This window comes from Humulus lupulus, chromosome X, assembly GCF_963169125.1.
Source record: "Humulus lupulus chromosome X, drHumLupu1.1, whole genome shotgun sequence".
In the NCBI taxonomy this organism is placed as follows: domain Eukaryota; kingdom Viridiplantae; phylum Streptophyta; class Magnoliopsida; order Rosales; family Cannabaceae; genus Humulus; species Humulus lupulus.
In genome coordinates, this window is record NC_084802.1 from 68,956,145 (window position 1) to 69,028,233 (window position 72,089).

General features: G+C 40.9%; 1 protein-coding gene and 1 long non-coding RNA gene across 4 annotated transcripts; both read right to left on the bottom strand.

Moving 5' to 3' along the window:
- Nucleotides 1-1,744: 1,744 nt before the first annotated feature.
- Nucleotides 1,745-26,202, bottom strand: LOC133804579 (uncharacterized). Of its 3 annotated transcripts, none has more exons than XR_009878541.1 (6): nucleotides 25,730-26,200; nucleotides 5,658-5,800; nucleotides 4,735-4,971; nucleotides 3,103-3,239; nucleotides 2,410-2,526; nucleotides 1,745-2,004 (listed from the first exon to the last, which is right to left on the bottom strand). It is a non-coding gene; the product is annotated as an uncharacterized LOC133804579 (long non-coding RNA). The 3 variants fall into 3 exon arrangements; XR_009878542.1 differs by having other exon boundaries at nucleotides 2,410-2,540; XR_009878540.1 differs by having other exon boundaries at nucleotides 2,410-3,239; nucleotides 25,730-26,202.
- Nucleotides 16,335-24,467, bottom strand: LOC133805034 (uncharacterized). Its single transcript, XM_062243141.1, has 2 exons — nucleotides 20,733-24,467; nucleotides 16,335-20,618 (listed from the first exon to the last, which is right to left on the bottom strand). The coding sequence occupies exon 1, from the start codon at nucleotides 23,768-23,770 to the stop codon at nucleotides 22,121-22,123; it is 1,650 nt and encodes a 549-aa protein (XP_062099125.1). The 5' UTR covers nucleotides 23,771-24,467; the 3' UTR covers nucleotides 16,335-20,618; nucleotides 20,733-22,120.
- Nucleotides 26,203-72,089: the final 45,887 nt, after the last annotated feature.

Below are 72,089 nucleotides of genomic sequence, written 5' to 3' on the forward strand. Positions count from 1 at the left end.
GTAACCTATCTTAACACTAGTTATTCAACTAGTGTTAGGTTCAATAGGTAACAACAAGTCAATCAAGTGAATATTAGTTGTACTCAAAACAAGTCCCATCTGAGATATTGAGTACTAGTGAGTTACCAAGTTGAGGGTTAAAACCGAAATTTTTTTAATAGAATTTAGTCTTGTGAAGACAAGTATTTTTGGTAACAAAATACTGTAAGAATTCTACCTATATTGACCTAGGGGTGGTGCCGCCTCTCATGAGAATTGGAAGTATTCTCAAGAATGTCCGTGAATGGAAAGTGCACACGGCCATTAACGGTGCAAAGCGAGACATAGAGGTCTTAAGTGAACATCACAAATGTGTGTGTGTTATCACCGATTTCTTATCATGAAAAGATGGTTCAATGCCCAGTGCAACCAAATTTTCGACAAATTTTGTGATAATAACACTATAGTAAAGTTCAAGTTGAAAAACACTTTACTTTATGCACTAATGCAATGACTCCTATAAGAGAGAGTTCTTATTTGATCAAGTGGGGGATATGTTATATTTTAAAATATAATGATTGATTAAATAAGTGTTACAATAGATAACTATTTAATCTAGTGGGGGAATGTTATATTATTTTATAATATAATGTAATATTATATTATGTTATAATATAATGTTTTAGATTAAATAAATGTGACAAAGAGTGTCACATATTGTAACATATAATAGAGTGTTACAATATTTAGATATATCCAAATATGTAACATATTTGGTGTTACAAATTTGTAATTTCCAAATATCACCCATTATTGTGTAGATTTGTTGTTACACAATATTGAGATGAATTTCTTAAAGCCATATGAGAAATGGCTGATAGAGATGTGATTTTAACTCTCATATTGTGTATGGAAGTTACAAAATCAATTGGGAATAAATTTGGAACGTTTTGGAAAAATTGGTTGCTGGAAAAGGCCTAGGGCCGCGATGCCTATTTGTCAGGCCGCGGCCCAAGTGGCAGGATCGCTCTGAGGGTCACGATGCATGTTAGTCAGGGCGCGACCCAAGTGGCTGGCAGCATATTCCAAGTTTCAGTTTTATCCAATTTTGAACGTTTCCAACAGCCAAATAACTCACAAATCTCTATTTTAATTCCATAAAACATCCAATTAATCATTTGTAACAACCATGAGGGTTGGTGGAATTTGAAATTCAAAGGGTGTGTCAAAACTCTATAAATACACTGCAAGAAAAAACAGTATTCATAACACTTAAAAACTGCTAACCGGGAGTATTGATAACGCTTCTGAAAATGCTAACATAGCCCCTGTTATTAAAAGTCCTGGCTTTTCTATAACAGTATTTGAATGTTATGTTCGATGTTATCTTAAACTATTCAATAACACATTTTTAGTTGCTATAATATTCAAATAATAACATTTAGTTAGAGTATTTGGTTATAAATTTGACGTTTAATCTTATACTTTTTGCATAACACTTTTCAACTGTTACATTTGATTATTTTGATAGCGTTTTTAGTTTGTTATATTATATAATTCATAACGATTTGTTACGCTTATAATATGTTTCTAAATTATAACATATTAAAAGTCTAGTAATAAAATTTTGTTACTTTAGTGTGGATAAAATATTTTAAATTTTATTTTGATAAGTATACTTATAAGGTTTTTTTTAATTAAAATATTTTCATTATTGTATTTTGATTAAAAAAAATCAAAATTAATCATAAAATGTAATTCTCAATAGATTGATAAACCATAAGTATTACATTAAACAATAACTAATTCAAACCATGAATGTGTCTACTTCATGAGATCTTAGTTCTAACTTAAGTTTGAAAGCCTATCATAATAAAGTTTTATAATCTTGAACATTTTTTACTTCAAAAATGAAAAACAGAAACATTACAAGATACACAAAAGTAAACCATGCATGAAACTTGCTCCATCCTTCAATTCATCATCCTTTGTGCACTTGTCTTTGTTGTGAGTCTATTTGTTTAGCTACAATAAAATTTAAATAATTAATACTAACTAATCAACCTGCAAAACATTTACACTTAAACTTATCACAAGAAAATTTAAAAATATATACATATTTAAGGCAAGGAATACACAATTCATTTCAGGAAATGATAACACACAATATGATGTCTCTAAGTATCGGATAGTAATGGGTTGGTCACAAAATTACTGTCATCACGCTAAGGGGATTTAGGGAAAGAAGAAGAAATAAAATAACTATTGTATTTATCTTTAATGACTAGGCAAACAAAGAAATTCTATATATTCTGCCCAATGTGAAACTCTTAAAACGAAATGGTATCATGATAAAACACAAACCAAATGATAAAACGTAATGATAATAACAATTAACCACAACAATAATAAAATTTAGAAAGATTGTACCTTGGAGACAATCTTGAAAATAAAACAAAGTTCATGTCTAGGAAGCAATCTCTTCAGTAAAGCATTGGAAACTTCATGAACTGAATCAGATATCCTTTTGGAGCCCAAAACTACAAACTGTCACACAATAACTCACAAAAATAAAGAGAGAAAGAAAACAAGAGGTTATTACACAAATATCAAATAGATTCACATATGCAACTAGATTTTTAAATATATATATATATATATAAATAGAGAAAAAATCTCTGGTTTTGTGTAAACTTTTGGTAATAATCTACATAAAATGAACAAAGAACTCATCTGAAGTACCTGTCAAAGTGAGGTAAACATGACAGTCTCAAACAAGAGAGCTAATCATATATAAGAAGATTGAGAAAATGTCTTTAACTAATATGGTTATATCACTAACACACTCTAGCTCTTGCGAAAATTGTTTATTATACTTAAAAGCTGCTAGGTGATATAATACAACTAACTAAGGTGTAGTCATTAGAAAGGAAGCAAAGGAAGTTGAGCTATTTATATAAGACCAAAGCGCATTCCCGCGCATTCCCCTGTATACTAGAATTGACTCAATATTACAAACTATAAATTCATTGTTTCATATAAATTTTGAATAGCACAAACAATCATAATATACTTTTTATATAAAATTACCACTAAAAGAAAGACAAAAGAAGCAACACCAACCACTTGTAATGAGAAGCTTTTCCTCACTGTATGAGATCATATAACTAGGATAATACTTATTGCTGCTGAGCTTAGTTGATTCCCTTGTACCTTCTATGCTAAGTTCTGGATAATAGAAGTAGTCATTTGAAGCATGACTTGCAAAAAATTGCAAAAATTGCTAATTAGTTTATCTTCATTTGTATCAAATAGCACCCATTACAATATCACTAAACAGTTGAATGTCAATAATAAACCAATGAGCCTCTCTCATTACATTAATAAGATATATCCCAATTTTAGCCAGCTTTTGATATGCCACTTTTAATTTTATTCAGCAGTATAAGCATATACACTACACACCAAAGTGATCAATTATGAGTCATTATATTCATATAACCAATTAGTTGATGTGGCCTCATACTCTTGCCAGACAAGTAAAAAAAGATCACGTGTTTGGATAAGTGATGTGGTGAAGAAAGATAAACATCTTTCAATATATTCTGATAAAAATCTTTACTACACAAAGCATTAATAAGGAAAACCAAACCAAAACAACAACAACAATAATGATAAAATGTTAATTGAAAATATTTTACTCGAAAATTGAAGGTCCACCTTTCCAAAAATATACTTAATATAACCTTCAATGCCACTTATACAACCTTATCAAAGAAGTCATATATAGTATGTATATATATAACTACAGAAATGGAAGGCACACTAAAGTGTAAGTCATAAACATTAGAAAGGCATTCCAAACACACATAACATGTATGCATCGAAACAAGGGTGTTTCCTCCAAGTATTATTTAAATGTATCAAAATTATATAATGCACATGAGTATAGACATATCATATATGCATATTTGTTAATAATGTTTCTCTACTATTTATCAAAAAGTTCCTCCTAAAATCAGTGACTGAAACTTTTATGATACAATCAGAATTAGAAAGTTTAGAGCAATTCTATTGTTTTTTTCACCTACAAAAAAGGAGGTTAATTTTAGGGATCATATAACTATTGTAGCATAATAACTATTATGAAATATCATACTCAATTGCAACTAAAGATAGTTTTAGTTTCTCAAGTCAGTATAATCAATTGCAATCATATAAGCATAACATAGTACATGATCTATTGCTCTATCTCAAGACAATTTTTATACTCAATCAAAAGTTGAATGCATGAATTCAACCAAACAGACCATTCTATTATTACAGAAAAATTGCATAGTAAATAAAAAACAGAGCAACCCCATGGCCACAAATGAGGAAAAACTAAACAGAAACCAAATGAGAGACCCAATAAATGGTCAACCCCACGGACAAGGCAAGCCAAAATGACAACCTAAGCAGTAACAAGTTTCTGAAATGCCAGAAAATCAACTAGCAAAGAAATATCAAAATATAAACTAATGTCTTCATTTCATCTACACAAGATCATTTATGTTATAATTTATTATTATTATTTGGCTAAGTTTGTACATGTCGAAGTTTTAGTTCTTTCTCCACCACCAAAGAACTCATCTGAAGTACAAAACCAAACATTGCAATTGCAATAAAAAATGGTGGTCCTATGTTAATCATTGCAAAGAGTATCATGTAACCAGACAAAAAAAAATTGCTATCAAGTATCTATAACATTGATACCTCCAATGAGAGACCTAGCAATTTCACACTCTGCTGCAATCTGAAGTGGTATTTGAAACTTGAATGTGGGGTCTTCATAGTTCCCTTTTTTTTTTCTTCTAATGGAGTTGAATTAGTCTGTATACCTTAGCTAATTACAGTAGCATTTAGTTCAGCAAAATGCAAGTCTCCGGGGGTCAGCATAGGATTAGAAAACAATCACTCATCTACTTCAGCTGTTGATTCAAATGACTTAACCTACAGAAGTAAATTAAGGTTGTGTGACCAGGAAGATCAGTGATTTCTGTAATAATCTTTTCATGCTTAACAGTTTCAGATAGTAGGGAGCAATGAAGACATAAAGTGTTTCATAACTTTCTTCAGAAAGCAAGGCAAAGGCTTGATACACTACAAACATAATCAAGCAAGGTTTTTTTTTTAAATAATAAAAAAAACAGCTATATGTCCTTTACTGATATTAAATGTACAAAAGATAGTTTAAATATAAATAGATAGAATATATAACCTTCATGATAATATTTTCTCTTAGAAGTAATAAACAATGACATCCCCTATTGTAATACAAATTAAAACAAGGAAATACAAATCAATACAACTTAATCTTAACTAGAGTTTATAAGAGCAAGCATATTCCTACTAAATTCCCAATAACTTAGTAATATAATCATAATTTGGTATTATTCCATTGTATGCACTACTAGGAAACAAGGAAATTGTTAAAGTAGTTGGACCTATGTAATTGTGGCATGATTAAATTACCAAATTTAAAAAAATAGACCAACAGTAGTAGCAAAATAGACCAACAGTAGCAGTAAAAAAACAACACAAACCAGTAACAAAATAAACCAAAGCCAATAGCAAAATACATATTCTATGCCATTAAACCAGTAGGAAAATGCACCAAAGATGTTTTAAAAAAATACCTTCTTGCTTTCAAAAAATGCCATCTGCACTAATACAATGCAAAAGTAATGCCTTCCCATACTTTCAGGAATAATACTACTTTCTTCAGAATCTTTAGTATGCCTTCCTCCATCGCTGCCTATCCTAGGCACATTATTTTGCTCTACATATACACACATATATATATATATATTAATTGCAATTTATAATTATATATAGATAATCAAGAACAGAGTAATATGCATGTACTGCAGCGGATCTATAAAACACACATGCATACACAAAAATGAACCATATAAATATATATATACCATTGTAGTACGGCTTAAAAAATTAAAAGAACAGACAGGTTAACGGGTGATGGGTGTAAACCTGAAGTGTGGAATTTTTAGCATAACTAGATTTACCAGACCCCTTGTTCATGTGAAGCACTAGAGCTACTTCCATAAATATATGTATCTATATGTATATTCTTTGCTCTGCACCAATTAACTAAAGCTATCTCTAGCTGGGTTGCTTGGTTTATAGATAGTCTCCTTAATTGTAGAGAGAACAAGGTAGAGTTAGGATTTGGTATTGTGTTAAAATGAGGAGGAGAGCTCTCATTTTATAGACTCAAATTAATGTCTCAAGTAATATTGCACCTCACTTTCCATCTGAGACGCAAATCAAAATGGTGTACAAACACCCGTTTTTGTCAACAATAATAGACATTCTACGGAGAATCCAAAAAAGAGAACCACATCTGGGCCCTTGTTCTTGCTTGTCGCCTGAGGGCTGAGGTAGAGAGAAAGAAAAAGGGAGGGTGTCATGGTGTGCTTCAAGGGATCATCCTTCTGCCATCAATGGCCTGATGATGTCAACGGTGGTGAGGGAAGGAAGGGCTGGAGAGACTAGAGAGTAAAGGCGCAGGAGAAGGAAGTGATAACAACAACACAGAGAGAGATAAAAAAACATATATATATATATACATTACTAAGCTGTTATTAAGACACACCAGAAGTAAAATCTAATGAGACCATGTATCAAAAGTTTAATTTTTTTCTTAGAGGACCCACATAGCTCATTTTGTGCCTTCAATATTCACTTGCCTAAATATAGATGACTTAATTACCAATACTGTAGGAGGGAAATCATACTTGTTGTAAGCCTAATCGATACTACAGATTTAGCGTCGTTTACTATGGACATTAGATATTCAAAAATGCGAGAAAGAAAAATGAAGATATGTCTATAACTGGATTTCTTTCAATAAAAACTTCATTGCAAAACTGCACTAAATTGCTTGGTGGGAGGGCCTAAGCTCATAACGTAACAACTAAAAAGGCTTCAGTCTTGCAAGTTAAATGGTCAGATATTCACCATAATGTCGAGTAACATAACAGTATAACACATTCAGATAAAAAACACCTATCATATTAAATATACTATACTAAGAGGAGCAAGATCAAATATACAGAATAGAAAACAATAAAAACACTAATTGTTATCCCCGTTTCCTACATGGACCCGGGACATTCGTCCGGGCCCATGGTCAGGGGCTGTTCATCATGCGGGCCCGGCCCAAGGCCTCTTGGTATGGGAATGTCCAAGAGGGGGGGGGGGGGGGGGGGTACGGGCCCGGGGCGCATTTCTGGGCCCATTAGGGGTGTCTGGCATGGTCATCCGGGATAGTCATCCGGGAGACGTGCAGACCGTTCGAACCCCCCACGACATGTGCGTCCTGGTCCCGGCCCCTGCTACGGTCCGGGCCTGTGGTAAATGAAGAGGGACAAAGGTAAACGAACCCAGATCACATCGTCCCCGGTTGGAGGGGCCAAGCGTCCAGGACCCTGAAGCCGCCCCACTCCGCGTGGGCGTTGTCCCCACTTTTCACCTGCGGAAAAGGCCACCTCGGAATTGCACGCCATTGTTTCAGGTCTGCGCTGCCAAGTACTCTGACTGGTCTTGTCTCCTGAATCTGCCTCATAACTCGAAGTGTCCAGACCAAAAGCATCATTTTGTCGGGTGAGATATAGCTCTTGAGTCAACTTATTGGGCCTTAGCTGGTCTGGAATTCATGTAGGTTGTATCTTTTATATTGGGCTTCCACTAGAAAGGCCAAGAATATCCGTATCTCTGATGGGCCCGGGTCATACCCGGCCCAGACCCAGTGTTCCCATAAGCCTATAAATACAGGCTATAGAACACTGGAAAGAAGGATCTCTCTTCAACTAAGATACAATTACTCTGTCAAAATACAGAGAGAAACTCCATTGTAAAAGGTTTTCCAAGCTCTAATACTACAGACTTGTGGACTAAGGCTCATTAACGCCCCAACCACGTAAAAACCCCGTGTTAATCTTCTACTTCTATTATTATTACCCTATAATAATATTTATTAATATAGAAACTGAAAACCTCGGTTAACAGTTTGGTGCTTTCATTGAGAGATGAAGGAAGCTAGTGCTAACATCAGACCTTTACTACAATGGTGAACACACGACACACAACCTTCGACCCTAGCAATCCAGAGTAGGGTAACAGAGACCCGCTGCCTTCACAGCATCTCCTTCAGGATCTGCCCGAGAACGCGCCTCCTCAAACATCTCACCATGACGAGTCACAAGACTACGAGGGTGGGACGGAATACGAAGAGGAAAACGAGGGGGAATATTATGAAGAGGACAATGAGGGGGAGTACCACGACGAAGCTGCAGATCCCGAGACCCCCGAAGGAGAGCCTGACCAGCCAGACTTGGAGGTGACCAGACTAAGGCAGCAAGTCCTGGATCAGGAAGCCAGGATTGCTGCACAAGCGGAGGCGCATCGACGGATGCAAGAGTCTCTCCAAGCCCTGCAGGCACTCATAGCCGCGCAGGGTCCGGCAGCCAATCCTACAACTGGCCCACTTCCAGAAGCGCAGCAGCCTGCTCCACAAGAGCGAGCCGGGGTCCCCGAAGGAGCCAGCCCGGCCCCTCCCCCGGAGCCTTTTCCTGAGCCAGCTCCAGGAAACCCGGACAGGGAGAAAAAGAAGGCCGGTGGAAAGACTCGAGAAAAGACCACCCCCGTCGCAAAAGCTGGGACCCGTTCCCGACCGCTCCCTAGGAAAGAGAAGGTACGCCCCGTCCCAGGACGCGGCCACCCGATAGATCCGCAGGGGGCGCGGCCACGGAACGTACAGCTCCGGCACGCCTCAGGGCGAGACGGGCGAGAAAGATCTTTGCACCCAAGTGCCTCGGTTAACAAGAACCATCGGGAACGGCCTCGCCGCAAGGAACGTCATGCCCTCAGTTCAGGGGACGACACTTCCCGGATAGACTTACGCGATGGACTGAACGCTCGGAAGGAGTGGGCCCGGAAGGAAAAGATCCTCTCCCGAGGTGGCGACCTCAGGAACAACATCAATGACAGGAGGAACGAGAGAATCCCCCTAGAAGATGGCACGGCCAGGCAGCTCATGGAGCAAATGGCCGCGTTGAAAAAGGTCACGGATCGCCTGGTCCGCAAGCAAGAAGGCGCGGAAACCGACTCCGAAGAAGAGGATAAAGAGCCTTGCACAAGGCACATCCTGGACGCCATACTCCCCAAGGGGTTCAAGATGCCAAGCCTCACCGCCTATACTGGAAACATTGACCCCAGGGACCATCTGTCCTGATACAACCGGCTCATGACAGTGGCCCACGTCAGTGACGACGGCAAGTGCCTATGCTTCTCGATCACTTTGGGCGGTCCCGCCGAAGAATGGTGGAAGAGACTTAAGCCAGGATCCATCCAATCCTGGTCCGGGCTGCAGTCAGTGTTTCGCAAGTAGTTCATGGCCGCCATGAGGATGGATATGCAGATCAGCGCTCTCGCAAATATCAAGCAACTCCCCGCGGAGACATTGAGGGCCTACATCCAGCGCTTTACTGAAGAAGTCTCGAAGACGAAAGTGGACGACGGACAGCGCCAGGTGGCACTGCAGTCCGGGATAAGGGCCGGGTCCCCCCCTTTGGGATGACATGCAGCGTAGCAAGGCCGCTACCCTGGAAGAGTTCATTAGGAGGGCCCAAGGATTCATCAACTGGGAGGAAGCCCAAATCTAGGCCTTCGGGTGGCCCCCGGCTCCGCATCCCGTCCCCCAAACGTTCCCGGGACACGGGGGACAGTTCCCGGCGTAGTCCTACACCGCGCCCTCCGTTGCCCCGGGACCGGCCGTCGCGCCCGGGGTCAACTACACCCCTTCGGTGTACGGCCCTGCCACGTCAAGGTACGCCCCGACCCAATCCACCCACTTCTCCGGTTATGGCATTGCGCCGGCAGGACACAGCATGGCCCCTGTCGGGGCCCAGCAGTCACAGACAGGAGTGACTGAGGCGAGCGTGAACCCCTCCCGGAGGAAGCGATCAGGCAAAGGCCAGAACCGGCCCGAGCCGGTCAAGAAGGGGAAGAGGGGCTACGAGCCCCAATATTCATAATACACCAACCTGGTGGACACCAGGGAGAACATCTATCTGGCAACAGAAAGGGCGGTTCACTACCGGAAGCCTAGCCCCATGTTCAAAGGAGGAAGGAATCCGAGAGACACCAGCAAAAGGTGCGCCTATCACAAGGATGTGGGCCACACCACTGATGAATGCTGGAAGCTCAAGGATGAGATTGAAAATCTCATCAAGCTGGGGCACCTCCACCAGTGGGTAAGGATGCCCGTGGGAGTCCTGGGCCTGTCAGCAAGCCCCGGAAAACTCGCGATCCTGGGAACGACTCGGGCATACCCCCCCAGGGAGGGTACCCATAGGGACCCCCGGCGCAGGCCCCTCAGGGGGGCGCCATCGCGCAAGTTCCCGGCCCCGGAATGCCTTACCCCTCCAGGGCAGCACCCCCTCAAGTTGACGGACATGTGGCCACCATCTCGGGCAGACCTCACCTGGGAGGGCCATCCGGTAATGTACAAAAGCACTACCTAAGCGAGCTGGACCACGATCAGGAGGTGTGTGCCCTTGTCAAGGCTCCGGATCAGTGCCCTAAGTTGATAAACCTCCCCATCACCTTCACGGAGGACGACGCCCGCAATGTCCACTTTCCGCACCACGACCCGCTGGTCATAGATGCTCAAATCGCCAACAAGTTGGTGTCCCGCGTGTTGGTGGACGACGGGAGCTCCGTCAACCTGTTGTTCAAGCCCGCTTTCACCGCCATTGGCTTGACTGAAGCGGATTTGGCATCGTGCCCGACCCAGATTTACAGCTTCAACGGAGATGCACTTCTCTCCATGGGAAAGATCCAATTGCTGGTTACGCTGGGGAGTGAATTGCAGCACTCGTTCAAGTTCTGTACCTTTGTAGTGGTGGACTGCCCCACCGCTTACAACGTCATCTTTGGCCGGCTCGCATTAGCCGAGTTCGGAGCCATCACCTCCATCCGCCATCTTTGCATGAAGTTCCCATGCGACAGCGGAGGGGTAGGGACTGTCCATGGAGACCAGAAGAGCGCCCGAAAGTGCTACCATGTGTCAGCCCGACCCATGTACATGATCTGGGAAGAGCCAGTTGAGGACTTCGTCGAACCCATTCCCCTCCCGCCTGCTGTGAGGGTGGTCCAGGAAGAAGATGACCTGGACCCGCGGACAGGGGACGACCGCGTCCTGGAACCAATGGACAAGATAGAAGAGGTGTGCATCAGCGAAACCGATCCGACCCAGATCATCCAAGTCAGAAAAAGTTTGCCGGCAGACGTTCAGGCCGCCATCATCACCCAAGTTAAGGGAAACCAGGATATCCTGGCCTGGTCTCACTCAGACATGACTGGGATCGACCGCAATATCATTTGCCACGCATTAAGTATTGACCCGAACGCGACCCCGGTCCGCCAGAAACGCAGGCCTTTGGGGATGGAGAGGGCCGAGGCCCTTAAGCTGGAGGTTGAGAAGCTGTCTTCCATCAACTTCATATGTGAGGCTGTGTACCCCGTGTGGCTGGCCAATCCCGTCTTGGTGCCGAAACCGAACGGGACGTGGAGAACATGCATCGACTTCACGGACCTCAACAAAGCCTGTCTGAAGGACTGTTTCCCGCTCCCCCGGATCGACCAAATGGTGGATGCTACGTCCGGGTACGAGATCTTGAGCTTCATGGACGCTTACTCCGGCTACAATCAGATCTCTATGCATGTGGCAGATCAAGAGCACACCAGTTTCCAAACCAACAAGGGAATCTACTGCTACATAGTCATGCCTTTCGGACTGAAGAATGCCAGAGCAACTTACCAAAGGCTCGTCAATCGAATGTTTCGGGCCTAGTTAGGGCAAAACATGGAGGTATACATCGATGATATGCTGGTCAAGACCAAGACGTCCCAGAACCATTCGGATGACCTGGCGGAGGCTTTCGCAGTCATCCGAAAGTACGGGATGAAGCTGAATCCCAAAAAGTGCACTTTTGGCGTGGCCTCCGGGAAGTTCCTGGGCTTCATAGTGAGTTTCCAGGGAATATAAGCCAATCCAGATAAGATCAAGGCACTGGTTGACATGGCCTCTCCCCAGAAGCACAAGGATGTACAAAGCCTGACGGGGCGAGTAGCCGCCTTGAGCCGCTTCGTTTCCAAAGCCACAGACAAGTGAGTCCCATTCTTCAACGTCCTTCGGGGAAGCCAGCGTTTTGAATGGTCACCCGAATGCGAAGAGGCCTTTCATAAGCTGAAAGAACACTTGGCCCAAGCCCCAATCCTGGCAAAACCGGTAGAAGGGGAGCCCCTGTATCTATACCTGGCCGTGACTGAGCACGCGATCAACGCCGCGTTGGTACGAGAGGAAGAAAGGGCACAGCTCCCAGTATACTATGTAAGCAAGCAATTGCTGGACGCTGAGTCTCGGTACCCATTGATCGAAAAGCTGACTTTCTGCCTGCTGATGGCATCCCGAAAGCTTCGACCTTACTTTCAGGCCCACGCCATAAAGGTCCTAACCAACCATCCCCTGCGGCAGGTGTTACAGAAGCCCGAGTCATCGGGAAGACTCCTGAAGTGGGCCATGGAGCTGAGCCAGTTCGATATATCCTACGTCCCTAGGGTGTCCATCAAGGGACAGGCCCTAGCCGATTTCATCGTTGAATGTTCTGGGGTGCCTCCGGAAGACAATATTCCCGAGGCCCCCGCGGCTCCCATATGGAAAGTCTTCGTGGACGGAGCCTCGAATGAGAACGGGGCCGGGATCATCTTGGTATCACCGCAGGGGCACCAGTTACAAAATGCCCTTCGTTTCCAGTTCAAGGCGTCAAATAACGAAGCAGAGCATGAAGCTGTCCTAGCCGGGCTGCGTTTGGCCCGGGAGGTAGGGGTAGCGAACCTGGAAATCTACAGCGATTCCTAGCTAGTTGTCAGAAAAATCTCGGGGGAATATCAGACTAAAGGAGAGAGAATGGCGGCCTACGTGACTCAAACGAGGGAAATGCTATAGGCATTCACAACACATTCCATCCGCCAGATCCCTCGGGAGCAAAATGTCTTCGCAGATACACTAGCGAAACTAGCCACCGACGCCGAGGCAGAGCTGGTCGGACTGGTCCTCGTCAACCATCTCCCCGTCCCAAGCATCAGGGCCCCCGCGGTCCACAACGTCGATCACTCCACTTCCTGGATGGGATCACTCATCCTCTACCTGTCTACCGGGGAAGTTCCAAATGACCGGGCCGCAGCCAGGAAACTCCAGTACCAAGTCCACCGATATGTCATGATGGACGGAAAACTCTATCGTTGGGGTCCATGCCTTACCTCAGGTGTGTGTCAGGGACTGAGCTGAGAGCCATCATGCATGAAGTGCACAAAGGTTTTTGCGGAGATCACACTGCCGGGCCCAGCCTATCCAAGAAGATCCTGCGCCAAGGATACTTCTGGCCAACCATGAAGAAAGACTGTATTGACTACGTCCGCAAGTGCGAACAGTGCCAGAGGTACGCGAAGGTCCCACGGGCCCCCCCGACAGAGATAACCTTGATGAATAGCCCCTGGCCCTTCGCAGTGTGGGGGATCAATCTCGTCGGATCTCTCCCGACCGGGAAAGGAGGGGTAAAGTATGCCATCGTGGCCGTGGACTATTACACGAAGTGGGTTGAGGCGGAGCCCATGAACACAATCACTTCCAAAAAGGGCTTAGATTTCGTCATCAATAATATAGTGTGTCGGTATGGCCTCCCCTACAAAATCGTGTCCGACAACGGGAAGCAGTTCGACAGCGCCCACTTCATGGATTTTTGCGAAAGGCACGGTATAGTGAAGAGCTTCTCCGCGGTTGCCAGGCCCCAGGAAAACGGGCAGGCAGAAGCCGTGAACAAAATCCTGAAGGGGACGCTGAAGAAAAAACTCCAGGCCTGTAAGAGCAAATGGCCCGAGGAACTGCCTCGCGTGCTATGGGCTTACCGGACGACCGAGAGGACGTCAACCGGACACACCCCCTACTCTATGGTCTACGGATGCGAAGCCGTCATCCCGATCGAAACGATCGTCCCGTCCCACCGACGAGACACGTATGACCCCGTCTAGAACCACGCCTTACTCCAAGAGTCACTAGAACTCATCGAAGAGATCCGGGAACAGTCGCAGGTGCAGATGAAGATGTACCAAGGCAAGATCACGCGACACTTCAACTCCAAAGTCAAGAGCCGTAAGTTTGGAACCGGCGACTTGGTCTTGCGAAGAGTATTCCTTGCTACTCAAGATCTGGGAATGGGGGTTCTGGGCCCAAATTGGGAGGGGTCGTATGAGATCCAACACGAGGTGTGCCCCGGGACATACCTCTTAAAGCGGCTCGATGGCTCGGAAGTCCCGCGAGCCTGGAATGCGAAGCATCTCCGTAAATACTATTAGTAGTCAAAGAGCGTTTCCCAGTTTAATATTTTGTTGTAAACAATGTATGCCTCAGGGCGAACCTTTTTCAAACAATGAAAATGGCGTGTGCAAAACGTCATAAAGAAATGTTGTAAAACTATGCTAATCTTTCTCAAGTGAACCCAGACCCGTCTTCGCTCACTTGCGGGGGGTATCCCGGGTATAAGAAAACACCTGGCGGGGCGCAAGCTTAGGCTAGTCCTGGCTTGGACCACCAAGGTCCGGCCAACGCAATCCCCACGGTCCCATCCCGGACGAACGATGTCCGAGGGTATAAAATAAAGTGGACCGAGCCGGAGGCCGGTCCCACTACGGACGAACGACGTCCGGGAGTATAAAACAAAGAGGACCGAGCCAGAGGCCGGTCCCATCCCGGACGAACGATGTCCGAGGGTATAAAATAAGGACCGAGCCCAAGGCCGGTCCCATCCCGGACGAACGATGTTCGGGGGTATAAAATAAGGACCGAACCCAAGGCCGGTCCCACCCCGGACGAACGATTTCCGGGGGTATAAAATAAGGACCGAGCCGGAGGCCGATCCCACCCCAGACGAACGATGTCCAGGGGTATAAAATAAAGAGGACCGAGCCCAAGGCCGGTCCCACCCCGGACGAATGACGTCCGGGAGTATAAAACAAAGAGGACCGAGTCGGAGACCGGTCCCATCCCGGACGAACGATGTCCGGGGGTATAAAATAAGGACCGAGCCCAAGGCCGGTCCCATCCTGGATGAATGATGTCCGGGGGTATAAAATAAGGACCGAGCCCAAGGCCAGTCCTACCTCGGACGAACGATGTCCGGGGGTATAAAATAAGGACCGAGCCGAAGGCCGGTCCCACCCCGGACGAACGATGTCTGGGGGTATAAAATAAAGAGGACCGAGCCCAAGGCCGGTCCCACCCCGGACGAACGACGTCCGGGAGTATAAAACAAAGAGGACGGAGCCGGAGGCCGGTCCCATCCCGGACGAACAATGTCCGGGGGTATAAAATAAGGACCGAGCCCAAGGCCGGTCCCATCCCGGACGAACGATGTCCGGGGGTATAAAATAAGGACCGAGCCCAAGACCGGTCCCACCCCGGACGAACGATGTCCGGGGGTATAAAAAAAGGGTCGAGCCGGAGGCCGGTCCCATCCCGGACGAACGATGTCCGGGGGTATAAAATAAAGAGGACCGAGCCCAAGGCTGGTCCCACCCCGGACGAACGACGTCCAGGAGTATAAAACAAAGAAAACCGAGCTGGAGGCCGGTCCCATCCCGGACGAACGATGTCCGGGGGTATAAAATAAAAAGGACCGAGCCGGAGGCCGGTCCCACCCCGGACAAACGATGTTCGGGGGTATAAAATAAAAAGTATCGAGCTGGAGGCTGGTCCCACCCCGGATGAACGATGTCCGGGGGTATAAAATAAAGAGGACCGAGCCGGAGGCCGGTCCCATCCTGGACAAACGATGTCTGGGGATATAAAATAAAAAGGACCGAGCCGGAGGTCGGTCCCACCCCGGACAAACGATGTCCGGGGGTATAAAATAAAAAGTACCGAGCCGGAGGCCAGTCCCACCCCGGATGAACGATGTTCGGGGGTATAAAATAAAGAGGACCGAGCCGGAGGCCGGTCCCACCCCGAACGAACGATGTCCGGGGGTATAAAATAAAGAGGACCGAGCCCAAGGCCTGTCCCACCCCGGACGAACGATGTCCGGGGGTATAAAATAAAGAGGACCGAGCCGGAGGCCGGTCTCATCCCGGACGACGATGTCCAAGGGTATAAAATAGAGAGGACCGAGCCCAAGGGTCGTCCATTCCGGACAATTGATGCCCGGGAGATAGAAGCATCCGGTTTACCCCAGGGCAAAGCCATGGCCTAAAGCTGATAAAAGGAGAACAAATCTCCAAGTTAAACTAAGCCCTGACGGCCCTGGACTTGGTGCCAGAATTAAAAACTCGGTGAGTTAAGTCGTTGGGTCTAGTCCAGGCCATTGGAACCGGAACTAAACCCTCACAATCAATTAATCGCGGCAACAAAATGAAATTTCTACTCGAAATAACGAAAGGAAGCCTATATAAAAACCAAAGAAGGAAGCAGTGTTTGGAACTTAATTACAAGCCAAAAGTACTAATAAAATATAAAAAGAAAAGGGGACAAGGCCGGGATTCGGGCCTACAACTCGTCCGCCCGGAGGTCCGCGTCCTCCTTCTCCTTGGCCTCGAACTCGGCCCGCTTCGACTCCGGATCAGGGGAGACAAGGAGGTTCATGCTCTTGTCCTTGCACCAGGCCATGTAAATGGCCTCATCAAAAGTGACATCCAGCAAGCCCTCGGCCTCCTCCTTTTCGCGGCGGGATATTTCGTGCGCCGCCTTCTCCCCAAGGAGGGAGTCGCCCAGTTCGCAGACCCGGACCTTCAAGGCTTGGATCTCCTCCTTATCCAGGACGGACTGGGCCGCGCCCGCCTCCAAGAGTGTTGCCCGCTCATCGGCCTCCTTTGATTTCCAGGATAACTCCTCTTCCTATCCGGCCTTGGCGCGGTCGAGCTCCTCGCGCTCCGTCTTGGCACGGGCCATCTCCCGGCCAAGGGCCTCCTTGGCGGCCTCCCTTTGATTCACGGCCGCCTCCAGCTCCAACTTGGCCGTCTCCATCTTCATGGCCAGCTCGGCCACTAGATCGACACTCCGATGGGACAACAGGTCAACTTGGAGCAAAGAAAAGTTAGAAAATAAAATCCTCATCAACAAGTAAGGGAAGGAGTATAAGAATACAAGTAAAAGTTACCGCGGTGGCCTGGTGGCGGAGAGCCTGGGAGATGAACAGTACATCCGGGTTGGCTATCGTGGCGTACCTCTTGAGCTGGAGGTTGGACATGGTGTTCCCCACCTGGTCTAGCAGGTCAGCCGCTATGGGGGCCGTGTCCTGTCCAAGTTTAGGGCGGAAGCCCGCTTCGGCGGCTGGCTGACCCACTCGCTGGAAGTCCAGCAGCAGTGTGGGGTTCTTGTCCACAAGGAACCCGGACGTCAGGAACTAGTAATGCCTGACGTCCGGGGGATGCCTCTAGGAACTGGTAGGAGCGGGATAGCCACTCCGCGGCTTCAGCCTATAAAAGCCGTCCAGGGCCTTGTCCTTAACGTTGACCTGTGGCTCCAGCTTGTAGAAGTACAGGATCTTCGCAAGGGTAGGCTCTGCGACCTCCTTCGCGATGCAAAACACCCCCCACCCAGCGAGTAGCCGGTACGCTTGAGGCAAAAGCTGGAACGGTGTGATTCCCACATACATCAAGAACCGCACGAAATAGTCATGAAGCAGGAGCGTAGCTCCCGCGCTGATGTGACCGGCGCTCCAGGCCCCGAATCCTTCCACGGACGTATGCGCCCGCTCCTCGATCCTGGCCATGCGGTTGTGAAAGAGTCCAGGAGTTGATTCGATGCCCAGACGCTGCTCCAGGAGCAGCATCATCCGGTAATTCCGAAACAGGTTGGGCGTCACGTCCATTTCCCACCTATTGCCCTTGGGCGTCTGGGATCCAGGAACGACGACAGGGGCCTTATTGACCTCTTCTTCATAATGGAGCGTAACGCCCGTTGCCATAGCTGATGATCTGGGAACAAAGAAAGAAAGCCAAGCAGTCAGTACCTAAACCCAAGAAAGTCGGTCAAGGTACGGGGGGTCTCCTAAGGACTGCTTGGAGCCCCTTCGGATCAGGTCCGGGACACCGAAGAGCCCCGGGACCCTGATCGGGAAAGAAGAAACTACTAAGACTTGCCCTCTATCCGGGAAGCATCTGGATACAGAGCAACCCGAACCAGGCGACCTTCCTAACAACTCCTAAGTACAAAGCCTAAACGCACGAATTAAAAGAACATCATAAGTTCATATAGTCGTCAAGAGGGTCAAGGGGACTTACTGTGAGTTTTTGGACGTAGAAGGTGGTGGTTGTCCGACTATAAGGATGGCAGAACTTCGTTCTTGAAATGGTGTAGCCGGTTTAGCAGTTCGTCGACAGGACAGGCCCAAGACGCGTTTTCAAGTAGAAGGGCAGAAGTTGGGGTTCTGGGGAACAAGCGGCAGCGCAGAGTCAGCAGAAGATGGTGTATGCCGTTGGCGATGTCGGACATGCAAGGCTCGAGCAGAGCTTATCGGTTCTTAAACTGGTTCGAGAGTGTAAAAATGCCAAATTGGCTTTCGTGGGATATTTATATTGGCCCCAAATCCTGGCCTCAGATCCAACGGACAGGTGTCTCCCCATCGGACGGTCGGGAGTCGCGCAGGGATATTTATGAGCCCCCTCAGACTGGATCCTCGCCATCTCGGATCTATCGGCCCAGGAGGGGCGGATGCCAAAGGTCGCCCCATCCTACGGTCCACCTCATCCCAAGGATATTAATGATGGACCCCCATGCGGATGGGACGCTTCGTGACGTATGCTGACACACTAGCCTAGGCCTAGCGACCCTTGGGAGGGCTAGGCGACCTTTCAAGACCTGTGCAGCAATCGCCTGGTAACACGTGTACCCTTGCCACGAAGCGGGACAAAGGTAAACGTCCCCGGACATTGGTAAGCGGTCCGGGTTAGGCATACGGCCAATACCACAGCCCGCTGTCACGGACCCACGATCCCAAGCAGGAACTGGGAAGGCAACCGTGGGAGCGTCCTGGGGACGATGCAAACCTACTCCTGGCAGGCCTAGGCGAAGGCTTGGGGGGTAAATGTTATCTCCGTGTCCTGCATGGACCCGGGACATTCATCCGGGCCCATGGTCAGGGGCTGTTCATCATGTGGGACCGACCCAAGGCCTCTTGGTACGGGAGTGTCCAAGAGGGGGGGTACGGGCCCGGGGCGCATTTATGGGCCCATTAGGGGGGGTCCGGCATGGTCATCCGGGTCCCGTCATCTGGGACAGTCATCCGGGAGATGTGCAGACCGTTCGAACCCCCCACGACATGCGCGTCCTGGTCCCGGCCCCTGGTACGGTCCGGACCTGTGGGAAATGAAGAGGGACAAAGGTAAATGAACCTGGATCACGTCGTCCCCGGTTGGAGGGGCCAAGCGTCCAGAACCCTGAAGCCGCCCCACTCCGCGTGGGCGTTGTCCCCACTTTTCACCTACGGAAAAGGCCACCTCAGGATTGCACGCCGTTGTTTCAGGTCTGCGCTACCAAGTACTCTGACTGGTCTTGTCTCCTGAATCTGCCTCGTAACTCGAAGTGTCCAGACCAAAAGCACCATTTTTTCGGGTGAGATATAGCTCGAGTCAACTTATTGGGCCTTAGCTGGTCTGGAATTCATGTAGGTTGTATCTTTTATATTGGGCTTCCACTAGAAAGGCCAAGAATATCCGTATCTCTGATGGGCCCGGGTCATACCCGGCCCAGACCTAGTGTTCCCATAAGCCTATAAATACAGGCTATAGAACACTGGAAAAAAGGATCTCTCTTCAACTAAGATACAGTTACTCTGTCAAAATACAGAGAGAAACTCCATTGTAAAAGGTTTTCCAAGCTCTAATACTACAGATTCGTGGATTAAGGCTCATTAACGCCCCAGCCACGTAAAAACCCCGTGTTAATCTTCTACTTCTATTATTATTACCCTATAATAATATTTATTAATATAGAAACTGAAAACCTCGGTTAACACTAATGAATAATTCGGATTCAAAAATACTATCACTAATAAGTACATGAACAACAATTAAGACTCATTCGCCTCATTAAAATTTCCATATTAGAGCAATCACACACCAATACAGAAAACAGGCAACTCAAAACGCAAAGAAGAAAAATTACACGTACGGAATTGAAACACAACGATTCGACGAGAAATTGGAAATGAATTCCATAATAGCTAAAAACCCAGATCAAAAAAATCACAATAACATGAAGAACCTAGACACACAAAATGCAAAAATAAAGCAAACCCAGATCACAAAAATCATCGAAAAACTTGAGAGAAAAGAAGAATTGACGAGAGAAAGAGTCGAGAGAAGGAACATACACATGTGGAGGCAGAGAAAGATGGTAGTAGCTTCGCTCAAGAGCTTATTACAAAGAGGACACGTCATGCATGCCTCCAGCTTCTCCCTTCTAGCTTTAACAATCTGACCCGCCATCTCTGTGTGCGACTCCCTCTCTCGCTCTCTCTAGGCTGAGAAATTGGTGTCTATTGAAACGGCGTTCGACTCAAATAAATTGAATATATATACATTGATTATATGATATTAATTGAAATCTAAACGATAAAAAAACAAAAACAAAATACCTCACAGAAAAACAGAGGTTCGAGTGTGTTTCAGAGAGAAAGAATGACGGGGAAGCTGGCACGGTCATGGTGTGTTTCAGCGACTCGCATGAGAGAGAGAGGGCTGAGGAAACTAAGTGAGAGAGAGAGGAAGAGGGGGCAACACTAATTTAGGGAGCTGGTTTGGGTAGTTTAGGGTTTAGGGATTCAATGAGAGCAGATGAGGGATTAGAGAAATTTCTGTGGTTGTTCCCTTTTTTTTCTTTTCTTCTAGGATTAGACCAAATTTTCATATGGCCCTTGTTTCTTTTTCACTTGGTGCCTAAAAATATAGGACTTGTCTCCGTGTTTTTTTTTTTCATTTGCTCATTAATAATGCTTCTTCATTTATGTAATTTTTTTGCTGTTACATATAGTCAAAATTGTTGTAATGATAGGAGTCTAATGCTCACTTGTAAGATACAACATTTCTTTCCATTAGAGCACTTGTTTAGAAACACCTTGAGGCTTGATTATTCCAGAAAGCATTTCCAAAATCTGTGAGAGATCCCTTAGTGCTTGAGTTACGGGGAAATAAGCTTTTGGACAAAGGTTTCAAACCTTGTTCAAGTTGGTGATCCCCAACACTCTTCACTTTGGTAGTGTGAGTGAGAGTTGTTTCTATTTTGTTTCCTTGTTCTTTCTTTTTATTCTACTTCTCTTCATCTTCATATTCATCTCTTTTGTTTATTTGTATTTCTTGTTTTGAGTTGTAATCTTCCTTTCTTTTGTCTCAAACACTTTACTTTATTTGTATTATTTTGCATAGAGTTGTATTTCTCCTTTTTCTTCTTCTATTTTTCTTTTGTTTATTTGTATTTTCAGTTATAGAGTTGTAACACTTTATTTAATCAATCAATATTTATTTGTAATATTTTGTCTAGAGTTGTATTTTCTTACCATTTCCATTGAGGCAAAACTATTATTCCTAACACGTACCTCCTTAGGTGTCCCTGTCTGATAAGGAACTCAATCTAGTCCTTCAACTGGTTACACTCATTAGTATCGTGTCCGTAGTCATTGTGAAAATGACAAAATTTTGTTGTATCTCTCTTGGAGATATCCTTCCTTATAGGTGTTCGTCGCTTATAAGGGACACTAGAGTTGGTCGCCTGGTAGACCTCTGCTCTACTCTCGACAAGAGCCGCATAATTGGTGAATCATGGCTCATACCTATTGCCTTTCAGGCACTTGTTTTCAGACGTTGATGGCTCATTGTTCGCCCCTTTTCCACCATTTTTACCATGTCCGTTCCCATTGCCATTGGGTTTATCCAACCCGTTGGCGAGATCTTCCTTTGGTCCCTTGTCCTTCGCAAACGACTTTCCCTCGTTGGAAATTGTGTCCTCGAGCTTGATGTACCGATCATCTCAATCAAGAAACTCCTGGGTACTTTTTACCCCATTCTTCCTTAGGCTATTCCAGAGGGGAGAATGGCGCCTCACTCCAGCAGTTAGGGCCATCATGTTTCCCTCATCTCCCAATGTTTTAGCTCTAGCAGTTGCTCGCATGAAACACTGGACGTAGTCTTTTAAGGGCTCTCCCTCCTTCTGTCGTATCTTGACCAACTGGTTGGCCTCAGTGGGGTGTACGCAACCAGCGTTGAATTTTCCGTAAAATCCCTTCACGAACATTTCCCATGATACTATACTAGCAGGAGGGAACTTAAAGAACCATTCCTGCGCAGTGTCAGATAGGGTGGCGGGGAAGATCTTGCAGTGGCCATCGTCCGACACCTTCTGCATATCCATCTGTATCTCAAACTTGTTTACATGAGATATAGGGTCCCCATACCCATCGAAGTTCAGCAACACTGGCATCTTGAACTTGTTGGGGGTTTCTGCAACATCAATCCTTTGTACAAACGGAGTGCCTCTCCTTTGATCATACTCAATGTGGGATGTCCGGCTCCCCACTAGCTGCTGGACAGCCTGATTCAGTGCATCAATTTGGGCCTGTACAACATCTGGGATCGCTGGGGCGACAGATGCCGGAGGAGCGTACTCATCGTGCCTCTCGCGCCTGTCGTTGAGCACGTCCCTCAGATCATCATCTCTGCGCCTCTGCTCGCTAGCGCCCATCTGATCAAAGATGTTATGTTGTCTAGGCTGCCCCCCAACATTCTGGCTCATAGGGCTGTTTTCTCTTGGTGGGGGGTTCCTATCTCCAGCTCTTCCTTCATGCCCCCGACCAGCATTTCTCCTACCAGAGTCAACCTCATGATAGTCATGGCCGTCTCTATACTGCGACCGACTATAGCGCGACCGATTGGTCACGCTGTTTCCTCCTCTAGCTGGCATCTCCCAAGCGTTAGAGGGAGGCCTGCGTTGGTCGATGGGTCCCCGTGCATTATTATGTCGTGGGGGGCCCCTGACCGTAGAGCCTGACTCGTTGTGCCTTCTGTTAGTAGAAGGACGTTGCCCCCTGCTCAGTGGATTTGGCTCATCGACCATTGGGCGTCTAGGGCTTTGGGGAGGCTTCCCGGCCCTATTCTGCCTCTGGTGTTGAGGATTGCCTCGACCAGCTTGAGAAGGTGGCTGCTGCTCAGGATCCTGAATTGGGATGTCCTGTTGAACAGCAGGCAGTTGCTCTAGTCTTTGAGGGCTTGCTGGCTGAAGCGGAGGACTCGGATTTGGGGCCCGTTGCGGTGGCGCATTTGGTGGCTGATCCGGTTGAGAAGCCAGCGCAACTTGTCCCTGAGCCAACTGAATGGCTGCTTCTAAAGCGGCTGTGGCATCTCTCTGCCGATGATCCATGTATGCCTTCCGCTCATTCAATTCCTGACGCTGACACTCGATCTCCCTCTGTTGTAGCACCAAGGTCTCTGCTGCATTCTCTTGATTGGCCCTCAGATTGGCCAACTCGTCTTGCAACACACTTAGTGTTGTCCTCAACGTTTCAGAGTCCATTTCTTCCTCCTCAAAATCCAAGTGTGGTTCATTTTCAGCCACATTTGGAGGAGGAGGCTGAGTGGATGCAGTGCCAGAAGTCTGTCCAGCTCTCTTGGATGTCTTTGCCATTTGATCTTCTTGAAGTTCTTGATTAATCTCTCAACGAGAGCACCAAAATGTTGACCCTTGATTTGGCCAATGACACAGAGACAGATAAACAACAAAGAACAAAAAGAAATCAAGAAGAGAATCAAATGTTAAACAAATGACACAAGCAATTTATAGTGGTTCGTCCCCAATTGGATGGTAATGACCTACGTCCACTTAGTGTTCTTATTGATATTGAATTCCAATAATGTGATCAAAGAACTAGGGTTCTTGAGTTTCACAAGCCTTGGGAGGATTACAATTCCGGTGGATAATCACACTATGCTTTTCTCTCTGAATACAAAGATAAAAAATTCAAAATTCAAAAGTTCCTTCCTTAAGCCCTCTTCTTCTCATTTATAGGCTCAAGGGGGTTACTTGGGCCTATGGGCCTTAATTACTATTAAGATCAGCGTATCAAAGTAATAAAAGGAAACATAATAAATGTAATTATTACAAGATTGCGTATTCCAAAAGAAGTAAATGAAAATCTGCGACCAGACTGGTTGCACCCAATCGCGAGACTTGAAGAATCAATGATTATCGGGTCGATGGTCGAACAGGATCCCTTCGCTGAAAACTACCACGTGCCAGTCACGTGTAAGAAATTCCTACCACGTCATCATGAGCCATTTTTGGGAAAACACCAACTATAAACTTAAGGACATTTTTTTTTGTTTAAATTATAGTTTCGCTTATTTTTATATATTTTTCAACAATACTTTCTACATATTTCTATTGAAGATTAAAGATATTTATAATCATTAGAATTTAAATATCTAATAATAAATATTTAAATTTGTAGCAAATCTTAATTCAAATCAATATAGTTATAATTTTATATGTTACGATATTTTTAATTATAAGATTATAAATACTCAAAGGTATATTAAACTTTTATTATCATAATTTTAATTTAAATATAATGTACATTATTTTATTATTAATGTCAAATTATCAAGCTTAATTAAGACTTTTTACTGTGTTGTGCTTTTAGGTTAGTCCATTCATGCATAGTTGTGTCGTACCCTCGTAATAACATATAGGCCTTACTCGACCCTTAATATCATATCGTGTCTAGTCCAAATTCATATTTTTTTTATGCCATGTCAGGCTTCTTGGATTTGTGCCGAGTTAAAAAGCATGACCTACATTTATAGCTCAAGAAGAAGTTTATGTATTTGATTGTCAGGAACCATTTTGCAACTTGAAAAACTAAACTGTAACAAAAAAATTTAAAAGAAGTTGGTAACATTGTAGATTGAGTCGAGGCTAGGCAATGCAATGCTAAATCACAATGCCACAACATTGATGTCGTTAAGATTAAAGAAATTACTTTGTCGGTTGAAGAAAGAAAGTAACCCAAAAAAGAAAATTGTAATTACAAAATTTATTCGTAATATTTACTTTTTTTATTATTTTTAGGAAAAATAGTAGCAAAAGTACCCAATGTTTAACAAAACTTGCAATTTAATACCCAATTTTTTTTTTCGCGGGAAAAATACCCAATGTCATGTTCCGTTTGTATCCGTCAGTACCCAATCGTTAGTTGTTGATTGGGTATACACGAGTCACACTTTCATTGGTCCAACTCATAATATTTTTAATTTTTAATTTGAATTGAATTAAAATAGAAAAAAATCATTTAAAATATACTTTAAAGATATTTAAAACAATTAAAAACAAAATATTATGAAAATAACTTTTCATTATTATTTTTCCTTATGAATTAATTATAAAATAAAAAGTAACTAAATAAGTTAAAACAAACTTAAACTAATTGGAGAAAAAAAAAGATTTAGAGTTTCGTAAGCCATCATGAATCCATTTTAAAAAAAAACATAATAAAAAAATATTTTTGAAACCCCTAATCCCTAAATCATCACCACATCTTCTATCATCCTCCTTTTTTTTTCTTCATTACTCAGATCATAAACTTACCAGGGATAGGGATGAGGCGGCTTAGAGCTTTCCTCAAGATGGTGGCAAAATGTTGGTTGGAGCATCTGAGCAACAACTGGGCTTCGGATTGGCAACAACGGGTTGGGGTTTGGGGCTTTCCTCACGATGGTGGCAGCATCTGGGCTTTGGCGGATTAGAGCAACGAGAAGGTTGAAATCTGGTCTGAGGTTGGATTGGCAACAACAGGTGGATGGGTAGTGGAGCAACGTGCTGAAGCTAGGCTTTGCAAGCATGGAACAATGTCGACACCGGAGCTGGGGAGAAAGCTCGACGACGGCGAAGCTGGGGAGATTGGCGCGACAATGGCCTTCGACAATGTTTGCTTCTGCAATTTTTGTTTGTGAGTTGGAGAAGATGAAAAGTAAAATAAAATTGGGAATAGGTTAATGTTGAAGAAAATGTCTAATTAATTTGGGAATAGGCTAATTAATTATTTATGTTTAATTTTAAGATTTTTAAAATGATTAAATTAATTTTTATTTAATTTTTCTTATTTGAAATCAATATAAATAATTTTATTTTATTTTTTAAATAAATCTACTTTAAATTTAATTTAAATTAATTTTTTTTAAATATTATGAAATGGATCAATTAAATTGCAACAAGTGTACACTTTGTCAGCATTTAACGAGACTGTTAGAGTGTGTACTGACGAATACAAACGAAACATGACATTAGATATTTTTCCCACAAAAAAAAGATTGGGTACTAAATCACAAATTTTGTTAAACATTGTGTATTTTTACCGTTATTTCCCCTTATTTTTATCTCTTGAAATTAATCAACGACCTCAAGAGAGTGCCTGAGGCCTAAGTTTTAGATTTTCATCTTAGAGTGTTTAATGGAGTGAAAATTTTGTGTTGTAATGCTAAATATTAGCATTTATATATATACAAAAATATATATGGACATTTTTTGGCTAGTGATTGTTTTTAATCACTACCAATAGGTATTTTTAGTATCTTCGGTATATATGGATAAGTTGTAACTTTTTTTTTTTTACATGACGTTGTATAATGTAGTTACAGGGGACCTCCCACAAATTTTCAGGAAATTCTTGATACTTTAGGATGCCGAAATCAGGATTTAAATTGTCTATTGTACACGTGTATAAATATTGAAACAAGCATGCGTGCAACAAGTTGTTTTAATCTTGATTTCGCATCTTAAGTTATTTAGAATTTTTTGAAAAATTTGCGGCAAGTCCCTTGTAACTACATTATACATCGTCATGTAAAAAAATTAGATTTGCAACTTATTATGTACTAAAAATACTAAAAATATATATATAAGTAGTGATTAAAAATAATCACTACTATATTGGTACCCTATAGTAGTGATTATTTATATATATATGTATATATGTGGAAGACTTCTAAATGGTTACATAGATGGGTACTAACATAGTGTCTTGGTATAGCAAGTCACCAGCAAGTAAATATTTTTTTTCCTACATCAATTTTGAATTTAATTATTTTTTTTTTGCCATAATTAATGTTATTTACAACTAATGAGAGACACTAACTATATTTAGAAATTGATTTGCATTTGAAAAATGAAAAGTTTACAATATTATATTTTCATAATAAATACATGTTTTTCATTAGGTAACCCTTCCAAAATTTTGAAAAATTCAAAATTTATTTTTATAAATATTAATTAACAACTATAAATATGGACTATTGATTTTGATCTAATGGTTAATTTTAAAGTAATCATCCATGAGTAGTAACTATTAAGAGTGCATCCATATATATAAATATAAATAAAATGCTTCTCTAATAGTGTGCTAAAGCCTATGTTAAATTTGACATATTTTAAAAGTTAATTTTGGCAAAACAATAAATAAAACTTTTTTAATTATAGTATTGCCATTAATCAATAATCATTTATGATAGACATTAAAACTCATTTTTTAATTACAATATTACCATTAAATATTTTTTAAAATAATTTAATTTTTTAACAATCATTAATGTTAGTTTGTTTTTTTATATCAATTTACATTGGTATCTCCAATGATAGATGCAAAAATTTTACTAAATATAATACAAAAAGTCAATAAATGACACATTTGGTACAACTTTTACAACTATGCCCCAATGCACATAGATGTAAAATTAATTATTTAATAAATGATCATGTAATATTTATTAAAAATATATATAATAAAAATAACCTTCTTTCTCAAAGAAATAAAAGAAAAAGATAAAATGTCTACATTTACATTTAATGCTATAGCAAAAGTAATAAAATAATAATAATGACATTAAAGTAAATAAGAAAGTTATTATTTAATGTTGATCTAAATATACATCATATTATATTTTGTGTCAAATTTGGCACATCAGTAGAACAACTATATTTTAAAGTGAGCTATATTTTAGTACTACATCACCGATTTGGAAGAGCTATAAAAGTAGTGTATTGTCATTTTTTAGCATATCTTGAAAAAATGAGACTCCAATGGTAATGCAAAACGTGTGTCAAATTTGGCACATGCTAAAAGTTGTACCAAATTTACCACAAAATATGACATGGGCCAAATTCCACCCACAATAAATGTCACATTTTTTATTTGTTTTTTTTTGCAACTAAATAATGTTGTTTATATTTATTCAAAGCTTTTTAAATTTTTACTTATTTATTTAATAATATACTTTCAATAAAAATTAAATGATTTTGTTTATTTTTTAAAGTTAATTTGCACCAAATATATTGGAGCACAATTGTAAAAATTGGGTCAAATATAACATTGACTTATTTTTAAGCCAAAATTTACACCATCTATTTATATATATATATATTTAAAAAATTATAAATACATATATAAAAAATTAATATTTTAAATATTTGAAAATAAAAATAAAAATATTTTAAAAAATTAATATATGATATTTTAAATAATTAATGAGCTTGATGCTATGTGTAATTGGAGTTTGCTTATTTGTTATTGGATATGTAAATTTTAAAAAAAAATATTTTATTTCAATATTTACGTGATTTATTAGTTATGAGAAATATGTATATATATTAGTAATTTTTTTAAATAATTTAATATTAAAAAAATCACACTAAAATAATTGATTCAATCCGCATTATTGTGAATTGGGTTAGATTGAAATTGAGTTGTTATGCGGATTGAATTGGATTGGATCTAAAATCTGCACTAGTGCGGACTAGATAAATTATGAGCAAAACAATGTGAAGTGGATTGGATGAACACCCCTAGGCTTGACTTTTTTTTTTCTCCAAGATATGAAATTAGAAAATAAAATAGGTATCATATTTAAAATGTAAATGAATAATATATTTAATATATACATTTTTGAAAATAATTTACACAAATAAAATAAAATAAGAAACTATAGAATTCTTGCTTACTTAATAAATAAATAAGATCGAGATCAAATTTTAATACATATTTTTCAAAAATAAAATGACCAATAAAAATTTTGAAAAAATTGCAAAAAATAAATTTTAATAATAAAATGAACTAAAAAATTTGTAAGAAAAAGAAAAGACAACTTTTCCAAACAACTATAGGGATTTAATACACGGTATTAACCAATCCCAAAGAAATATGGATTTCCAAACAACTTTTCCGTATATGTATTTGATGCGTCTTCGAGCTTGATCATTGCTTCAATGCGCTTTCGAGATCACTCAAAGCCTCAAGCTCACCATTTCAGGTTATCGCCACCTCCTTGCTTGATCAGTTTGTCGAATTCATCTCTTGGAGGAGACTAATGCTCATGCTCGAGCGCTGATGACATGACACTGGAACTTCGTGCTTATTTGTGCAAGTATAATGCCAATACTTGTTAACTTCGAGCTTACACCTTACGAGGATATTTATTTATTCTCCAAGTTTGGGTGTAACATTTTGCCCCCTAAAAAGTGTTGGTTCGAATCCTATGAGAATGGAAATTTTGAACTTCACTTTCGGGAAACGGGCTTACCTACCACACTCGAGTGTGTACACGTGTCAATACGGGATTATACATTGTGAATACTCAAGTACTTGTTCTCTGCACACGTCTTTTCCCATTCCACATGTGCGGTCCATTAGATTTCTTTTAATTCCCTTTTTTACGGTTTAGATCCATTTGAAATTCTCCACTTTCTTAGCCTATTTAAACCCCCTCTTCTATCTCAGTCGTCACTTTCACTTCATATCCTCGAGAGTTTTCATGTTATTTGAGAAGAAAAGAAAAGAAGTTTAAGGAATTCCACAATTTCCCACTCAATCTCCCATTCGAAAATGAGTTTCGAAGGATTTCTTTGCACAAATACTTCCAGTCGACTCTTCGATTCTTCCATCAACTATCAACGTGTAAGTTTTCTGATATTTTTGTTGCTGTTTATAGAAAAACCCTTTTTTTTTCATCGGTTCTTGATTTAGTTCTTGAAAGGTTATTGAAAAATGTGTTCTTTGATCCATTACACTAGTATAAATATAGTGAAAAGGAGTTTTTTAGGCTAATTTGTAGGATAAATGTTATCTTTTATAGGATTTGAAAGGCTTATGTGAAGGTATCGTATAGAGCAAGGAATAGGGTTAAGGAATAGGGTTTAGGAGCACACTCCTCAATGACACTCCCTATTTGGGTAACTGCCCACTTTCCCTTGAAATTCGAGATAACCCTTATTAGAATTAACTTCTCACTTCGAGCGTGGGGACACTCTAGATACCCCGAACTTGTACTAGGTCAATTAGGTCATTTGAATTACCTCGCTTATTTCGAGCCTATCCTCAAATTTTTCTAGTTTTTTTTCACCTTCTTTAATCCTTTTGTCTCGAGCTTTCGAGCTCAAGCCTTCAAAAAAATTATCTCCATTCTTTTTAAGTGATGGGCCCTCACCTTTTTCTTTCTTGTTAGATGTCGCACTATTCAGAAAAGGGAAATTTAACTATTCATACTTAATAGTGCCTAATATAACTAAAAAATCCTAGCACTATTAATCTTTTCAATTTGATGCTAAACATTCATTTCATACCCAAAATACCCCTCCCATTATATCAAGAATCCTAAAACCTTCCCTTTCTCTCTCTTCTCTCTCTTCTCTCTCTCTCATTCTCATGAAATCCTCCCTAAAACCCATAGATTTGTATGATTTTATTTTCGAAATTGTTGTTAGCCATCTCCATTGTCTGTGTGAAGTCGCCAATATCAAAGACAACATCCATTTTGAGGGTTTTTGGAGGAGAAAAACCATGGGTAAGAAGATTGTTCATTTTATGTATTGGGTATAGTTTGTTTACATTTTTTTTTTGGATATTTCAAACAGATCTAAGCCTATATTGGTGCATTTTTTGGGTTTTTTTTAGAGAGATTCCACAATCTGCGTTTTTATGAGTTTTTTGCAACTTTTTTGCTCGATAGGAGCTTGATAACGGTTCGATAGGGGCTCGATGGTATGTAGAAGAAGGTTCTTTTATGAGCTCGATGTTGCTCGATATAGTTCGATTATAGCTCGATAGTTTTAGGCTTTGTTGCTCGATCGTGCTCGATGACAACTCGATAAGGGTTTGATTTGACCCTAGAATATTTGGTGTAGTTGTTTTCTCGATATGTGCTTGATAGGGGTTCGATGAAAGTTATGGTTAGGTTTATGTTCGGTTTAAGAAATTTTAGCTCGATAGAACTCGATAAGAGCTAGGTGATAACTCGATAGAGTTCGATTGAAGCTCGATAATAATCTTTTTTCATGACAATGTGAAAAATTGACAGTTTTTTTTTTTTAACAATTTCTATGTTTTTTTTTCCAACACAGGTTCCATTGTCTTCGTTTTTGTATCCTACAATGGTGTTTGGGAATTACAAGGGAATAAGTTGATTTTCAAGGACCCTCAATGCATGATGATACCGATGGAGGATACTATAACGTACTTGCAACTTCTTGATATATTGCACAAGGAACTTAAAGTTGATAAACATATGTATGAGTTGAAATTGGAGGTTCCTTACACATGCGACGATCAACCGTTTACACTTGTTCATGTTGAAAGTTATCTTGGTGTCTGTGCATTCTTATGAGTAACATCTAAAGAAAGGTTAGCCTTGTGTGTCACTCATGTTTAGAAGATTGTCATTTCAGATCCATATTCCACTCCCTGACCTGAGGGAGCAGCCAATACTTTAGGAGGTCCTACTGGTGTCCTGAGGGACAACCAGTATTAGTACGACCCCTATGTGAATGCTGATCCAGTAGCTGAACATAATAAGGACTCAAGATACGATTCAGAGGCATATTATATTGCAGAAGTGCCGATTGACATATCTGATGATTTGTAAATCGAACAAGTACAAGAACAGCTAGTACGTCCAATTGCATGGACGAACCAACCAAGTCAAGGACATTGAACACTTGGCACCAGCTCTAGTCGTCCTGGTGGAATAGAATATAACAATATAGGGAACGTTCCAATATGTTCAAGAGAAGATCATAGAAGATTGAGAGCTCCCATGTTTTACAAAGAAGATATCATGGCTTCTAGTCGATCTGAAACACCCTCATCCAGTATACCGTTGGGAGAACTACACCTCGGGAAGACTTTTGAGAACAAGATGGAATTGAAAACCAAAGCAGCTCTCTTCGCAATGAAGAATACTTTTGAGTTTATGGTTAAGAAGTTTGGTACTGATGTGTTGTGTATCACCTGCAAGGATGTAATGCCCTGGATAGCCAAGACCGCTACACTGTGTATTTGTAAAGGTACAGGACTTTGTAATCAAGTCAAACAGTTAAAAACGTGAATTATAAAGTCATTAAAGTGCAAGGGTTAAAAGGTTTTGGTCTGAAAAGATACTTACCATATAATTAAATATTTACATATGGAACCCCAAAAGAAATAGCGTTTAAAAGGCTGTTTACAAAATTTCTAGTGTATAGACAACCACCAGCCTTTCTAAAGGCAAAACAAAAGTTTATGGAATTCCTGTCTCTGTCTCCCCTCAACCGTGGCGGCTGAGCAGCTGATCATGTACATTCTGCTCTCAGAGCTCTCCAAATCAGGGCTGATCAAGCTTGCCCTTGCCTTTACCTACACCATGTAGCACCCATGAGCCAAGGCCCAGCAAGAAAACATATGATATTACATAACAAGCAATAATAATATTTGGATAACCCTTTAAGCACGTTCATACACTTAACATACCCGAATATTCACAAAGCACGAAGATTCAACCAAAGAGTCAGCTAACCATCACCCAACTATTCATCATAACAATCCACCAAACAATAATAACAAACAGATCATATAATAGTTAAGGTCGACACTTTAGGTCGCACCCTCTATTTACCCCACTGACTCCGGCCCACTTAAACCGAGCTCAGTGCATAACAAGCTATCCTCAGCTACCAGTGGCCGAGTCGCGTCCTATGCGCTAATGTAAACTTTGGCACTCTTAGGCTGTTGGTTTACTGTTTGCATGGAATAATACCATTCTTTACAAAGCATACAAAATAGGGAACCCTTATTCCCATTATAATTCCACAACCAGGTGCAGCTTTCTTACCTTTAATTTCCAAGTTCACTGATTACGAGCGACGCCTCTCGAGCATGATCTGCTTCCCGAGCCCTAGCTTAACACCTAGTCACAACCAAGATAGGGAGTACCATTAATAATCGCGTTAATATTTCCCGATGAAGTTCTAGCTTCCGGGACATCGACTTCCACCAAAAACGGTGGTGGAATCGATCCCAAGCACCCTAGGTTAGGTTCTCGCTCTTAAAATCCCCAAAAGATAAAAAATGCCCCTAAGGGTCGCGACCCCTAAAACCTAGCCACGGCCCGCCCTTGAAACAAAGGCTAAGCCTCTCTGAAGACAGACACGCGCCGTGGCCCTACCCTGTGGCGCCGCGACGCTTCCCCACTGCATAGCCTCTTTGGCTCTTCTTTGCTTCGTAGGGCCGCAGCACTCTAGAATATAGCCGCGGCCCAACTCTTCGTGCCCAGAAAAATCACCATTTCTAGCCTCCTAACCTTGCTAAAAACCATCCCAAAGGACCCTAACTCCAAAACCCATTGATCACAAGACTCCCAACATGGTTCCAGCAACTCAATCCAACAGAAACCTAGTTTAAAAACTCATTAAAATTCCATTTTGATTTCTGAAACCCAGTAGCTCAAGAACTCTAAAACCAGTCATGAAAACTCAGATTTTAGACTCTAAATTACGAATTGAAGCTTACCTTCTTTGATGAACCACTTCCTTAACAATTTCTGAGCTAAAACCCAAGCTTCTCAGCTTCAATTCAGCCTTTAAACATCAAAACCATAAACACCTTAAATACTCAGGCAAAACTCAGAATTCTAATGCTCAAGAATGAAATTAAGTTCTTACCTTGGTCCTGGTTGAGTGTCCCTTAGTTAGAACTAAGCTAATCCCTCACAAACTCAGCTCAAAACACAGAATTCCAACTGATTCTCCTCAAGTATCTATAGCCTTCTTGAGAGAGAAAAGAGAAGAGAGGAGAAGAGAACGTTAAAGGGTCGGTTTGGGTTTTTGTTCTACTGGTTTCTATTTTACTCAGTCTAACCTTGATTAATTAAGTCAATCCGAAGGCTCGGGGTACCGAAAACGTCCCCGAGGGCAAAATGGTAAAATTTTCCCAATATTCCCGCCTAGGCTTCCTAACCTCAAATATATCTCCATATATTTATTTTCATAACCCGGTAACCCAAGTAGTCATCTAATACCTGAATTACCCCTTGACATGCCCCAAGCCAAACGTTAAGCCCCGTTGTGACTTTCCGCTAACTAGCTCCCTAGGATCGCCTCAAGTCGCACAATGCAGACTTACCCACATAATAATGTGGTTCTCACATATATAACATATAACCACATTTACATTCATATAGCCATACAAACATGTTTGTCATATAATCTCACATTAACTTAATAAATACACACATAAGCCAATTATGCCCTCCCGGCACACTAATCAAGGCCCTTAAGCCTTATTAGTGATTTTGGGTCGTTACAAAGGATCTTGGTTGTGGTTGGAGAATAAGGGGGAAAAAAGTAGCGCGATCAGAGATGTTTGAGATCACTATTTATAATAGTGTACATACTTGCTCACTAGAATTGCGACTGAAAGACCACCATAAAGCAACACCTTGGGTCATTGGGCATCATATCAAGAACAACTGTGCTGCTGATAGCACTAGTTACCCGACAAACAACATAAAGGAGGATATGAAGAATAATTTTGGGATCGATATGAGTTATATGAAGGCTTGAAGTTGCAGAGAGAAGGCACTCGGTTATGTCAGGGGGACACCTGAAGAATCATACTCCAAGTTACCTTCTTACTTATACATGCTGTAGCAAAAGAATCCAGGAACAATAACTGATTTTGTCACAGCGCACAATCACTTTCTTTACTGTTTCTTCTCACTTGGAGTTTGTAGATGGGGTTTTACATCATGCCGTCTTGTTATATGTGTGGACGGAACTTTCTTGAAGTCAAGGTATGGTGGCCATATGTTGTGTGTTGTTGCATTGGATGCGAATAACCACATTTATCCAATTGCGTTCGCGATTGTGGACAGTGAGAATCATAAGTCTTGGATGTATTTCATGATGAAATTCAAGGAAGTCATTGGAGTTGTTGATAATCTGTCTTTTGTATCAGATATGTATGCTAGCATTATTCATGCTCTTGAGTTGGACTTCTCTAATGCCTACCACGGTGCATGCTACCATCACATAAGTATGAATGTAATCACTAAGTTCAAGACTGATCACTATCATAAGGAGATGTGGAATGCGACATATGCATTTTGGAAGTCAAAATTTCACAAGTTCTTCAACAATATAAAGCAAATGGATCATGCCATAGCTCAATATCTCGAGGGTATTGTTTCGATAAGTGGAATCGTGCTTACTTTCTTGGGAATCAATACAATGTAATGACAAGAAACTATGCTGAAAGCTTCAACAACAAAACCAGAGATCAAGAACCTTCCCAGTCACTACTTTTGTGGATTTCATTCGTTTCACAATTCAGTCATTGTTTGCTGCGCGTCGGGAGGAGGTAGATAAGTGCACATCAAAATTAGCAACAATATATGAGAAAGATGTCTTAGGAATTGCGGGAGATGCAAGGTACTTGAAAGTCCATCCTCCTAGACAGTTCGAATTTCATGTGGTAGACCCAGAAGGTGATGGTGAGGTGAATTTGATGACCAAATCATGCTCCTGTGTCATGTTTCAAATAATGGGTTACCCTTGTGTTCATGGAGTGGCTGCAGCCATCCTGGGCGGTGTCAACAATTATTTACTATGTTCCCCATATTACACTACTGATATGTGGATGGAATCTTACAAAGAAACAATTTACCCAACTGACAACGAGGACGATTGGGAAGTTCCCAAGAACATAGAGAAAATGCAAGTTGGGGTTCCCGTTGAGAAACAACCAGTTGGTCGATTGAAGAAGAAAAAGGTGGGAAGAAGGAAGACAAACCATACTCCATCGAATGGAGAAATCATTCGCAAAGCAAAAGTGTAGTGTGCGTGGTAGTCTTGGCCACAACAGGGCTACATGCAAAGCCAGGCTATAAACATTGTTTTTTCCCATTTGACTTGTTGTATTAATAACATAGCTTGTTTTCCCTTCTTTTTTCTTTTATTTTTCTTAAAAGTTATGTTAAGCTAGATGTAAACTCGACGAGCTCGATTGTAGCTCGACATGAACTCAATAGTAGCTTGATATGACTCGATAATATGGTTGTTAACTTAGTTTCTAAATTGACTTCAAATCTTAGCTCGATATTAGTTCGATAATGGTTCGATATATCTCGATAGTAGTTTGATATGGTTCAATATTAGTTCGATAATAGCTAGATAATGGATATGAAAATGATATTGGTCGATTAAAGCTCAATACTAGTTCGATATAGCTCGATATTAGTTCGATAATGGTTCGATATAGCTTGATAACAACCATATGAAAGTTACAAAAAAAGTGAACAACCGAACCCAGAAAAAAAAAACTGCACATGTAAAGACCTTGTATATATATAATCATTAAGGTAACAAGTTTTGATACCACAAGTCTGTGGTTCACTTGTTCCTAAACACCTCTATGTTTTCATCACATATGGTTTCCAATAGAAGGCCGGCCATGAGATGCTCAATATGCTTGACAGCATACACACCATAATCCCCACTGTAAAAAAAAATATAAACATTAAGTGTACAATACTATAATTTGACTTAGAAACAAATATAGTATGAAGATGATGTTTGTTACCGTCTCTTTGACTGAGTGAGCTCGTGTTTCTATTTGCGACGCTATGTGAACTGATGCGACCTCTTTCTTGCTACAGGAATCTTCAACATCAAGCTATAGTGAACAATTTACTCTGCATCAATAGAGAAGGAAGCAAAAAGCACCATAAATTCATAATTTCCTCCATCTTTGCGTCACTAATCACCGAGATGTCAGAAACATAAACAGTGAGAGTCCAATAATAAATAGAAGCCTCAATGTCAAACCAATGTTGTTGTTCATAGTTCTGGCACCAATATACACCCTTAACTCCTCCCTAAGATGCCAAAACTACTACTCGATGTCAGTCAACATGGACATAACGTTAGAATCCCACGTGTACTTTGTTTTGTCGGCAATTTGATTGTACTAATCATATCGGGCAGGTATCACTTGTGAGGAATAAATGTTCATCACAACAGAATTCTAGCGATATGTGTTGGGAAAATACTTACGATGCATACGAAGCATGTGTTGTGCTGCATCAATATGTTACAAAAAGAGTACGGTATAAAAAGTTATCTAAGACCATCATAAATGGCTAAAAAATAGTGCATAAACGAATAAATTGAGTTATAATCGAGCACTATTGAGCTTATATCAAACTAAACATTGAGCTCATCGAGTCCATATCGTGCCCCATCGAGCTCATATCGAGCTATTCTCAGAAAGTAAACAATAACCCTAGAACACCCCAATCGATCTACTATCGAGTTCCCATTGAGCTAATCTCAAACAGTAAACAACAACCCTAGTTTAACACCCTATCGATCTACTATCAAGCTCCTATCGAGCTAATCTCAAACAGCAAACAACAACCCTAGTTTAACACCCCCATCGATCTACTATCAAGCTCCATCGAGCTAATCTCAAACAGTAAACAACAGCCCTAGTTTAACACCCCATCGATCTACTATCAAGCTCCATCGAGTTCCTGTCGAGCTAATCTCTAACAGTAAACAACAACCCTAGTTTAACACCCTTATCGATCTACTATCGAGCTCCATCGAGCTCCTATTGAGCTAATCTCAAACTGTAAACAATAACCCTACAACACCCCTATCGATATACTATCGAGCTTCATCGAGCGCCTATCAAGCTAATCTTAAACAGTAAACAACAACCCTAGTTTAACACCCATCGAGCCACTATTGAGCCATATCGATCCAATGTAAACCCCCATCGAGCTCCAATCGAGCTCTCATCGAGCTCCAACCGAGCTCTCATTGAGCTCCCATCAAGTCAATAAAAACATAAGTTGTAAAATTGAAAATAAAACATAATTTCTTAACATTAGGTATAAATGGCTTACCCCATCATTAAGCCAGGACTGGGGTGTCTTCCATGTCAGAAACCACGTTGGACCATGATTCCTAGTTTTTACATCCCTCAGGGTCTTGTTGGGGATGTCTCCAAGCAACCACTTGGACACTGTCCTATAATGTTTGCGATATGGCTTCTTTAGAGGGTCTAGCACCTGTGTAGCCTCATGTGTAGCCTTCTGTGTAGCCTCCTCTTCTGGTGTAGCTGCATTAGTGGGTGGTCTTTTCCTCGTGGGATCAGTGTAGTCCTCAAACCAATCTGGCTTGCGTCTTTGGTGTCTAGTCCTCTAAAACCAAACCCCAGCAACATCCTCAAGGTTGACAATAGCGACTCCTGGAGTCATAGCATCAGGAGTCACAATGATGGTGGGAGGTGTGGTTGGATCATCAACATAGTCTAGAGGAATATATAGTGACTCTGAGTCTGAATCTTCCTTGGAGCCCCTCAATCTCTCCTTAATAAACATCAAGATCTGACTGATTGTGCCTAGAATCACTGACTAGTTCTTCAGGAGGGTCTCCTATCGACCTCGACTCTGTCCAACCGCTCAATCAACTCGGCTAGCACAAGGGCTGAGGTTGGGGCTGGGGTTGGGGCTGGTGCTGGTGCTGGTGCTGGGGCTGGGGTTGGTGCTGGTGCTGGTGCTGAGGTTGAGGCTGGGGCTGTAGCTGGGGCAACAGGAGGGGTGGGACCTGCAACCTCCTCCTCCTCCGGGACAACATCATCAAATATCTTCACTGCCTCAACTACTTGAGAAACTATCTCGGTGACTTTCTCAAAAGTCGCATCCTCCTCCTCATCAGCCTCCCTGGGATCCTAGCCAAGCTCGGGATAAAGGGGAGGATCTCCCTCTGTCAACGATAAATAAAAGTCTTTTTCTGCTGGTTGAGGCTTCAACATTGGATGGATGATCAACTGCAAATAACATAAAACATTTGGTTAACTCAAATAATCATAAAAGATAAGCATATAGATAAAAATAATTGTTTAATGTCAATTAAATATAACTTAAACTCTTCTTCGATAACATCGGTGAGAGGACAGACTTGGTGAAATCCTTGTGCTTCTGATGCGACCAACTAAGCATTCTCAGGACCATGTTTCCCGAGCTCACAAAAAACTCTGTAACAAGCTACTGAATAGCCTCATATGCCCATTACTGTAAGGCTGGGGCATAACCATACATATTGTACTTTGACTCTTGCTGCACCTTGGCATCCTTCTTGTTCTCATAGTTGTTCTTTTGCTTCAACATGTCCTTCTTACAAGACTATAAAAGCCTCCCATAAGAGTACTTCCCCCATGGATAGCTGAAGAAGTAGTCTACGTCCTAAACTATCTTCAGAATATCTCGCAATATATGCAATTTGCCCTGTATTGCATTTAGAACCCATCAACCAACAAACATAGAACAAGCTTGTACAAATCTTCCACAATAGTACAAGTCTTGAAAGCATTGTACACCTGTGAGAGCTTTACTTTCTCAGCATCATTGAAAAACTCCTTTATCAAGCGGTCGCTGAGATGACACTCCTCCAACACTTGGTATTGAAATTCAAACCTGTCACCATGGAAAAATCTCCCATGCTGAATCTACAAGACTTTGACCCCAAAAAGAAATGCACCTCATCTTCTTTATTACTGCTGATTTTCCTCAAAAGCAATAGATGCACCAAAACTCCTTAGAAATTAAACTTTGAATCCAAAAAGAACTGCTTGAAAGGAGATTCCTTAGCCCTTTCTATCAGCCCGAGGTCCACAGACCTAGTCTTAATGTGATTTAAAGTGCTACTATCCCGATATGTGACTCGACTAGGAAAGTGATCACTAAACGGAACAAGCAACTTAGGCATCTGCAACAACACATGAAAAAAATTTGTAAGAAAATAGATTGTCAAATAGAATTGGGAAAAAATTCATCAAAAATCGAATTAAACACTATCATCGAGCTTATATCGAGTTGTTATCGGGTAGTATCAAGCACAATTGAGCTATACATAACCCTATGGATCCACTATCGAGAAACTATCGAACCTATCGAGAAAATCATATTCTGTCTACATAAAGAACCATCGAGAATGCATCGAGCTACAATCGAGCCTATCGAGCAACATCATCCATAAAAATATAGAGCTTATCGAGCAATTTACACTTATACTTTCGAGCTCATACCAAGCACCTGTTGAACCATTCATGCATGCATCCTATCGTGCTCATATCGAGCGTCTATCGAACCATTCATGCTGCTCCTATCGAGCCTACTATCGAGCCAGTATCAAACCTATTGATCCTATCGAATAATTTACACTCATCCTATCGAGACCCTACCGAGCCCACTATCGAACTAGTATCGAACCTATCGAGCAACTGGTATGAACCCAGAAAAAATCGCACAATGTCGACGAACCCATTCCTTTCCACATATCACAGAGCCCAAATTCCAAAGAATGACTTGTTTTTCAATTGAATATGGAGTGGGTATTCGAGAGCTAACCTTTGATTTGATTAGAGTTTAGAGTTCGTCTAAGGGTCGTCGGGTTCCAATGGATTGTGTGGCTGTGGGTTGCCTGCGATACTCTCGACAGAGGCTGGGGATCGATGGGGTATATGGCTCAATGGGGGTTTGGCTCGACAAGGGTTGGGGCTCGTCAAGATTTTGGGGTTTTTGTTAGATTTGAGAGAGAGACTAAGAGAGAAAGAGAGAGAAACCGAGAGTGTAGAGAGAGGAATGATAGTTTCAAATTTTTTTTTTGGTAGAAAAATTGGAGGGGTATTTTGGGTAGATGAAATAGTTAATAGTGGTGGTATTTGTTTTGTAATAATAGACACTATTATGCATGAATAGTGAAATTTCCCTCAGAAAATTAGTGGGGGCCCAAGCTTGCAATCCCTTACCACCCACCATATCCTTGAGTTGAATCTCCATTCACTCAAAATTATTATTTGATCCGGGAGCACGAGGAGCGTCTCAAACGTGAAGACATTCGAGCACACTTCCGACGTCAAGTTATCGAGGTTGAAAAAAGAAAGCGAAGGAGATTACGGTTTGCTGTATATCCAGATCCCGATCCTGAGATCCGCAATATAAGGTTACAATAGCTTACCCCTCAGGTCAGCTCTCCTTTGAATTCATGGAAATCTCATCGATCTGGAACCACTCATCTGCCCATCATCTATCTTCTATTCCTACCCTTCAGGGTGAGTTTTTTGAGGCTGAACTATACAAGAGTACCATCCGAACCACATGGAAGATATCGAACATTCTGTCTTGTCACGGTCTTAAGTTGATCGGGGAGCTCATATATCGAGCTCCTAAAGTTGATGAGAGAAGTTGTTATCCTCCGAGTGAGGACGACCCAAAGAGAAATGTTAAGTTCGCGGCCCGGTGTCGCGAACACAAGCGAGCTAGGGCTCTTCTGCCTCCTAAAGATTACTTTAGAAAGTTCACAAAATATGTCGTTATATCCCCTTTCCATATCAAAACCAACTCATATAGAGTTTTAGAAGCACTGAAGTCGCTATATCATGAGATGAAGCGAGAAGGTCCATTTCCCTACGAGAACCTGTACCTTTTATGTCTAAAAAGCAATCCCACTGGAGCAAAGGGTGGTGATTGTTTCTGCTACCTCTTGAGCTGGCCTCAAGAGAAACGATTATTCAAGGACATCCCCAATTTCCAAACTTCAAAACACAATTTTTTTGGAAAAGTGGCCTCGAATCGTCCAAATACCTCTCATTCCAACGTCCTCGTAAGTTATCTGTCTTTCAAAAAAAAATTATTTTGGTCTTTTTCAAGATCGAATGTTCATACCTTTTTTTTCTTTTCAGCCAAATATGATTGCCCAAAGCCGACCCCAGATATGGTGGACCATAGAGAGAGAATGTTGAAGCACACGTATAGGTGACGATCTCTCCTCTATCTCTTGCACAAGGATAAGTTGCGCCTCTACAAGTTCCTTGATGAAGGCGAGTCTATAGATGAGATTTCTACTCGTAAATATACTCGATGGGAAGATGTCCCCTTCCTCTCCCTTTAAATCCTTCAAAGAAAAAGAAATGGAAGGACTCAAACATAGAGCTAGCGGAGCCTTCCGGGTCGAGTAGCGAGGCTCAAGATGAAGCACCTAAATGCTCTTCAGCAGGTAAAGTAGTGTTGGAGATGTCCATGTGGTCTCCAACTCTTTTGAGATATGAGCCCAGCGTCCTTGTTCATTTTAACAATCCCCATAACAACTTTTCTACTTGGTCGGGGGTAGATTTTCAGGTTCATAGAGGCGATACCTGGTTGGGTAGATTTCAAACAATGTATAGTTTAAATGAGGTTTGGTAATGGATAGTCATTCAATATGGAACCACTGACTTTAGGAATTTGTCTAGGTAATCCCCCACCTACTGAGAAGGTACTCCCTTAGAATCCTTAGTAGACAGAGGGATTTCCTGGTCCCCAAGCTCATGCTCGATAGAATCTTCTAGTTAGGTTTCCCTACTAACTGTTTCTGATCTCGTTATGATAATCAATTGCTAATATCCTTTCTTGTTTTTCAGGTGATATGGATTCAGAGTTCGACAATATTCTCGGGATGCCACCTAAGGCCCGAGGTGGAAAACGAGGCCGCACGTCTTCGAAGAAGGATACACATCCTTCTAAGGTCGTGAAGGTCGCTGAGGGCCTGTCTTTGGTGACCTCAAAGGCTAACCTTGGCAAGACAAGAAACAAAACTCATCCTCCCCCAAACGAGGTTAGAGCCTTAAGGAGCTGACTTGTGCTCTGACTTGCTGTCTTGGACTTGCCAATCATGTAGCAACCTGGACGCTAACGTGTGGAAGTTTCTTAAGGGAGACAACACCACTGCCATCTTCGACCAGGCCATGGAGCTCGGGGTTTAAGTTAGTCTCTCCAACCCTCTAACTCTTTATTATTATTTATAGTTATTCACTAACTATCATTGTTTGCCTTTTAGTCTCTCCTCAGGTTCATGCACCAATGCTCCCATTTATTCTCAAAGATCATGACTAGGCCAACGAGGTTCACCTGGCCTGAATCTGAGCTGAAGATGAGGCCAAGGGAGCTTAGGCCAAGGTCGAGGATGCTCTGAAAGAAACCTAGGACAAGCTCGCCTCCTTCGTGGCTGAGGTGAACCATCTAAAGGCAAATCTTGACACAGAGACTGAAGACTTTGATGTTGCCAAAGCTGAGCTTGATAAAAGAGCTTCAGAGATCGAGCACCTTAAGAGGAGAAAAATGCAACCTACGAGATCCTCAAGGATTAGAATAACCGAATGCTAGAAGATTTTGTACCCAAAAAGGAGCAGACCACCGAAAGAGCCATGTATCGAATGTGGTCACTGGACCCATATATTGACACCTAGTTCCTGCTAGACAAAGAGGAGTTTGTGACATAATGGAAGGCTCGGTTGGCAGAAGAGAAGGCAACTGCGGGCACCACCGTCGAGGCTAGTGGAGAGGAGAAGAAGGGCGAAGAAACTGAGTCCACTCCAACTGCTTAGGAGTTGTTTTTTTTTATTTCTTAACAAGGTTTGTGTCCCTTATTTTTTGATGTATATATTCTATTAAGGCCCTTGGGGCCGAGACAATTTACATTATAGCTTAAGTTCGAGCTACTTTATTAACTCGTGCGAATATTTGTATATTTTTAACAGTTGTTTATGCTTAAATTTATATCTCGTAATCTTTATGCACATTATCTACTTATAGCTTTCGCCATAATATTATGCACGTTACTAAGGTCCTACTTTTATATTTGATGCACAAATACACTTTTGTGCTTAGGTTCAAACTTCTATATATTCATACATTATATTCAAGTTCGAACACTGCTTATACCATGCATTTTGGGTTTAAAAACACTAATTGGCATGTAGTCTCATTAGTCTAGTTATTTCTTGCTTAGCGATAGCAACTTTTCCTCTTCCTCAAGTATGGTCTCAAGGTTGCGAGGTTGAAACTTATTGTGGTGTAGTCTCATTAGCTCTGTCTTGATTTATGAATATTGTTTGTTAATCTAGAATTCCAACTTTATTCTTGTATCGATTTGTTTGTTCTGGTTATTCCAGACTTGTTGTTAAGTTGGGCTCATGTCTAGTTTTTGTCTAGGAACTTGTTAAATTCATGCTTGGTTATGCTTGGTTAGTACCGATCCATGCAATTTCATTATTATTTTTTATTTGTATTTTTATTTATGCTATATTTTTTTCGAGCCTATGGTATGATTGTATACCACTTATGCCCCCTTAAATTCCTATGATTGTGAAATATTAGGTTTTTTAATTTTGAGAGCTTGCAAAAAATATAAAAATAAAATTTGAACAAGAAAAAGTGCTTTATTAATAATAGTTACAGTGAAAAGTAAATACAATATTGGTTATAACTAAATAAACATCATTCCTACATTATTGATAATAAGGTCGTAGATGTTCATCGTTTTAAGCTTGTTGAACCAACTCTCCATCAATCTCGCTAGTTTGTACACTCCAGGTCGAATGATGTATTCAATTTTATAAGGTTCCTCCCAATTAGACCCGAGCACGCCTCCAAAGGGGTCACGCATGGCCAAAAATACCCGCCTAAGCACCAAATCTCCCAATCCAAAGTGTCTGTCTCGGACCCTTTTATCGAAGTATCTTATAGCCCTTTGCTGGTATGCAACATTCTTAGGTTGGGTTTATTCTAGCTTTTTTTCAATTAAATCTAGGGATTCTTCGAGCTGAGATTGGTTTGAGTACTGGTTATATGCTTCTCATCTGATTGTGGGAACTTCATCCTCGATTGGCAACATCGCTTTGCAGTCGTAGGCTAGGGAGAAGGGTGTATGTCCAGTTGAGGTTTGAGCTGTCGTTCTATAAGCCCATAAGACTTATGGTAATTCTTCTGGCCACCTTCCTTTAGCTTCTTCGAGCCTTTTCTTAATGGAGCACTTTAGAGTCTTGTTTACGCCTTCGACCTGGCCATTTTCTTGTGGAAGGGGTACTGAGGGAAACTTTTAATTATCCCATTTTTCTTGCAGAACTGTGTGAACAGCTCGCTATCGAACATGGTTCCATTGTCGGAGACAATCTTCCTTGGTAGCCCATATCTGAAAATTATGTTCTTCACCACAAAATCCAAGAATTTTTTCGAAGTGATTGTGGCCAGAGGTTCAGCCTCGGCCCATTTGGTGAAGTAGTCCACAACCACTACAACATATTTGACTCCACCTTTTCTTGTTGGTAAAGATCCTATGAGGTCGATTCCCCATAAGGCGAATGGCCTCGGGGAGCTCATCATGGTGAGCTCAGTTGGGGGAGCTCGAGGTATTGAGGCAAGCCGTTGACACTTTTCGCAACACTTGACGTATTTGAATGAGTCTGTCTTTACAGTAGGCCAGAAATATCCCTACCTAATTACTTTCTTTGAGAGACTGTGCCCCCAGTGTGATCTCCATAAAATCCTTCGTGAATTTCTTCTAGGATCTTTTAAGCCTCGCGTGGAGTTACACATCTTAGTAATGGCACAAAATACCATCTTCTGTACAATCTCCATTCCAAGATAGTATATCTTGGTACTTTGTACATCAGTTTTTGAGCTTCTCTCTGGTCTGCTAGGAGGCTCCTAGTTTTGAGGTAGTCAATTATGGGTGTCATCCAAGTAGGTTGTGAGTCTATCATATCGACCTCGACTTCGTCAAGCTTGGTTATGCTCGGTTTTGGTAGAAATTCCACTGGTACAACATTAAGTGTATCAACTTCCCTTGTTGTTGTGAGTCGAGCTAGAGCGTTTGCATTCGAGTTCTGCTCCTGCAGAACTTGCCCAATTGCGTAGAACTCGAACTGTCCAAAGTCCATTTTGACTTTTTCCAAGTACGCTGCCATTTTAGTGCCTCGAGCCTGGTATTCTCCCAGGACTTGGTTGACGACCAATTGAGAGTCACTATAGCAGTGAATGTCTTTAGGTTTTAGCTTGATAGCTATTCAAAGTCCTGCTAATAGTGCCTCATATTCAGCCTCATTATTGGAGGCCTCGAAGCCAAACCTATTTCCTGATGGGGTTATTAGGATAATGCCTGCCCCGATCCGTTCTCGTTAGACGATCCATCGACATATAGTCTCCACAACTCGTGGGATGGGGTTACGACTTCTTCGTTGGTTATTCCTGTACTTTCGATTATGAAGTCAGCTATGGCCTGACCCTTTATCGTCGTTCTCAGGTGATACGTAATCTCGAACTTCCCAAGTTCGACTGCTCATTTCAATAGTCTTCCAGATGCTTCAGGTTTCGATAATACTTGTCTCGATGCCTGATCAATTAGTACATGTATGGGGTGTGCTTGAAAGTAAGGTTGAAGTTTTCGAGACACATGTATTAAGCATAATGCAAGTTTTCCATCAATAGACATCTCGATTTTGCCCCCAGTATTCTTTTGTTGACATAATAGACAGGTTTTTCTACTTTTTTATGTTCCCGAACAAGTGTTGCACTGATTTCATACTCGGTTGTAGTAAGGTATAAATACAATATTTCCCCCGTAACTAGTTTGGACAAGATAGGTGGCTCAAAGAGATGCTTTTTGAGAGCCTGAAAACAAAGCTCGCACTTGTCTAACCATTCAAACTTTTTGCTCCCACTCAGAAGATTAAAGAATGGAAGGCACTTGTCCATAGATTTCAAGATGAATCTACTTATAGCCTCCACACGTCCAGTTAGACTCTGGACATCTTTGTGCTTTCGAGGTGAAGGCATGTCAATTAAGGCCTTTATCTTATCCGGGTTTGCCTTGATGCCTCGATTATTCACTATAAATCCAAGAAACGTTCCCGAAGATACTGCGAATGAGCACTTTTGTGGGTTGAGTCTCATGTTATATTCTCAAAGTTTAGCAAATCATTATGTGAGGTCATCAACATGGTTATTACTATATTTGGACTTGACCAACATGTCGTCCACATAAAATTCGATGTTGTTGCTTATCTATTTGGAAAACATCCTATTTATCAGTTTCTGATATGTAGCCCAAGCATTTTTTTAGTCCAAAGGGCGTCACACTGTAACAATATAGCCATTTATCTATCATGAAGATCGTATGCTTCTGGTCAGATGCATGCATGGCTATCTAGTTATATCTAGAATACGCATCCATGAATGATAAAATGACGTGACCCGAGGTTCCATCCACGAGCTAATCGATTCAAGGCAAAGGGAAACGATCTTTTGGGCATGCTTTGTTAAGGTCAGAATAGAAAATGCAAGGTGGCCACTTGCCATTTGGTTTCGGGACCAATACTTGGTTGGCTACCCATTCTAGGTAGAAAGCATCTCAGATAAACTGATTTACTTTTAATTTGTCGACCTCCTCTTTCAAGGATTTTTGTCTCTCATCATCGAGGAGTCTGCTGTTTTAGAGGGAAGCTTTTGTCAATGTTTATTGCATGGCATATAACATTGGGATTGATCCCAATCATATTTGAGTGCAACCAAGCAAATACATCTTGATTTTCCCCCAGGAAGCGAATTAACTGCTGTCTCACAACCTTTGTGAGGTTCTTTCCAATCTTTACCACCTTAGTAGTGTCCTTTTCATTGAGCTAAATATCTTCGAGCTCTTCAATCGGATCGTGATCGACCCTGTCTTCTTCTACCCTTAGGTCGATCTCTTCATTGACCTCGTATATCACTTCATCAATTTCGTTAATGAAGATTAGTGCCTGTGCACTAGCTTGGCCTCCCCCCCCCCCCCCAATCGAGATGCTATAGCATTCTCGAGCTGCAAACTGATCTCCCCTTAGTGTCCCAATGTTGCTAGGAGTTGAGAACTTAATGGCCAAGTGCCTGATAGATGTAACTGCCCCTAGCCCGATTAGCGCTGGTCTCTCGAGTTTGATGGGTGTCTACTACGATGAACTCCAACATTTTGGTTATTGAGACTCGATAGCCTCCCAAGGTTACTGGGAGCTCGATTGATCCTGTGCTGGGAGTTCCCTCTGAGAATCTGTATAATGTTGTAGCACAGGCTTTAAGGTCATGGACAAACAGACCCGTTTTTTCCAAAGTCACCTTATAAAGGATGTTGACCGAGCTCCCATTATCAATCAAGACTCGACGCACTCTCTTGTTGGTGAGTTGGAAGGTTGTGACCAGGGGATCATTATGAGGAAATTGGGTCGGTAGTCACATTGTAGGGCACCACGTGGGGTATCATGAAACCATTGGGGAATGGTGTGTTTGAGATATGGGGAGCAAAAGGCTTGAGCTCCTCATCGGAATCATGGCCTTTTCTTTTCTTTTTTCCTTCTTGAAGGAGCTGAATGCTTCCTTGAGTTGGTTGATTCTCTCTTGAATCAAATCCACTAGAGGGGGAGCTTGTGCTACTAGGAGTTGGTTGTTGCTCATAGGAACTCCAGATCCTTGTCGCAGTATAGGATTGTATTGATTTCCATAAATTGGTTGTAGAGGCTCCATTTGGGCATTTAAGTGTGCCCTCAGATTCAGGTTTGGCTGATTGAACTATCGTCGGTTCTGGTTCAGGTGGTCACGAAGATCAGAATAATCATTTGGATAGTTCTCGTAATATCTAGGCTCGGTGTTATATACACTCAGTGACCTATTGTGATTTTGACTTCCATCAAGGAAACTGATAGTTCTTTCTGGTTGTTGTTGCTATTGTGGGTTTGATAGCATGGTGGGTTATTCACGTGCACCCTAATTCTAGTTGTCTGTGACCTTAACACATAAATCTTGGAAGGTTGGGGTTGTCTAGCCTATCCATGTTCCTGATGTGTCTCAAATGGGACCTCGCATTCTCCTCTATGCTCGGGTCGAGCATGATGGCTCCTGTCCCGACTTCCACTTCTAGCACTTTGAGAAGGATCTGAGGTCTCTCTCCCCAACTCGGTTTCCGCTAGGAGCTTGCTGGGGTACACCCCGAGCTAGAGAGAGATGCTTGATTGGTGATGGAGGATGCCTGATTGGAGATGCTGGCAGCCTCTCATTGTTTGGCCTTGCAGGTTCAGGGCTATTATTATTCTTGGCAGGTCCTGGTTTATCACTCCGAGCTACCAAGGTTATTCCTAGAGTCTGTGGGAATGCCCCTAGCTGGGTTGTTCCTGGTAGGGTTTCGTGATGACACCCTGGGCAGGTTTTCTTTAGTATTTTCCCTAGGCCTCGGTTGACCTTGTTGGACCCTTTATTTGACCATCCTAGCAGCCGTACTTCCTCGAGGTTGCCCTTGGTCCTCCATGGGGGTACCTAGGCTTCGGCAGCTTGTCTTGCCATCTCTTCATTTAGCTATGTTGTCTCAGCTAATTGTTCATGTAGCCTCCAATTTTTGAGTTCAACTACTGGCACATATCTTTCTAGATTATAGTAATCTTGCTCATTAGGTCTAGAACTTTGACCAGGCCATTCTCTGGGAAACAATGAGAAACTCTTCTCATTGGGACTTCGGTCAACGACTGGTTGTTTGCCAGGCCTTCAAGAATACTCCTCAGCACGTGGAGTACTTTCCTCAAGGATTTGGGGAAGTGGTCGCCCACTGGTTCCATGATTATTTAGGGCAGCCATTGTTGCTAAGCGAGAAGATTTTTTGCTAAACGGTAAGAAGAATTACTTAATGCTCTCAATGAAAGCACCAAACTGTTGACGCCTTTTTTCGTCAACTTAATTATTTAGAGCAATTAAACAGGAAGAAAAGAAAAGAAAGAGATTTTACGTGGTTCATCAGTTAAAATTTATCTACATCCACAGAGTATTTTCTCCGTACAAAGTTATGCGTGAGTACAAATGACCAAATCCAGACTATTTATAGACATAGTTACAAGAATATCTTCCCAAAAGTTTAGGAAAGTTATAACATATATTCAAATTTAAATTGAAATGAATATTTGAATAATAATAATACAACTTAACTGCATTATTTAAATGAAGATCCCAACAAATTAGGGATTGAATACACAATTTTAACCAATCCCAAAGAAATAAGGATTTCCAAACAACTTTTTCGTATATGTATTTGATGCGTCTTCGAGCTTGATCATTGTTTTGATGTGCTTTCGAGATCACTCAAAACCTCGAGCTCACCATTACAGTTATCGTCACCTTCTTGCTTGATCAGTCTGTCGAATTCATCTCGTGGAGGAGACTGATGCTCATGCTCGAGTGTTGATGACATGGCACTGGAACTTTGTGCTTATTTGTGCAATTATAATGCCAATACTAGTTAACTTCGAGCTTACACCTTACGAAACTATTTATTTATTCTCGAATTTTGGGTGAATCATTACTATTATACAAAAAAAAAAAAGTGAGGCATTTCCACATGTCAATTTAAAAAGCTTATTTACTGAAATTGAGTAGTCTAAATTAATTAAATGGACACATAAATTTAACCTACAAATACATGAAATGATTGAAAAAAAATTAATATGGAATTAATAGAACTAGGACCCGAAAGTTTTTTTTCTACGTGAGGTACTATTAAAGTAAAAAGAAAATTAAAAAAAAAAGAAGAAAAACATGAAGCATTACTAATATAAATTTACAAAATGATCCACGATCCTCTTTTTTTTCATATTTTTTAATATGAAAAACACGGAGCATATTACTTCTATATACATCTGCTTTTTTTCTTCTTTCCACCAATTTTTAATTAAACTCATAATAAATTCTTAAAATTTCTTTTCACACACATTTTAAATATTTTTTAGGATAAAATTATCCATTAATAAATAATTTTATTGTTTTAATTTTTTTTTACCTTTATAATTTATTATTTAAATAAAATTAACGCATATTTAGTATCATTCTCAACGAAAAAAATAATTTTTAAATCACAATTTTTAATTCAAAATAAGAGTAAATATTAATAATTTAAATTTTTATTAAAAAATTGTCTTGTTATAACAAATTTATTAATAAAATCATAATATTTAATATTAATCATGTATTAGGGCGCTGAGCCCTAGTGTGATTCCATAATCATGTAATTTGGGCTTTGGACCCTTGTATGATTCATTGATCATTTATCACAAGCTATTGGCCCATATGATGCTGTAGTCATTTATATGGATGGTATGCATGCATCAGTAGGGTTGTTACTGCTAGGCATGCTTATTACGATTTGGTAAAATGTTATTAACTGCTTATGAGTATGTTTAAGTTTTCTTGCTGAGCCTTGGCTCACGGGTGCTTTGTGGTGCAGGTAAAGGGAAAAAAAGCTGGACCATCCTTGAGTTGGAGAGCTTAGGTGACATTGTGTACACATGCAGCTGCTTGACCACCACGGCCGAGGGTTTAAAGAAGAACTAGGGTTAAACCCTATTTTGCTGCTTAGGTCGGCTAGTTGTAACTTGTTCATTGTAACGAACTTTTTAAATGTATTTTGGGATCCCATGTATGAAGTAAAAGTTTTAGTGAAATAGTTGTACCTTTGACCAAAAATTTTAACCCTAAACCGTTAATCACGTTTAGTTACACGGTTATGGCCAAATGACTCGTTTAGCGAGTTTAGCACTATTTAAAGTACACAGTGTAACAGTCCCTGAATAGTAAGGCATTACATTAGAGGCCAGCTCAAAGCGCGACGAGCGCCAGTGGAGATAGAAATCCCAAACCTGGACACAAGCAAAGGGATAATTGTGAGGTCCTCGTAGGAGAAAACTAGAGGGAATGACAAGCGAGCCAACCCCAGTAGTCGAGAAGTCACCTGTCTAGGTCCAGGGCTATAGGGATCAGGGTACACGGTCATAACCCCCATCAAAACTATGCACGGCAACAACAGCAGCGAACTATTAGTTTCACTAAGTATATTGATTGGACTAACAGTTAGGATGTTAGTAGGTCGGTGAGCGTGTATAACCCCGAGTCGCAATACTATGAAAACTACCTGAATAACGGACCTGACCTCCGAGACCATTTGAATCAAAACTGGGGGCAATATAATCAGCCAAAGCTAGACTTTCGGGCTCATCTGAATGCCCAGCGAGAGCCTCTACAACTAGTATATGGGAATAATTATAACCCAATGCGGCACAGGGAGTTGGCATTCCTTTGAACAATAACCAACTCCCAGGGTACATGCACTGCCTTTAGTAGACCCAATTCAAGAGAAAATTAATATGCTCGAAGAACAGTTCAGGCTCCTTCGAGAAGGAAAAAAACAAAGAACAGGTGTACGACTAGAACAAGGATCTTATTCCTTTTGCTCCTCACATTTCGAGCACACCATTTCCAAATGGGTTCAAAATACCCCACATGGCACCATATGATGGAAGTATCGACCCAGGTTGTCATCTAAGGACCTTTAACACAGTGATGATGGCCAACAATGTGGGTTTCGAGCTCAGATGTATGTTCTTCCCAACAACTCTTAAGAGTTAGTTTGATAAGTTCCGCACACATTCCATCTCTTCGTGGGAACAGTTATCCAAGGACTCTAAAAAGCAAGTTTGAGCTGCAAAAAGTATTACAATCGAGGAATCATCTTTGGACAATATCAAATAATAGCTAGGAGAATCTCTCAAAAGATTTATTGGGAGATTTAATATCGAGGCCTCCTGAGCACGAGATGTTGACAACAACAGTCACCTAATGGCCATTTGAGCTGGAATCTTACCAGGAAGCGCCATTTAAGATGACCTGCAGTGAAAACCAATTCGAACCATAATGGAATTTATAGAGTGATCTCAGAGATTTATTAATGTAGAGGAGGCCAAGTCAGCACTATAGCTGGCACCTCTAATCCTTGTAACTACAACAATGAATATCCCAGTTATGACCTCGGAAACTCCAACTGTCGTGCACCCTTCTAATGAGAACTTTTCCAAGAGGAAAAAGAATGAAGGGAATACTATTGATGTGGAAGGGAGTAAGAAGAAGAAAGAAGACAAGTACATCTCCATATACACTGTGTATACTGAGATAACAGAGACTTGGGAAAATATTTATGTGGCAAATGAAAACCAAGTCCCATTCCAGCGACCTAAGCCTATGTGCAACAAACACGCCAAAATAGAGCAGAACAAGTACTGCAGGTTCCATAGGGACATTGGCCACATGATAGATGAATGTAGACAACTCAAAGATGAGATCAAAAGTCTCATTTCAAGAGGTTACCTCAGGTAGTATGTTCGAAATAGGGGCAATAACCAAGGACAGGCCCCACAAAATCAAAGGGTAGCACCAACTCAACCTGCAGCACCACCTCAACTCGAGGCACCCCCAGCTCGGGAAGATAACCGACCACCTCTGTTAGATGGAGAAGACATGATAACCATCTCCAGAGGACCGCATGTGGTTGGAACAAGTAGGAACGCCTAGAAGAGGTACGTGCATGAGTTAAAAATAGATGATGGTACTCCTTACGTTCTACAGCCACGAGCTCCAAAACAACAATGGGTCTAGTCCCAACCAATAACTTTCACTGAGAATGATGTCTCTCACGTACAATTTCAACATAATGACCCATTGGTAATCACCATCCAACTCACCAACAAAAGAGTTCACCAGATATTGATTGATAATGGGAGCTCGGTGAATAACTTGTACAAAACAACATTGGAAAATATTGGCTTATCAGTTCAAGACCTTAAGGCATGTGCAACGACCTTGTACGGATTTTTAGGAGAAGGAATTGCAATTACATGGGCCATTAAGCTCCTCATAACACTAGGGGAATATTTGGCCTCTGTAAAAAATATGTTTTAGTCTATAGTGGTAGACACGCCAGCTGCCTACAATGTTCAGCTCGGGAGACCAGCCTTGATCTGACTAGGGACAACAACATCAGTAAGACATTTGGCAGTGAAATTCCCAACACCTAGTGGGATTGGGACATTGAAAGGTGATCAATTGCAAGCTCGAGAATCCTCCAGTATTTCCATCAGAGGAAGGGGCCAACACAGCACACAAGCGCTTGTCATAATCGAAGAGATAAAAGAAAGAGTTTTCGAGATTGGAAACAAGATTGTCCCCCACATGGGAGAAGACCAAGCTAAACTCGGTCCTATGGAGGAGATTGAGGATGTCTAGCTCGATAGTAAGGATCCAACTAAAGTTGTAAAGATTGGGAAAAATCTTGCCAAAGACACAAAATAACATTTAACCTTATTTTTGCAGGAAAACCAAGATGTTTTTGCCTAACCTCACTCCAACATGATTGGAATCAGTCCAAATATAATTAGTCATGCCCTAAACGTAGATAAGTTTTTTCCTCCGAAGCAACAAAAATGAAGGTTGGCCGACGATGAAAGGAAACAAGCATTAAAGGAGGAGGTCGACAAGTTGAAAGCCAATTGCTTTATAAGGGTAGCTTTTTATCTAGACTGGATAGATTATCCAGTGTTAGTTCCCAAATTGAATGAGAAATGGAGAACGTGCATTTACTATTCGAATCTAAATAAAGTGTGTCCAAATGACGGTTTCCCAATACCTCAGATCAACCAGCTCGTAGACGCTACCTCGGGTCATGATATCATGTCTTTCATGGATGCATATTCTGGATATAACCAGATAGCCATGCATGCTCCAGACCAAGAAAGCACGAGCTTTGTATCAGATAAAGGGTTGTACTGCTACAACGTAATGCCCTTTGGATTAAAAATGCTGGAGCAACATATCAAAGACTGGAAATTGGATGTTTGTCGCGCAGATAGGAAGGAACATGGAGGTGTACATGGATGACATGTTGGTCAAATCCAAACACACTACTAACCACGTTGTCGACCTGACAGAGTGTTTCACTATGTTAAGAAAGTACAATATGAGGCTAAACCTACAAAAGTGCTATTTCAGAGTATCTTCAGGAAAATTCCTTGGATTTATAGTGAATGCTCGAGGAATCGAGGCAAATAAGGACAAAATTAAGGTCCTAATCGAAATGCCCTCACCTTAAAAACACAAGGATGTCCAGAGTTTGACTGGGCGAATGACAACGTTAAATAGGTTCATCTCAAAGTCTACCAACAAATGTCTGTCATTTTTTAACCTTTTGAGATGGAGAAACAAGTTTGAATGGACAGAGGTGTTTAACCCAAAATTGGGCATGGTGATGTGGCATATGAAGAAGACACATGGCATATGCAGAGGACACGTGGCAGTAAAAAGCATCGAAACTCCCAAGAGAAGGTCGAGATGAAAGAGGTGCTTCAGTGTGCTCCATTAGCATGAAGGAGGTTATTTGCCTTGAAGAGATTGAAGATCAAAGGAGCTTGTTGTACGAATGGAATGGTACTGGTCGAAGGCACAACAACCATCACATAAAGCTGCTCAAAGGAAAAGATGCTCGAAGAACAAGTCAATCAACCAGAATAACCCGAATTTCACAAGATATTTATATAACTTATATTTGAATGTATTTTTCGTATTATTTTGAATATGTAATTAGTTTTAACAATCCCACACTACACGTGTAGGGCCTAGATTATTTTTAGGGCTCATAGCTCATTAAGAAACTCTATAAATAAAGATCTCTCACAATCATTATTATCTAAAGCACACTTTACATACAAAATCCCTATTGAATTGTATTCTCTCTCAAGCTTAGGAAACTTAGTTGAACCTTGTTCTTCTTGATCTTGAGTCAAAGACTTTCTTGATAAATAAAAGTGCAAGTGGACATAGGTCATTACTAACTCTTGGGCTTTAACCACTATAAATCTCTTGTGTCGTTTCACTTGATTTCACTTCTTCAAATTATTTACTGTCGTTCAAATTGACTCAGTGTCATTGACCAAAACATTGTACAATTAGAAAAATGCGAGCAAGCCTTTCAAGCGTTGAAGAAACACCTTGCAGAACCGCCCATTGTGTTCAAACCTGTCTTGGGAAAAGTGTTAGCGCTGTAATAACCAAGCATGCAATTAGCGCTACATTAGTTTGGGAGGATAAAAAGGTACAATGAACAGTGTATTATCTTACCAAAAGACTGTTGGGAGCTCAATCTCAGTATCTTGTAATGGAGAAGCTCGCATTATGTCTTGTACACGCCTCGAGGAAGTTACAACCATACTTCCAAGCACATCCAACACATGTTCTCACTATCCAACCTTTAAGGCAGGTGTTGGCAAAACCAGAAACATCAAGCTGGCTACTAAAATGGGCAGTTGAACTTGGGCAGGTCAAGATAATTTACCACTCAAGAATGACTATAAAAGGTCAAGCATTAGCTGACTTCATAGATGAATGCACATGAATGTCTGACGAAGAGGCAATAACACTGGTTCAAGAGCTATGGAAACTCTATGTCGATGGGTCATCAAGTGATAATGGCTCAAGGCAAAAATCATACTATCAACCCCTGAAGGACATAGGTTCTGTTCAACACTAAGGTTTGGATTGGTGCTTCCAATAACAAGGCAGAATATGAAGCATTACTAGCAAGGCTTTGAGTGGATCAAGAATTAAAAGATAAAGCCATACATAGCTATAGTGATTTCCAGCTCGTAGTTAATCAAGTACGAGGTGAGTACGAAGCTCAAGGAGTGAAAATGGCAGCATACCTAGAGAAAGTCAAGACAGCCTTCGATACAATCGAGCAAGTTTCAAGATAGCAAAATTCGAACGCTGATGTGCTAGCTCAACTAGCAACAACTAGGGAAGCTGACACACTTAATGTGGTTCCAATGGAATTCCTACCACTGCCCAGTATTTCCAAGCTAGAAACGTCTGATATCGGGATGATAGATACACAACCAACCTGGAGGACTCCAATTATCGATTACCTCATAACCGCGACCCTGCCAAAAGACTGGAACGAGGCTTGAAAATTATTATAACAAATCCCAAGATATACAATCTCGGATGGGAAATTGTATCAAATGAGTTACTCCATGCCACGGTTACGGTGTGTAACACTGCCAGAGTCAAGAAAACTCCTTGAAGAAATCCACGAGAGATTTTGTGGAGATCACGCGGGGGCATAACCTCTCTAAGAAGATAATACGACAAGGATACTTCTCGCCAACACTAAAAGCTAATGCATTCACATATGTTAAAAATTGTGATAAATGCCAACGATTCACGCCGATACCCTGAGCTTCGCCAATCCAGCTGACATTGATAATCGCTCTGTGGCTATTAGAAGTATGGGAAATAGACCTGATAAGATCACTTTTAACGAGACGAGGAGGAGTCAAATATGATGTGGTCGTAGTAGACTATTTTACGAAATGGACCGAGGCTGAACTACTAGATACAATTACCTCAAAAAAATCCTTAGACTTCGTAAAGAAAAACATTGTGTGTTGATACGGAATCCCAAGAAAAATAGTTTGTGAAAATGGAACTCAGTTCAACAATCTGTTGTTTACGTTCTTTTGTGAAAAGAATGGGATCATAGAAAGTTTTTCATACATAGCATACCCTCAGAAAAATGGGCAGGTTGAAGCCGTGAACAAAACTTTGAAGATTTTTATTAAAAACCTGCTCGAAGAAGCAAAGGGAAAATGGCCTAAAGAATTGTCACAAGACTCATTGGCATATAGAACAACAGCTCGAACTTCAATAGGGCATACACCATTTCCATTAGCCTATGGATGTGATGCAATGTTACCCATCGAGGTGGAAGTTTTGACGTTATGACGTGAGGCCAATGATCATAACTCAAATCACAGATAACTCGAAGAGGCCTTAGACTTGCTCGAAGAAAAATGATAAGACTCCCAGCTAAGGAATGTCCAATATCAACAGCGTGCTACAATGTACTTTAACAAGCAAGTTTGAGTCAGAAAATTCAGAGATGGAGATTTTGTACTTTGGCGAGTATGTTTGGAAACAAGGAACCCATCAACTGTAGTGCTCAGACCAAATTGGGAAGGGCCATATTTAATTGACTCAATCATCTGACTAGGTGTCTATAAATTAGCTCGGTGTAACGGAGAACTAATCCCTCGAGCTTGGAATAGTGGACATCAACGACCTTATTATCAATGAATTTTGGGTTGATTTTTATTAGATTGTAACCAAGTGATGTAATTATTTGATTGATGTTAATAAAATCATATTTTTCCATTTTTTAATATTCTTTAAGTTTTGCTCACAATTCATTAACAAAACAACCTAAGATCACAATCTTAGGAGTCATAGGGGGCATATATGGTACATGATATAACCATACCATGGGCTCAAAAAAATAGAAACAAAATAAGTGGAAAATATTGCAAGGAAATAACCTCGCATAACTTCCCAGCTCAGAAATCCTTAGGTATTAACCGAGTAGAAAGGGTGAAGTTTATAAACAAGTTAAATAATCGAGCTAATTTCAAATTCATTACTACGAATTTTTATGAATTTTTTTTTTTAAGTAGTCGTGGTTGTTTTAACATTCATGAAATTCGAGCATGATTATACATACAAACTACATAAATGACAAGTGTAGGAATGTATAAAAAGCTCAACAATACTAGTATGAATTAAACAAGTATAACAACTGCCATAAATAATGCGAGCTCAAAAAATTTAAACACTAAAGAAGTATATATTTAAAGTTAAGCATATAATTTTCTTTGCTCGGATAAAATAAAACTTCTTTAAAAGAAATTAAAATGAAAAACTTGAAAGAACTCGAGCTTAGAATTGTCTCGACCCCAGAGGCCTTAATTAATTACATTCGAAAAAAGGTCGCACCCTTGATAAAAGATTAATTGATAAAATAAAAAAGATTCAAGTAGCTTCGCTTCCAAAGTCCTCCTCATCACTCGACTCCTTGTTAGTGATCGTATCCTGAGTAGTGGTATGGGCAGCTTCCTCCGCAGCTAGTCGAGCTCGCCACTTCTTGAAGGTCTCTTATTGGCTCCACAAGAAGGACACGTCTATGTCATGATTCATAGCCATATCCTACACATGTCCACATTAGTTGAGAAATCCTTCTTAAATCTAAACTCCTCCAGGATTCGAGTTTTCTCTTCATCCATCATCTGGAACCAAATTTTCTTCTCCTCCTTGAGCTGGGTGTTATGCTTGAGCTCAGAATTTTCTATCGAATTCGTACTTTAAATGTTCAAGCTCGGATTTGAGGGAGGTGGCCTTACCCAGTGCCACATCCCGAGCCTGTTTCATCTCTACAAGCCCCGTCTCAAATTTTCCTTACACGAATTTAAGTGCATCCCTAACCTTTGTCTGGGAAGCCTTGGCATTCGCGGTGAACTTATGACTTGATGCCACTTGGGAAACTAGTAAATGAGTGTGCCGGCGTAGGCTTAGAAGACCCTTAAAGTTCAAAAATGTTAGCAGGGGGATTAAAAACAATTTAAATAATAAGATAATTATTTTGAGCTCAAAATATGTTTATCGTGGCCATTAGCTCCTCATCCTTATCCCTGATGAAGGTGGACTTTTCCCCCTTCAGGAACTCCCAGTCAGAGCCTTGAAGCCATTTTGGATCAAGACATTCGACCCAAGAATAGATCTGAAGGAGCCAGCCACATTGTCCAAAGTGGAGATCGAAAATTTGTGAACTGGTAGTTGGGCTGGAGAATAAGTCTTTTGTTTGCTGGAGGGATCGACCACCTTCTTCCCTTTGTCTAAGCAAGGAGGAGCAGATGCCAAGGTCACTTGGTGAGTGACCTGTGCCGAGGTCACCTGGGGAGTGCCCTGTTTGGAAGGGTTGTCAAAAACCCTGGCCATCTTTGGAGGAGAAATCGGAGGCATGTTATTTGTCGAGGAGACCCGACCCTTTTTTGGGTTGGAGATAAGATCGTCGAGGGCAAAGTCCATTGAGTCACCTACAAAATGAGAAAAAATATATAAGAATATGAATGAATACTTGTAAATTTTTTATATAAAATAAAAGTGGGGACCTATTTGGAGGAAAAGGAATCTAATGATAACTCATCGGATGATATGTTGATGACTTGAAAGTGTTCTTCTGTTAATCCTGACCCTTCTTCTCGCAATGTGGGACACAGCTCAGAGAGATCTCGCCAGTCATTCGAATCGTATTGAAACCCAAGCCATTCCTTTAATTCATTTATGTTAAATATTATATGTCCATTTGATTAAAAACTATCATCCCTATGGACTATGTACTTTACCCCCAACTAGGTCATAAAGTTATTGTCGGGGTCTTTACAGGACACTAAGACATTTGGTTCCCATTTAGGAAGAGTGGGAGACCATCCTGGTTGACTCAAAACTACTTTACCTCCTTCAGTCAAGCTCAAAGAGGCTTTGCCTTGAGCTTCATTCCCCGAGTTGGACTGCTCAACTAGGGAGGAGGTGATGGAAATGGTCGAATTGGAACCTACTCTCTGCTTTTTCTGATCAAGTTCGGAGGCTTCAGGGACGAGAACTTTTTCCCAGGTGGCGTATTTTTTGTTCCCATCGTTGTCACTGGTCTCGCCTTCACCGAGAAGACCACACAGGCGAAGCTTATCCTCGTGAACTAAATAACTCATAGAACGCTTGCCATATAGGGATGGGCCATCTTAGCTCTCTAATCTACCATAGCCAAGGTAGGATCAGGACGTTCAAAATTTGTTGTAGTTAAATGCAAAAAAATTAATTCCTAAACTAAAGAGAAAAGCCAAACATAAGTGTAAAACTAGAAGGTGTACTTAAGGAATAGAACTTGGACGAGTCCAGACTATTGGTCCAAAACAATTGTTTTTTTTAAATTTGGAGGGTGGTTGGAGATACCTTCAAAGAGATTCCTCTCTTTGGGATAACTCAAAAGGTAGCAAAACCCATCTCTGCCTTGCTTCTGAGTTGGGTTATCTTAAAACAAAAGAGATACAAGATCTCGTAAGGCAACGAATCCTACCATTTCATCTCAAAGTATAGCAACTTCAGTGCCACCAAAACTCAATACGAGTTGGATTGGAGTTGTAATGGAGCAATACTGACCTAGTCGGTAAACTTCTTAAAATAATCCTTCAGGGGTAGAAAATCCTCAGCCCTCATATGCTCACGACTCCATGCCGCAAGCTTGAACTTACAATCAGATTTATGCTCACCTGGCACGTAACTACTTCTCTCATCATTGTACGAAGCTCGAAAAACAATTTTATTGGAGATTTGGAGGCCATGAGAGGACAAGATATAAAAAACCTGCCTCGTGGTTTTAACCAAGCTTTCATAAAAGTCGACTTCCAATAATTTTAATTTGGTGGTTGGGAGAGAAGATACTTTGGGAGGAGGAGGTTCAGAAGAAGATTGAGCGGGCCTGCGCGAAGAGCTTTCCATTAGCTTGAATGAATGCTCATTAGGGCGAAAGGCTAAGGATACTGATAAGGATCGGTCTAAGGGTAAGGCTTGGGGAATAAGGTTGATCCCGAGATAAACTGGGAACTGGAGTCTTTTCCTTTTTCTCTCTTCTATTTTTGTGATCGTACGTCAATAAAAGGTGCTTAGGTCCTAACTCTCTCTATGTTCTTCGTACTCTCATATGAGTCTTTGGATGTGAGAAAACAAGGAGACAGGGCTTGGTATGTAATGGCGTGATCAGAGGACCCCCACCAATTCTTCTCAGAAGAGTACTACAACAAAGTAACAATAAAGAAAAAGGTGAGGGCCCTTTGCTTAAAAGATAAAAGTGAGAAAAATTGGAACATTTTATCTCAAAAATTCGAGCTGAAAGGCTCAAAATAACGAGGTGCACCTACCAATAGTAGGTGGTTAATTTCCTTTTTGGGCTATCCCAATTTTCGAGGGAAAATGGGTAGTTACCCAAAAAGGAGGTTTTATTGGTTTATGTGAGAAAAAGAGAAGGGAAACCATTTTATGGGAAATTTTTTTGTATATATCAGATCAAAATGCATTTTTCATCAAAATTTTCAAGAACGTACCAAGAACTACAACATCATAGGGAAACCACGATGCAATAGAAGATGGTAATTTTCTGACAAAAATAGAGAGATAGTTGTAGAAACTTACACGAAGGAAGTTGATGATGGAATTGTGATGAAGATTGCAGCAATTTGTATAGCGAAGTCCTTGGGAATTTTTCGTTAAATATCAGATAGTCCGTGGGAAACATAGGCTCTGGATTTTTCTTTTTTTGAAGAGAAAACATGCAAACATGAAAAGTGAAGAAGAAAGGTGGTGACAAGGTTTTATATAGAAATGTGAAAAGCCCTTAGTGATTTATAGCCCTTAGATTATTTTCTAATTTTGATCCAATGGATCAAATTTAATCTCGAAAGTGGCGGTAATGAGGCAAGTGAAAAAGACTTGAGTAGTAAGGACAATACTAGAGTACTTGGTTACCCATTTATAAGCCAACATGTGTACACACTCGAGTGTGGTAGGTGGGTACGTTTCCCAAATAGAGAAGCTCAAACGTTTCTCTCTCAGGGTTTGAGAAGACACTTTTGAGGGGGAAAATGTTATACCCCAAATTTAGAGAGTGAATGATGTATCTCGAAATGTTGGCTCGAGAAATAATAGATATTTCTGATTGTATGTTAATATTTATAATACATCATTCAACCATTTCGACTCTAAATGGAGGATCGGCTCGAAAGGAGCAAACATTTTGCAAGTGGGTCGCCAAAGAGAGTTAATAGGTGTAATGCCCCGAATTCTCCGATGTGGTTTAATGGCAAGATTAGTAGGCCGGGAGGGCCATACTTGTTAAATTATGCTATTAAATGATTATGTGCATGTTTATGTGAATTATATCATAATATAATGTTATATTCATGCATGTGGGTCCACATTTGTTAATTGAACTGTTTTGGCAATATGTCCCGTTTAGGGCATAATTGTGTATTTTGGTGCAAATTGTGAATTATGAATGAGATTCCATCATTATGGAGATATATTCGAGCTAGTTGAGATGAGCCAGTCATATATAATGGATTAGCGGTTTTGTCATAACGGGGTCAGATATGGGGTAATAAGAATATTTGTTTGATGATAAATTGGGAGTATTTGAGATCAGGAGGAAATTTTAGAGGTTTTGACTATAATGTCCTCGAGGGTGTTTTTGGGGTCCTGAGCACTAGGTTTCATTTGAGGTTACTTAAACATGAAGTAGCTTGTCAGGTAGAACGTACGTTAGAAAACCTATCGTTCTCCTTCGTTAGTTCATTTTTGCCATCCGAAGCCTTTTTGAAGAAATCTCGAGTTCTAGAAGTCAGAATCTAGCGAGGATCGAGGCTTAGCAATCCCAAGAAAGATTAGAAGCTTCTTAACCGAAGGATTTGATGAAAAACAACCCAATAGAAGGTAATCGAAGTTTAATGTTTTGAGTTTTTAGAGTTTCTAAGCTTTGAATTAGACTATGTGAATCGTTGAGTTTTCAGTTCAATTGAACCTTGGGTTTTGAGGGTTTTGGACCATTGGGAAGCTTGGGAACTTTGATTTGATGATTGGGGAATGTTTAGGTATGATTTTGGAGGCTTTGGAGTGATAAAAATGTGCTTGGGAATGGCCCAGGGTTGGGGGCCGCGACCCTGTTCTTGGGGTGCCGCGGCCCTTGCTTGAAGAAGCATGTGGGGCTTTTTGTGCCTGCTGGGCGCCGCAGCCCTTGCTTTAGGGAGTGCTGGGGGTCGTGGCCCAAGGTGCTAGGGCCGCATCCCTTGGTCAGTTTTTGCCCCGTTTGCGTGTTTTGACCCCAGAAACATAGTTTTAGGCCTCGGGATTGTTCATACTACTTGGATTAGTTCAGATTGATCTCCCTGAGGCTAGATATTGGTTTAGAAACCTATGATGTTCATTTTGTTGATGGTATTCCTTATTTGGTTATGATTAGGTGACCGCTAAAGGACTTAAAGTCAGATCGTTCTCAAGGGTCATTCTTTTACTCATTCTATCTCGAATCTGAGGTAAGCAAACAATGTAAGAAACTGCACCCCCAAATGAGACATGCATGGTTATATTTTGATGCATGTTGGATGGTTGAATGTGGACATTGATAGCATATTGAATGCTTTGCAAGCTTGCTCATTTGTATAAAGATATCATTAAGGCATGCCATGAATATTGACTATGGAACTGTTCAGAGCTTGAGTCTCTGTGTTTGTGCATGATCATTATTATGCTAGCAACTGTTAAGTAAGCATGATGAATGCCATGTTTATATATTTGACCTATGATATATGCTTGGTAGCATTGCTTACTTGTGAATGGCACTGACTCATTAGTCTAGGCATTGACTCATAAGTCAAGGATGGTTTTTGCATGCTTAATGCAAGCCAACAAAGATTAGATCTAATCGATATGTGCATTGAATGACTCAAATGAGCATTAATGCCGGACCGACCTCAAGTTCGATGAATATTAATAAGCGCTTGTGTAGCCCAAGGCTAGAAATCTAGAGCCAGAGCCAGAAAAGGCTAAGGTGACCCACAGGTCACATGGCTAGGAGGGTATGGGACCTCCAGAGCGTGGCTCATTAGTCACCTATCCAGAGCGTGACTCATTAGTCACCTATCCTAAGCGTGGCTCATTAGCCACCTAACCGGAGTGTGGCTCATCAATCACCTATCCAAAATGTGTGGCTCATCAGTCACCTGTTCAAGGTGTGACTCATTAGTCACCTTTTCATCTGATGACTAGAGACTTACCCAACAGTCACTCATTAGTTTAGAGCTATAAGCTCGGTGTGATGTAATTACATCATATGATATTGTTCACTTACAATATGTGTTTTCTTGCTGGGCTTTGGCTCATGGGTGCTATGTGGTGCAGGTAAAGGGAAAGAAAAGCTCACCCAGCCTTGAGTGGAGAGATGAGGCGACGTTGTGTACATATGCGGCCGCTTGACCACCACAGCCAAGAATTTCTCAGAGGAACTAGGGGGTTTACCCTAATTTTGCTGCTTAGGACGGCGGGTTGTAAATTTTAAATAGTAACGGCCATTTTGAGATGTAAATAACTTGTAAATGTTCTAGTGGGCCCATGAACAGTTTTTAATAAAATATATCTTTTCCTTTTTATTGATTTTCTCCTTAACCTATTAATGACACTAGAAGCACGTTTTTAACCAAAGGACTCATGCAATGAGTCAAATTTCTCCTTAACCGTCGCGTGTCCCGGGGCATGACAATAGGTGTTGGCTCAGACAATAGCTCCGAAGTTAGCTCAAAGACAATTGCAGTAGGCTCGAAAGCACGTCTTTAAAATTCTAGAGGGTCGCGGTTAAAAAAATGAAGCCTATTTTTAAGAAATTGATTGAGATATTAGCTTATTCATATTGATTCATTAGGGATTCAACATATTTCAAATCCAAATATGTATATTGTTATGTAACTTCCCTTAAATCGTGGGAAGAGAATTTGAACCTAGTCTATAAATACATGAGATCGTTCACTTGTAAGGAACGCACAAATTTTATATTAGAACTCTGTGAAATTGCTCTCAGGATTTAACACAGATATATTAATAAAAGTGACTCGTGGACTAGGTAGATTTTACTACTGAACCAAGTAAAAATCCTTGTCTTTCTTTTAACTTATTCGAAATATTTCTTTTGTTTAACTGCTCTAATATTTTAGTTGACGAAAAACTGTGTCAACACATTATATTTCAATCTATTGTTCTTCAAAGCCTCAAACCTTGAAAAAAATCCAGACTAATACAAAAAAAAAAAAATCTACATTAAAGTTAGATCACGTTCTTTACCTATTTTCTTCTGTTACTGAATTTCTTTCAATTGAACAAAACAAATATTTTTCTTGTTCATATTCTCAAACAATGACTGAAAATCATATACATAATTCAAATAAACAAATCAAAATGCATAATATCCATATTCAAATTTTAAATATAAAATCATACATAACAATAAATATCAAAGTACTTGAAATATCCATGGCTGAACTTGTACCGAGCTTGACCTTGTGGACTTAGTGGGTTTGAAAACGTGTTCTTGATTTTTCGTATGGCTTGAAGCAATATTTATTTTTTTGTCCATTTTTCATACCATTTTTTTACTGATTTTACAATAACAAGGCACCCGAAGATAATTATTCGTAATAGAGAGTACTAAAGTTGTACTAGGACAAAACATAAGGTACCAAATATGCATATTCCCATATTAAAATCAATAAATTAATTTAGGTTAAGCAAGGGCAAGTTTGTCTTTTGAAAAAAAATATTGACCAAATTTGTGTCTAGGGTATCATTATTTTTACTGATTTTGTAATTACATGGTAAGAGATGATAATTATTTGTAATAGAGGGTACCAAAGTTGTACTCGACCAAAACACAGAGCGCCAAATGCTCATATTCCCTATTTTTTAATAATTAAGAATGATATTTATGTCAATTTATTAAAATTATATATATTGTAATAATTAATAGAAAATGATATTATTGATGCAGATTTTCGTCAACCAAAAAATAAGAGTGGTTAAGCTAATAAATTAAGAAAAATAAAAAATTAACACAGGAATTTAATGTGGTTAATAATTCACCTAGTCCACGAGTCGATATTATTGAATGTTATGAGTAAAAACTTAGAAGACAATTTCCCAGAGTTACAATACAATAATTAACATAAATGAATACAATTTATTCTATTTACAAGACTGATTTTTTATTCTCTTCCCATGATTATAACAAATTAAATATCTAACTAATCTCTTATAAAAATGGATCTGATATTTAAATATTGATTCTTTATCTTACAAGCTTTTCGAGCTAATCCTACTAACCTTCTTTCAAGCTGGAATGACAAATGAATTTTGAGATGAATCGATCAATTATTTATGAGTTGGTTTATCTTCACTTAGCTTGATAAATCATCGTTTCATGCTATATTGCACTATTAAATAAGTGATCAGTGTGAATTCATTCTTTGAGTTCTTTATTATTCTTTTCTAGCTAATATTATATACCTTGAAAATTGGGTATAACATTTGCCCCCTCAAAAGTGTCATCTCATTATCACTTCAAGTGAGACTTTTGAAATTCTTTCTTAGAAAATTGTACCCACCTAGTACACTCGAGTGGGTATTATGTGTCATGCCAGGGATGAGCCACTTTAGTATTTGAGTACTGGAAATTTTTTCCCAATATTTCACTTTTTTGCCTCCATTTTTCATTGATTTACAACCATTGGATTAATTGTTATTTCATTCCCTCGGCTCGAATTAAACCCTTTGTCTCCTATGAATACTCCATTTTCTCTTTCTTCTCTTCTTCACTCTCATCCCTTTCATCATTTTTCCTTTCAAAAATCCAGAAACCAAAAACCTCATCAGTCCTCCTCAAAATTTAGGCATTCATCAACAACCACTGGATCTTTGGCCTCGTTGATTTGTCTCAAGTTTCCGTCGATCATCAATCACACCATCCTCACGTAAGTGTTTAAAATTCGAACTTCCCATGCATATCATATATATATACATTTATCTGTGTGTTCTTGACGTTCTTGATATTCTTGATAAAAACGTGCTACTTAATATGTTTTAGGGTAGAACATATATTTAGCACTAGTTTATAGGCACTATTTTCTAGTTTTTTTTATACATATCTAGGGTTTCATAGTGAAGAGGTCACATTGTGAAATTCATAGGGGGGTCTTATTTGGGTAACTGTACCCACTTTCTAGGAAATCGTGTTGTAGTTGCCAAATAATCTGAATATCTCCTCGAGCTTCTGGTTAAAATAAGCCCGTACACTAGGGCTATCATCTCTTTAATCTTCTCAATCCCCATTTTCAAATAGTTATATTCTTCAAGCTTTTATTCCTACTTAAGAGGACCCTCACCCTTGCCTTTCTCTTGGTAGATGTCACAACTCAATCACAAGAAAGACTAGTGGGGTTCTCAGCTCGGGCTATTTCTTTTTGTAATTCTATCCCTCAAGTAGAATCATCTTTTTCCTAAAATTAAAAGTTAATCAACGAGTAAAACAAGAGGGTTGAGAAAGAAAACATAAGCAACTCGTATAAGTGTCAAATTGATGAAACCCAAGAAGGAAAAAGAAAAAGGTTTCGACTTGCTACTCTTCCCCGACCTTCATTCATTAATAAAATACCCTTAGCTCGACCATTAGATAAAAAATGACAGTTTCTATCGCCTTTCTCCCAGGTGAACTAAATTTCGAGATCATGGACAATTCATCGAGCAGGCATACTCCCTTAGATAAAAACAAGCAATCCCAAGGCGACTCTCCTATCCCCAAGTTTGTGCCTTCATTTAATAAAATCATCATACTACCCAAATATAACTATTTCGAGGCAAACCTATCAAAATTGTCGATTTAGAATATGGGGCAAATCACCGACCTATTATCAAGCCACGGTCTTAAGTCCAGAAAACATTTTTTTGTTGAGCTCTTTGGGTCGATGAATAAAGCAGCTATGCACCCGGTTAGAATGATCAACACCAGCTCGTTAGGTTCAGTGCCTAGAGTGACGAGCACATGAAAGTCACAGCTCTCCTTCCCATTAACCAGTATTTTAAGATTTTCACCAATAGGATAGGAATTTCTCCATTCTAGCTTCAAACTAACTCCTACCGTTTCCTCGCGACTCTTAAGTCTTATTACCACGAGCCAGAATGGGTTTAGCCATCACCTAAAGAGATCTTATATCTCTATTGCATTAAAAGAAATCCTTCCCAGAAACAGGGCGACGTCATCTTCTACTGTCTTTCGAGCTATCCAAAGGACAAGAAGCTACTCAAAGGCATCCTCTATCACCCTCCAAACTTCAAATCCTAATTTTTTTAGGACCAGTGGACTTCAAACGTCTAGATATTACTCATTCCAGAGAATTCATAAATTCTTCTTCCTCAGTTCTTCACAAAGAGTTCATTTTCTCTTTTTTTTTTATATAATAATTCATTCTTTTAGTTAGAGCCATATTTAATCGACCTAAGGCATCTCCCACGATGCGACATCATCGAGAAGAACAAACCAAGCTCCCGTTTGGGCAAAGTCACTTAGCAACCTCTTGCACAAGCAGAAAATTTGAGACTGTGGTCTTAGTATGGATAATGAAACCACTACAGAACACTTATTTACTAAGTATGGAATGTGGACAAATGTTCCCATTCCTCATTCTCCCAAATCCAAGAAGAGGTCACTTTCCCAAGTTGCTTTGATCTCGAAGAAGTCAAAGTATTGCTCGGATGAAGATGGCACCCCTCGAACTGGATCAATAATTGAGATTATTGACAAAACTCCTTCGAATTCTAATGACGAAGGTAATTTCAATAACCGAGCAGGATGGTCTCCAACCCTGATCGAACACTCTCCTAACCTTTTAGTCTCCTTCCAAGATTTTAACTACAACTTTCTTATTTGGTCTGGGGTAGAACGCTTAGTCCATAGATTTGATAGTGGGCTTACCAAGAAGCAGGTTAAGTTCCGAGGACATATGGGAATGGCCTGGTTACCAATTTGGGTTCAATGATTGGAGAGATTTCTCTTAACTCTCTCCAATTTGAATTGAAAAAGAAACGAGTGATTATGACATATCCCTCTTAGTTCGAAAACCAAAACCTCCTTCCCTTCTAACTACTAATGTCAATTTGAACTATAGTAGCCAGGGTAGGTTCTTTAAATATCCAGGAAACAATCTGTTATAATATTAATAAGTTTTTGTCTTTCATATTCTAACTCTTGTACCATCTTTCTTGTTTCCAGAAGATATCATGGAATCCAATATGGCGAATCTAAGATAGACCTCCAATCAGGTTACCATCAGTTAAGGATTAAATAGGAGGACATACCAAAGACCGCTTTCTGAACGGGGTATGGACACTATGAATTCCTGGTTATGTCCTTTGGATTAACAAATGCCCCAGCAGCTTTTATGGATATGATGAATAGGGTTTTCAAGGATTATTTGGATAAGTTTGTGATTGTGTTCATCGACGACATCTTGGTGTATTCTCAGTCAGAGACAGAGCACGAGCAGCATCTGCGGTTGGTTCTACAGCGGTTGAGGGAGCATAAGTTATATGCTAAGTTCAGTAAGTGTGACTTCTGGTTACCACAAGTTACGTTTCTGGGCCATATCGTCAATAAGGAGGGGATTTTGGTTGACCCAAGTAAGATTGAGGCAGTCAGAGATTGGCCTAGACCGAGCAATGTTCCTGAAGTGAGAAGCTTTTTGGGTTCAGCGTGGTATTATCGGCAATTGGTTGAGGGGTTCTCCAGAATAGCTACGCCATTGACAGAACTGACAAAGAAGAAGACAAGGTATGTCTGGACGGACAGATGTGAGAACATTTTCAAAGAGTTGAAGCGGCGACTGATCACCGCGCCAGTGCTAAGTTTGCCGACAGATAATGAAAAGTTTGTCGTCTATTGTGATGCATCCAGACAGGGTTTGAGGAGCATGTTGATGAATGCTGGTAAGGCGATAGCCTATGCATCGAGACAGTTAAAGGAGTATGAGCATAGATATCCCACGCATGATTTGGAGTTGGCAGCGGTGGTGTTCGCACTTAAGATTTGGAGACATTATCTTTATGGTGAGAAGTGCGAGATATACACCGACCATAAGAGCCTGAAGTATTTCTTTACTCAGAAGGACCTGAATATGCGCTAGAGGCGGTGGCTGGAGTTGGTTAAGGATTATGATTGTGATATCCTATACCATCCTGGGAAGGCTAATGTAGTGGCTGATGCATTAAGTCGGAAAGGCCCAGGACAGTTGTTTAGTTCGAGACAGATATCTGATAAGCTAGCTGAGGAGACGACTAGAGTAGGTATAGAGTTGGTGGTTGGTCAGTTAGCCAACATCACTCTTCAGTCTACACTCCTTGAGAGGATCAAGGAGGCGCAGGGGAAAGATTCCCAGTTGAGAGGTCACCGAGAGAATGTCTTAGTCGGAGCGACTAAGGACTTTTCTATTTCAAAGATGGGGTTACTGAAGTACAAGGGTCGGATCTACGTTCTGATGGATTCTGAAATTCGGCGGGAGATCTTAGATGAATGGAATACCACTCCATATTCTTTGCACCCGGGTACAACGAAGATGTACCAAGATTTGAGAGTTTTGTATTGGTGGTCGGGCATGAAGAGGGATGTGGTGGATTATGTGGCCAAGTGCTTAACTTGTCAGCAAGTCAAGGCTAAGCATCAGAGGCCAGAGGGGTTGCTACAGCCTCTGGGGATTCCAGAATTGAAGTGGGAAGATATCACCATGGACTTCATGGTTGGCTTGCCGAAGACCGTGGGACAGCATGACTCGGTGTGGGTGATTATGGATAGGTATACCAAGTCCACTCACTTTTTGCCTGTTAGGATGACTTATACTGTAGAGCAGTATGCTGAGTTATATGTGAAGGAGATTGTTCGACTTCATGGGGTTCCGAGGTCGATTGTATCCGACAGGGACCCCACCTTCACTTCAAAGTTTTGGGAGAGTCTGCAGAAGGCTATGGGCACACAGTTACGGTTTAGTACCGCTTATCACCTAAGACAAATGGACAGTCGGAGAGAACGATTCAGATATTGGAGGACATGTTGTGAGCCTGTGTGCTAGATTTTGGGGGATCGTGGAGTAAGTATCTCCCTTTGATCGAGTTCTCGTATAACAACAGTAATTAGGCGACCATCGGAGTGGCTCCGTATGAGATGCTTTATGGAAGGAAGTGCAGATCACCTATCCACTGGGATGAGGCAGGTGAGTGGAGATATCTGGGTCCAGAAATGGTTCAGAGGCCCAATGAGGCGATTGAGAAGATTAGAGCGCGAATGCTCGCCTCCCAGAGTCGACAAAAAATGTTATTCAAACCTGAAACGCAGGAGCATGGAATTTCAGGTTGGTGATCATATGTTTCTTAGGGTTTCACCTTTGAGGGGAGTGAAATGGTTTGGTGTTTGGGGCAAGTTGAGC

Coding starts and splice junctions, on each gene's coding strand:
- LOC133805034 (XM_062243141.1), bottom strand. CDS start 23,770: ATGGCAAAGACATCCAAGAGAGCTGGACAGACTTCTGGCACTGCATCC.